At 41.5% G+C, this 72089-nt stretch overlaps 1 protein-coding gene, 2 long non-coding RNA genes and 1 pseudogene across 5 annotated transcripts; 3 read left to right on the forward strand and 1 right to left on the reverse strand.

Annotated features, from left to right (window-relative positions):
- Positions 1-12118: 12118 nt before the first annotated feature.
- On the reverse strand, positions 12119-21520 carry LOC138966343 (uncharacterized). 3 transcript variants are annotated; one of them, XM_070338537.1, is made up of 6 exons: positions 21323-21520; positions 18603-18922; positions 18173-18382; positions 17036-17136; positions 12652-12804; positions 12119-12230 (listed from the first exon to the last, which is right to left on the reverse strand). In XM_070338537.1, the coding sequence occupies exons 2-6, from the start codon at positions 18892-18894 to the stop codon at positions 12156-12158; spliced, it is 831 nt and encodes a 276-aa protein (XP_070194638.1). In that variant the 5' UTR covers positions 18895-18922; positions 21323-21520; the 3' UTR covers positions 12119-12155. The 3 variants fall into 3 exon arrangements, with proteins under 3 accessions (XP_070194638.1, XP_070194640.1, XP_070194639.1); XM_070338539.1 differs by lacking the exon at positions 21323-21520 and adding an exon at positions 20589-20688; XM_070338538.1 differs by lacking the exon at positions 21323-21520 and adding an exon at positions 19632-19903.
- A 3007-nt stretch (positions 21521-24527) lies between these two features.
- Positions 24528-25378, forward strand: LOC138965822 (uncharacterized). The gene is made up of 2 exons (XR_011455538.1): positions 24528-24736; positions 25004-25378. It is a non-coding gene; the product is annotated as an uncharacterized lncRNA (long non-coding RNA).
- An 11044-nt stretch (positions 25379-36422) lies between these two features.
- Positions 36423-37124, forward strand: LOC138966341 (uncharacterized). The gene is made up of 2 exons (XR_011455675.1): positions 36423-36487; positions 36716-37124. It is a non-coding gene; the product is annotated as an uncharacterized lncRNA (long non-coding RNA).
- Positions 37125-64854: 27730 nt separating this feature from the next.
- On the forward strand, positions 64855-67118 carry LOC138966047 (uncharacterized; annotated as a pseudogene).
- Positions 67119-72089: the final 4971 nt, after the last annotated feature.

Raw genomic sequence — 72089 nt, forward strand, 5'->3', positions numbered from 1 at the left:
GGTTTAGTCCTGTTTCATCGGGAAGTTAGCAGAAAAGGGTATGCTATCGACATTTGTAAAGCTGATAAACATTCCCGAGAAGAATTTCAAGTTGTCAGTGTATGCTGTTGTCGATTGAAACATCGTGTGGTACACAGATGGGTAAACCGGAACCATGCGTCTTTGTTATTGCCAATATGCTTTTGGATATTGGCAAAAATGGCCGACTTCCGTTGCATTATGCTTTGATGATCGGAAAAGGGATGTGTGAGACCATCCAATCACAGCCCCCGAATTCCCCCACGTTTCCATCAGAATAGCTACATATAAATATATTTATGTCACGATATAAAAATTGAATAAAGTTCTGTTTAAAGGTCCTTGTCTACATTTTTATACCAAAATCGCCATTTGACCATTAAAATGCAGAGTCTATTATCTACAAATATCAACAATACACCCCCTTTCGATCAGGAAAGACGAAGCCAGTGTAGCCGTTTGAAAATTCATTGTAGTATTCCAGCGAAGTACTCATAGTAGGATATCCTTATTTGGAAAATGCCAAGCGCAAAACTCCTCTCAAATCCCGTGCATTTCGTGCGTTTAAAAAAAAGCGTGGACAGCGCTCCAGTGTCAAACTGTTGCTGCACTTGTTTGGGCGTGGCTATAAGCATAGTGACATGAATTTGATTGGTCAGTATTTTTAGGCAAAGCACATGTTCTCAGGAAACAGAAAACAAAATATTGGAAGCGTGAGTCACGCTACCCCCCCAAAAAATCTTTTTTTACATATATTTTTTTTCTATAACTTTTTTCCCCATGGTTCATTCATCATCTGACATAACTTTATAGCGAAATCTAACCATAAGATTATTGAAAAAAAGCAAAAATGTAGACGACCACTTTTAAGCAAAAAAAACCACACAAAAACAAAACCTCTCAGTGTTTGTTTCAGCTCGGCACACAGCTTAAGATAACACTTTCCGACCGAAGTAACACTTTTTGTTTAAAAATTTAAACAGAGCCTCATTCGCGCATTTTATGACGTACTGTTAAATCTTCAAGTAACAGGAGTTTTACAGTTTTTCCACGAGGATGACAATTAACGACATTCATGCTCAACAAGAGAAGCAAAATGACATCTTTTGAATCAGAAAAGTGAAACTTTACCGACTCTACAGGCCAAGCTACAACTGGTAGCACAACATTTATATTTTCATACAAAAGTATTATTCCTCTTGTTATTAACTTGTCCGCTTAAAGTACTTACGGAATATTAGTAGTCAAAATAGAAAACAGATCAACTGTTGAGCTTCGTAGTTAGTAGTCTAATCACATTACTTTTTGCCAGAAAAGTATTATTCTGGGGCACTACGGCGAACAAAATAATTGGACAATTTTTGAAGATGCACATAGCATAGTTTTGTATGTCTGATGTTATTTGATGTTGCTGTCTGATGTTGTTGTCGTGTACCAAACAAAATTAAAAACGTGTTAAAAAAAATAAAAAAATAAAAATAATTGGACAGAAATTTACTATCCCTGTTCCCCATCAACTTGTCCTTTTACAGTAAGTGCAGGAAGTCAGTGGTCCGATGACAAATCTAGAATTTCAGTGTCCAGAACTTGGGAAACACTCTATACCTAGCCATCGGGGGAGAGGTGCATCGTTGCCCCTAGAGCTGCCCATTAGTTCGTCATCTTGATACCACGTCACCCGAACTGACGGCGCACTGGTGTAATACATTAAAAGGGTATTTTCTTCTCCACTTTTCCAGCGGTGCATGAATACTTAAAGTTATATATATACCAAAAGAGGTGTTTCCATTTGTCAAAATTCTCCCCGTATTATCTCGCTGAATAGTTTAAATTATTGAAGTGTCGTGTTGGAAAACTAACAGTTTTTAGGTTGTGTTTTAACCTGACTACAAACAAGTGCTGCACGATTAGAAATAACCGTCTTAGACAAGGGTCGATTTTGAACCGCTGCACCAGTTTGAATCGTTGCAACAAGGTGTGTAAATAACAAAGCAAGACATATACACACCGGGCACTCGCACACACGCGTGCGCACACACATACACAAACACATACACGCATGCACGAACGCATAAACACACTACATACACACACACAACCGAACACACACACGCACACACACACAACGACAAACACACACGTACATGCGCGCGCTGCGCACACACACACACACACACACACACACACACACACACACACACACACACACACACACACACACACACACACACACACACACACACACACATAGGCACTCACACACACATATATGCACGCATAAATACTCACACATACAATCAATCAATCAATCAATATGAGGCTTATATCGCGCGTATTTCGTGGGTACAGTTCTAAGCGCAGGGATTTATTTTTTTAATTTTTTTAAATGGTTTTTTTATGCAATTTATATCGCGCACAAATTCAAGGCGCAGGGATTTATTTATGCCGTGTGAGATGGAATTGTTTTTACACAATACATCACGCATTCACGTCGGCCAGCAGATCGCAGCCATTTCGGCGCATATCCTACTTTTCACGGCCTACTATTCCAAGTCACACGGGTATTTTGGTGGACATTTTTATCTATGCCTATACAATTTTGCCATGAAAGACCCTTTTGTCAATCGTGGGATCTTTAACGTGCACACCCCAATGTAGTGTACACGAAGGGACCTCGGTTTTTCGTCTCATCCGAAAGACTAGCACTTGAACCCACCACCTAGGTTAGGAAAGGGGGGAGAAATTGCTAACGCCCTGACCCAGGGTCGAACTCGCAACCTCTCGCTTCCGAGCGCAAGTGCGTTACCACTCGGCCACCCATACACACACATACGCACGCATAAATACACACCCATACATACACACACACACATACAGAAACGCACACACACTTCCTTCCCACTATGAGACCTACTGGGGTCAAGCACTCGCCAAAGAACCAAAACACGCGTAAAGGAAGTTGCAGCAATGCTGACCCTAGCTTTTGTAGACTCTTTTATCCCCGAGTACGCAGTAGGAGGGTCCAGCAGACTTTAATTGTGTGTGTGTGTGTGTGTGTGTGTGTGTGTGTGTGTGTGTGTGTGTGTCTGTCTGTCTGTCTCGACTTAACAGCTTATTGCTGGGAAACTACTGGGCGCAGTTCGTTCAAAAGTTGATACACTAACTTGATAATAGGTCCGATTGATCGTATTAAAACTTCATAATGTTACCTGGGACCTAAATGCCCCAAAAAACACAAAAGTTCTTGACGGTTGGACGAATTCAATCGGAGCGACAGCCAGCCATTGAGCTGATATAACAGCCAAACGCGTGCGTCATGAAAAGCATGCGTATCGCATGCGAGCAAGCCAGCCAGCGGGTGGGGATTAATTTGGTCTCGGCAAAGAAACTACAGTGCAGGTTTGGTCTCGGTGAGACTGAAAGAGAGACAGAGAGCACGAGAGAGAGCGACAGGGACACTGTGTCAGTGATTCAAGGTGGTGGCTTGGTGGCCAAAGGGATCCGGGTTCGATTCCCGGCATGGGCGGTCTATTTTTTTAATTTTTTTTTAATTCTTGTTTACTATTGTTTATTATGAACGTTTTAATGTTTTATTTTACTCAAATAATTTTTTTAATTGTGTAAAATAATTTTTTTTTTTTAAATCCACGTGCACAAGACAAAAACTTTCATACTGGGGGAGCGAGCCAGTCTGAAGAGTACTCGGGTCCAGCGCCAGCGTTTTTTTTATTTAAATGTATGTCGAATGCGTGACATTTTGATCTACACATTTGGTAAAAGGTGTTGAACAAACACAAACACACACATGAACACACACACACACACACACACACACACACACACACACACACACACACACACACACAAAAACACACACGCAGTAAAACTGCTATTCACTTTCTTCCCACAATGTAGACCTCCTGAGTCAAATGGTCAAATGCGTGACATTTTGGTCTACACATTTGGTAAAAGGTGTTGAACAAACACAAACACACACACGAACACACACACACACACACACACACACACACACACACACACACACACACACACACACACACACACACAAACACCAAAAAAACGTTTGTCGGTGAATGGTCATTTTTAATTGGGATATGTACGTATCCGACTTTAGAAATTCACTTGTCATTTCATGTTAGTTTACCCTAAAAAATGACACTGGAGAAAATAATCTGGAGTGACTGTCGGTAACTTTGACACAGCCATGACTGGCCAAGAATGAAATGCATTGTTATAGAATTAGAAGACAAGGATAGAAAATAATGCTGTACTTGACAGGGGTCGAACAAGGATCAGAAAATACAGCATCAGGCTTGAGGATGATTAAACTGAAATCGAAAACATGTGTTATCGTATTATTTTTTGCAACAACAATAAACCAATTCGTGTTCGTGTTTTCACAGCCCTGAGCTTTTCGCTGTGAATTTTGGATCGTTATCGTGCGCATGCATGCACACGGGAGTGTTCGGACGTGTACAAAGAGAGACTGAACTCCGTTGGCAGGTATAGGAAATAAATCATTCGTCGAACCTTGGATCGAACCCGTACCAACTTCGAATAACTGGTTAACATTGGTTTCACTTAGAAAAAGAATTCCGCAGTCTGACTGCTGAATTTTAGTATGTGTCCAGGTGGAAGAATGCTCTTGTCACATGCAATAGTCTAGCTTAAAGATCCGTAATGATGTGTACATGAGCTCTTTTGCGACAAGGCTTGTCTCTGTTATTGTTGGGCTTACATAGCCATTAGAAGGAGAAGCTTTAAAGTGTTCGACTTCGACTCTCTCTCTCTCTCTCTCTCTCTCTCTCTCACTCTCTGCCTTTGCGTCCGTTTGTCTTTCCTTCCGTCCGTCTCTCTCTCTCTCTCTGGTTTTGTCTCTGTCTGTCTTTGTCTGTCTATCTATCTATCTGTCTGTCTGTCTGTCTCTCTCTCTGTCTATCTGTCTCTTTCTCTCTCTCTCTCTCTCGAGGTTTTTTGTGGTCCTTTTTACATTTAGTCAAGTTTTGACTAAATGTTTTAACGTAGAGGGGGGAATCGAGACGAGGGTGTGGTGTATGTATGTGTGTGTGTGTGTGTGTGTGTGTGTGTGTGTGTGTGTGTGTGTGTGTGTGTGTGTGTGTGTAGAGCGATTTAGAGAAAACTACTAGACCGATCTTCATGAAATTTTACATGGGAGTTCCTGGGTATGATATCCCCAGATGTTTTTTCATTTTTTGGATAAATGTCTTTGATGACGTCATATCCGGCTTTTCGTGAAAGTTGAGGCGGCACTGCCACGCTCTCATTTTTCAACCAAATTGGTTGACATTTTGGTCAAGTAGTCTTCGACGACGCCCGGACTTTGGTATTGCATTTCAGCTTGGAGGCTTACAAATTAATTAATGAGTTTGCTCATTAAAGTTGTCATTAAAATCAATTTTTCGCAAACAGATTTAAAATTGATTGCATCGTATTCTTCATGACATTCTGAATCTAAAAATATATACATATGTCATGTTTACTCTTAAAATGTGATCACAATTAACGAAAATAGATTAATTAGTCTTACGATTAAGATTTAAGAAATCGATCCAAAATGATTTCATCTTATTCTTTATCGTTTCCTGATTCCAAAAACATATAGATATGATAGGTTGTATTCAAAACAAGCTCAGAAAGTTAACACGAATACAGAAAAGCGCGCTTTCCTGCTTAGCACAATACGCTACCGCGCTATTCTGGCGTGTGCATATCACTGCGTTTTGCACGTGGGAGGTGAGCGATTTCCTTCTCGCGGGGATTGACGAAGCTGTACTGTCTTGGTGAAAAAAATACAGTGCGTTCAGTTTCATTCCGTGAGTTCGACAGCTTGACTAAATGTAGTAATTTTGCCTTACGCGACTTTAAAAAAAAATTGTTTTAGCCGTTGTGAAAAGTTTTATAACGAAGAGTTACCAATCTTGCAGGAGTTTTCAAGGGCAAAACGGCAAACCTGATCCTAGGACGAAGGCCGGCCAATATAATTGAGAATATTGTTTACCTTCCGAGTTTTCCCTCATGGATGAAAGCTGGTTGTAAAACAACAGCAACTCTCACATCATTACCCTCGTTATATAAGACAAATCTCTCTGCAACCAGGTTGCTAATTCTACCTTTCGGTTTTTGCCTCTCTCCCTCTATGTCTGTCTGTCTGTTTTTCTCGCTCAGCTGTCTCTCTCTGTGTCTGTCTCAGTGTCTCTGTGTCTGTCTGTCTCTCTCTGTGTCTGTCTGTCTGTCTGTCTGTCTGTCTGTCTGTCTGTCTGTCTCTCTCTCTCTCTCTCTCTCTCTTTCTCTCTCTCTCTCAGATCACGTTACAGGCTAGGAGTATGTAAAGTAATTTCCAAGAGGCTTTACTTGTTGTCCAGAATATAACACTTCTTGAACGGGCATGGCAGGCAACTTTTCTTTAACGCTCACATTCAATCAATCATTGATTATGCGTCAACATTATGGGATTGTGCGAGTGCAAAAACTCCTAAACCTTTATTTAGTTTACATAAAAGAGCAATCAAGGTTATTTTATTATCGGTTAACTGCCTTCTATCAGATATAAAGGGATGCAATTTATCACGCCATACCACAGACTAAAACATCGTCGATTTGAACCAAGATTCAGCACACACGCCATGTTATTGTTTCTTCTTCGGGTGGAAACACAGTTATAGCTGGCGTAAAGCCGAGGTTTGTGAAACTGAAAACAATGGGTATGTTCTTCTCTCATCTCAACTCGTTCATCTTGTTGCTTTCAACATGGAGTTCTCGGCGAGATTGACCAAAATGGCGTGAATTCTCACCAAAATTCACTGTTTTAAATGTAGTGTGCGACTGTCTTTACTTTACACACAACAAACGAACTCGCATATTTCCCTTGTCCGATGCATTTTATTTTACATTTATGATATATTTATCTTAAAATACTTTTTTTCTTTCTGTGTCTGTTTATTATTTAGCCATTAGCCTTTAGGGCGAGGGTTAGATGTAAAAAAGCAAATCCCTGCTTATTCCATTACCCTAGTTAAATAAAGAATTGTCATTGTCATGGTCTCTCTCTTTCTCTCTCTCTCTCTCTCTCTCTCTGTCTCTCTCTGTCTCTCTCTGTCTCTCTCTCTCTCTCTCTCCACAGCAAGTCTGACAAGTTGTATGAAGTTTGACAAATCTGACTGGAGTGCGTTCAGGTGCAAGAAGGCCAACTAGATGCTTGGACGACTGACAGTATACACCCCAGTGACCCAGGTGTTCTCAAGGTCTGACAGAGCGGCGAGGGAGCCTCATTATATTGTTAGCACGAATACGGCTTCTCAGGTAGTACAGGTGAGACGTTCTTATGTTTAAAGGTACATTCTGTCGTGTCTCTCGTCGTGTGGGACGGTAACGATTACAAACATACGGGTAGAAATAAAGAAGACACAGGCAGTATGGAGGGATGGCGTGGTTTATTCTACCATGATTCTTACCTAGAATCCCCAGCAACGTAATACGTCAGGGCTCTTGCACATTGACAAACACACATTTTAAAAACGTCATAACATTACACATTCTTTCTTGCGTAATCCATGGTGTTGATCATGTTTAAAAACGCCTCTCGCGCTATTTTATTTTTACTGCTGCTGTTAATGACGTTGTTGCAGTCAGCGATCGCGGTTTTAGGTAACAGTTATTTTTTGGATGTCGTCAATGCGTTGTTGTCGTTGCTGTGTTTGCAACACGGGAGGAAAGCAAACGACGGCAAAAGCAAGCAGTAGACCTGAGATGTAAAGATGCAGAACGCCTCAGAGCACCGTTGAAGCAACGATTTGTCTTTTCCAGCAGAAAAGGACATACACAGTCAAAACATTCACACAATTATCCCACAGATGACTACACCATACCTTTAGTGTTGCCAGCCAAACGAAACTTTCTGCAGTTTGTTAGATCGCATCTCCTGCCAAAATGCGATCAACATTTCCCGTGATCACATTCTGGGGCTAAAGGCTATGTGCGGTATAACGGTATGCCAAAATGGAACCAAATACCATGGTTTACAATTTTCTCACGAAATCAAACACAATGTCTTGATGTAAACTTCCCCAGATAGAAATAATGTTGAGACTTTTAGACTTCCATGTAGGCTTTTGACGTAATTAGTTCACGTGCGGGGCTTACGCTGTCCTGCCCGTACAATGATGAACATTAAAAACGTAAGTAATCACTGTGTGCACTCATTGGTCAATAAAGCTTTCTTCTTTTTACATTTAGTCAAGTTTTGACTAAATGTTTTAACATAGAGGGGGAATCGAGACGAGGGTCGTGGTGTATGTGTTTGTGTGTGTGTGTGTGTGTGTGTGTGTGTGTGTGTCTGTCTGTCTGTGCGTGTGTGTGTGTAGAGCAATTCAGACCAAACTACTGGACCGATCTTTATGAAATTTGACATGAGAGTTCCTGGGAATGATATCCCCGGATGTTTTTTCTTTTTTTCGATAAATACTTTTGATGACGTCATATCCGGCTTTTTGTAAAAGTTGAGGCGGCACTGTCACACCCTCATTTTTCAATCAAATTGATTTAAAGTTTTGTAAAGCAATTTTCGACGAAGGCCGGACTTTGGTATTGCATTTCAGCTTGGTGGCTTAAACATTAATTGATGACTTTGGTCATTAAAAATCTGAAAATTGTAATAATATTTTTTTATATAAAACGATCCAATTTTACGTTCATCTTATTCTACATCATTTCCTGATTCCAAAAACATATAAATATGTTATATTTGGATTGAAAACAAGCTCCAAAAATTAAAAATATAAAAATTATGATCAAAATTAAATTTCCGAAATCGATTTAAAAACAATTTCATCTTATTCCTTGTCGGTTCCTGATTCCAAAAACATATAGATATGATATGTTTGGATTAAAAACACGCTCAGAAAGTTAAAACGAAGAGAGGTACATAAAAGCGTGCTATGCAGCACAGCGAAACCACTACCGCGCTGAACAGGCTCGTCAGTCTCACTCCGTTATGCACAAGCGGCGGACTACGGTCATTGTGAAAAAATGCAGTGCGTTCACTGAGTTTCATTCTGTGAGTTCCACAGCTTGACTAAATGTAGTAATTTCGCCTTACGCGACTTGTTTTCTTTTTGAGAATGATTGGCCACAAAAAATGTATTTACGCAGAATCCGTGCACAAGCCTCATCCCTGAAAATGGCACAGTGATGGCGCTATGAGGACGACTCCGATAACTGCCTTGTATTAGATATAAAGGGATGCAATTTATCACGCCATACCACAGACCAAAACATCGTCGATTTGAACCTAGATTCAGCACACACGCCATGTTATTGTTTCTTCTTCGGGTGGAAACGAAGTTAAAGCTGGCATAAAGCCGATGTTTGTAAAATTGAAAACAATGGGTATGTTCTTCTCTTATCTCGTTTATCTTGTTGCTTTCACCGGCTGACTCGACGAGGAGTTCACAGCGAGATTGACCAAAATGGCGTGAATTCTCACCAAAAAAACAAGCCCACTGTGTTTTCTTTATTCCGGGGCGTCACGGTTTATCGTCATCATAAGCCAATGCAGTTTCGGTCTTCAAACGGCAGCTTCGGTCTTGCGATCAGGGAGCGAAACCCGTGTTAACGGGAGATAACTGCATGCAGCGGGACGATAACGCAGGGTGGCTTTCACGCGAAGTTGTCGCGCACAGAAGAACCAGTCAAGGATCGTTTTGCAACTCGCCGTCCATCTTGTGGCGAAGATCAACGGCTGCAGCCATAATAAAGACTATCAGCGAGAGATCGTGGAGACGGGATGTGGGAATGACAGCGATTCGGCAGGGAAGAAAACAAGAGAGATATTCTTGCCGGGGAGATTTAGTGTCGAAGGTGAAAGGGAGGTATCGGTGTACAGTACACGCCATGTAGCCTACAGACACCGAGAGAGAGAGAGTGAAACTGAGTCAGGGGAACACCCACACGCCCACACAAAACCCATTGCGCAGTATAATTCCAAGGTGACTATTCTCATCCACTTAGGCCTACAATAATCAACGCCTGCCTTTAAGATGGAGAGTGTGCCAACATGGAACCAATACCATGTTTTACAATGTTCTCAAGTTACGTAATCTAACACAATGTTTTGACTGAATAAAAAAACAAGAAAGGTAGGTTGTTGGAACGTTTGTTATTGACAAAACAATACAATGTTTTGACGTTATAACTACCCAAGATAGAACGAAAAAAATACCTTTGATGACGTCATATCCGGCTTTTTGTAAAAGTTGAGGCGGCACTGTCACACCCTCATTTTTCAATCAAAATTGATTGAAATTTTTGTAAAGCAATCTTCGACGAAGGCCGGACTTTGGTATTGCATTTCAGCTTGGTGGCTTAAAAACTAATGAATGAGTTTGGTCATTAAAAATCGGAAACTTGTAATTAAAATTAATTTTTTATTAAACGATCCAAACATAATTTCATCTTATTCGTCGTCATTTTCTGATTCCAAAAACATATACATATGTTATATTTGGATTACAAACAAGCTCTGAAAATTAAAAATATGAAAATTATGATTAAAATTAATTTTCCGTAATCGATTTAAAAACAATTTCATCTTATTCCTTGTCGGTCCCTGATTCCAAAAACATATAGATATGATATGTTTGGATTAAAAACAAACTCAGTAAGCTAAAAAGAATAGACATACAGAAAAGCGTGTTATCCTGCTCAGCGCGACCACTACCGCACTATTCTGCATGGCTTGTCGATTTCACTGCCTTTGCCACGAGCGGTGGACTGACGAAACTACGAGTATGTGGTCTTGGTGAAAAAAAGCAGTGCGTTTAGTTTCATTCTGTGAGTTGGACAGCTTGACTACATGTTGTTATTTCGCCTTACGCGACTTGTTCTTTTCTACACCGGAGCGAAGCAGCGCGCTGAGATGCATTTACTCACTCATGAATTACAAACGTGTAAAGCTTCTTCCAGCAAATCGAGCTGTGTACGTCGAGATTCATGTAGAGTAGATTCCCCAGATTCGTAAAATTTGTCATGCCAGCAACTCCCCGAAAACGGTCCGATTAATAGTATCCCTTTAAAGTTACTGTGCTTGACACTTCCAGGTGCACGGAGTCCCAAGGGCTTTCAGTCCTGCCTCAGCCATTTGAAATTGTAACAAGTTGCTTTGCCCTTCATGCAAGGAGTCAAAAACTGCAAATTCTTTGTTTACGCATTAAGACACACGGAATTGCCTATTGTTTTACGTCCAAAGCACAGAAATGTTTCAGATTCACAAACTCCCGGACAACCAACCCCCCCCCCCTCCCCTCCCCCGGAGTAAGCCATTTCTTTTCTATCCATTCCCATTCCCACAGTTTTGAATACCATTCCCAGTTCCATCTCAACTTCAGACGGCTGATCTGAGAACTGTTTATATTATGTTGCAGTTTGAAGGTCTTTTGTTTCAATTTTTAGTGACCGAGACATGTGATTTGCCTTGTTTCTCCATTTGTGCGTGTGTGTGTGTAGTGGGAGCGTTTGCGCCAGAGTTAAATGTATACATATTTTGTTGGTGAAACTGCTGTAATCGGAAGGTCGCAGGTTCGAATTAGGGCCGGGACGGACACGGGTCACCACAATGGCACGTACAAGACCTCGGTCATTCTGGCATAGGTGCAGATGGCTGATACAACCTAAACACGCATACACTTTAATGTGTATCTCGTCAAACGCAGTGAGGTCGTAAAACTCAAATCATATAACCCATATCTTGTCCTTAAGAGGCGAAATAATTAGCCTGTAGGACATAAAGCATTCTCTTTCCTTTCCTGCTGTAAACCCATTCTTAAATAGATATTTCACCATCCTACTGTGCTCATATTTTATACTTACCAAATTTATATGGCACAAAAAAGAGTGATTTTTAATGGTATATGGCTCCAACAGGCACGTACGTACACACACGCACGCAGACAGACAGACAGACGCACGCACGCACACCACTTTCCCATCAACTCAGACAGTGAACATACATTCTTTCATCCACCCGCAGTGGCGATCGAGCGCGAGCAAAATGTACTCAAGACCATGTCTTTGCGAGACTTTATCAGAAACAATTACAGTAACTATCGGGAGAGGTCACGGTCGACTTCACACAATCTCCTGATGAGCATGACGCCGTCTCTGATTGGTACCAGCACCTGCAGCAGTCAAACATTTCACATTTAGCTCCGCCCATTTCTTGACCAGTCCTTCCCAAAGCCCCGCCCCCTCCCCCCACGACGACCAAAACGAGGAGAGGCAAGAAAAATAACAAACTTTTCGAAATTAAAGAAGCTATTAACAAACAAACACAATACATTGGAAATTAATATACATACAAAAAAGATAAATGGTTTCTTAAGGGAACTGACATTCACTTAAATTATTCGTTTGACATTACTTAAACATGTGTCACAGAAACCTTTTCGAAAAAACCCCACAACAATACACTACAATACAATACATTTTTTGTGTATTATCTCAAAATGATTAATTGAAAACAAGAAATCTAATTGATTTGACGTGGATCCGCTTTAGCAAGAAACCGTAGGAAAAGTAAACCTTGTTATATAAACACACCTTGTGCAGTCGTTTATCCTGTGTGACGTATTCTCCAAAGAGCCGAGAGACATCTGGCAGACCATCGGAAGGGAGGTAATTCGTACCGTCTCTGAAAGCATTGTCCACAGCGATTGTCCCGTTCTCTGCCAGTAGACCTTCGTCAAAACCCAGCTGCACACACAGACAGACACACACGCACACACGTATACGCACAAACACACACACGCACGCATATACAAAACACACACACACACACACACACACACACATAGGCACGCTAGAGATTTTACTCAAGTTATATACTTTAAAACAAACGGAGCTACAAATAGATGAACGGACAGACAGGCAACCCACATGACGTACTGACTATCTGGCTGTTCTGATTAGCTGACCTGTATCAATTATAAAACCATTCGTATTCGTATCTAACTGTTCATAATAAAATACCATTAAAACGCGCACTTGTTTCATATTGTTTTTAATTTCATCACAATTTCTGGCGCATCACGTCACAGAATGGCTGAACCAGAGACTGGCTGAACTATCTTAAAATGTTAGAAATAGAAATGACTTCCGGGGGTCTAGACTGTTGTGTTGTGTGACGAAAATGCCTGTTTTTGACACGTTTTGGTGTTTTTGTCGTAAAGCAAGTTGTGAAGACCACAGAGATTGTAATGTGGCGAAAGACCAATGCAAGCAAGCTTGTTGACAGTCTAGAGAAATGTTATAGAAATGATGTCCGGGGGTCTAGACTGTTGTGTTGTGTGACGAAAATGCCTGTTTTTGACACGTTTTGGTGTTTTTGTCGTAAAGCAAGTTGTGAAGACCACAGAGATTGTAATGTGGCGAAAGACCAATGCAAGCAAGCTTGTTGACAGTCTAGAGAAATGTTATAGAAATGACTTCCGGGGGTCTAGACTGTTGTGTTGTGTGACGAAAATGCCTGTTTTTGACACGTTTTGGTGTTTTTGTCGTAAAGCAAGTTGTGAAGACCACAGAGATTGTAATGTGGCGAAAGACCAATGCAAGCAAGCTTGTTGACAGTCTAGACCCCCGGACATCATTTCTATAACATTTCAAGATAGTCCAGCCATTCTGTGATGTGATGGGCCAGAGATTGGGAGAAGGGTCTGACTGACCGACCTAACTTCGCTCGCAATCAAGAGCAAGTGAAAAATAGCGACTATCCACAACCGGAACACGTCGCTCCCAACGGATATGGTGCGGAACAGTTCCCCACCTGTGATAGTGTGGTTGGAGACTTTTTCTGTAATTGTTGTGTTCTGAGTGTTTTCTTTCGTTTGCTTTTCCTTGAAATTTAACTGTTGAATGACTCCGCTTTCCCGTAACCTTTTCTGGGCCATGTTCGGCGACCTCATGAAATGAAAAACAATATGAAACAACTGCGCGCTTTAATGGTATTTCAGTATGAAGAGTTAGATACGAATACGAATGGTTTCATTGATACAGGTCTATGGAACAATCTTCGCTCTGCAACAGATACCAATGTACTTAGTAAACCAAAAAGAAACAGAAAATCAACTAACTATGGATTTGAGAGATCCTTCAAGTACCAGGGACCTCTTGTCTGGGAGAAAATCCCCCGGAGCATTAGGGATTCCCAGTCACCATCTGCCTTTAGAACAGCCCTCAAAACACACATGTTTAAGTTAGACCTCTGAAGGAGATCCCATGATCGGTGAGTCATCGGCGCTGCCACGTGTATTATATACTAAAGTGTGGCGTTCATGAGGATGTGTATGTGCCTGTGTGTGTTGTACTAGAATAACGTATGCGTACATGGAATGACATTGCGGGTTACCTGAACATTGACAATGACGAAAGAAAGATTGTGTGTGAGTGTGTGCGCGCGCGTGTGTGTGTGTGTGTGTGTGTGTGCGTGTGTGTGTGCGTGCGTGTGTGGGTGTGTGTGACCATGTTTGAATTTATTCGGATTTAGTTCTCTTTCCTTGTTTGTATTATGATTGTGTAAGTGTAAAGTGCTCTGGGCTCGTCACCACGAGGTTTACGCGCTATATAAGTAATCGTTATTATTATTATTATTAATTATAAGTCAATTGACGCTGTGGTCGTGAGCGTTTCTTGTTGCCTTGATAACAGCTTTTAACACTGTGAAAGGTCATCATGTTTATGGCCAAAGAACGGTCACTGATCATCATGTCTATGTCCAGAGAACGGTCTATCATCATCATGTCTATGTCCAAAGAACGGTCAATGATCATCATGTCTATGTCCAAAGAACGGTCAATGATCATCATGTCTATGTCCAGAGAACGGTCAATGATCATCATGTCTATGTCCAGAGAACGGTCAATGATCATCATGTCTATGTCCAAAGAACGGTCAATGATCATCATGTCTATGTCCAAAGAACGGTCAATGATCATACATGTCTATGTCCAGAGAACGGTCAATGATCACCATGTCTACGGCTAAAGAACGGTCAATGATCATCATGTCTATGTCCAAAGAACGGTCAATGATCACCATGTCTACGGCTAAAGAACGGTCAATGATCATCATGTCTATGTCCAAAGAACGGTCAATGATCATACATGTCTATGTCCAAAGAACGGTCAATGATCATCATGTCTATGTCCAAAGAACGGTCAATGATCATACATGTCTATGTCCAAAGAACGATCAATGATCATCATGTCTATGTCCAAAGAACGGTCAATGATCATCATGTCTATGTCCAGAGAACGGTCAATGATCATCATGTCTATGTCCAGAGAATGGTCAATGATCATCATGTCTATGTCCAGAGAACGGTCAATGATCATCATGTCTATGTCCAAAGAACGGTCAATGATGACCATGTCTAGGGCTAAAGAACGGTCAATGATCATCATGTCTATGTCCAAAGAACAGTCAATGATCATCATGTCTGTCCAAAGAACGATCAATGATCATCATGTCTATGTCCAAAGAACGGTCAATGATCATCATGTCTATGTCCAAAGAACGGTCAATGATCATCATGTCTATGTCCAAAGAACGGTCAATGATCATCATGTCTATGTCCAGAGAACGGTCAATGATCACCATGTCTACGGCTAAAGAACGATCAATGATCATCATGTCTATGTCCAAAGAACGGTCAATGATCATCATGTCTATGTCCAAAGAACGATCAATGATCATAATGTCTATCCCCAAAGAACGGTCAATGATCATCATGTCTATGTCCAAAGAACGGTCAATGATCATCATGTCTATATCCAAAGAACGGTCAATGATCATAAATGTCTATGTCCAAAGAACGATCAAAGATCATCATGTCTATGTCCAAAGAACGGTCAATGATCATCATGTCTATGTCCAGAGAACGGTCAATGATCATCATGTCTATGTCCAAAGAACGGTCAATGATCATCATGTCTATGTCCAGAGAACGGTCAATGATCATCATGTCTATCCCCAAAGAACGGTCAATGATGACCATGTCTAGGGCTAAAGAACGGTCAATGATCATCATGTCTATGTCCAAAGAACGGTCAATGATCATACATGTCTATGTCCAAAGAACGGTCAATGATCATCATGTCTATGTCCAAAGAACGGTCAATGATCATCATGTCTATGTCCAAAGAACGGTCAATGATCATCATGTCTATGTCCAGAGAACGGTCAATGATCATCATGTCTATGTCCAAAGAACGGTCAATGATCATACATGTCTATGTCCAAAGAACGGTCAATGATCATCATGTCTATGTCCAGAGAACGGTCAATGATCATCATGTCTATGTCCAAAGAACGGTCAATGATCATAAATGTCTATGTCCAAAGAACGGTCAATGATCATCATGTCTATGTCCAAAGAACGGTCAATGATCATCATGTCTATGTCCAGAGAACGGTCAATGATCATGTCTATGTCCAGAGAACGGTCAATGATCATCATGTCTATGTCCAGAGAACGGTCAATGATCATCATGTCTATGTCCAAAGAACGGTCAATGATCATCATGTCTATGTCCAAAGAACGATCAATGATCATCATGTCTATGTCCAAAGAACGGTCAATGATCATCATGTCTATGTCCAAAGAACGATCAATGATCATCATGTCTATGTCCAAAGAACGGTCAATGATCATCATGTCTATGTCCAAAGAACGGTCAATGATCATCATGTCTATGTCCAAAGAACGGTCAATGATGACCATGTCTAGGGCTAAAGAACGGTCAATGATCATCATGTCTATGTCCAAAGAACGGTCAATGATCATCATGTCTATGTCCAAAGAACGGTCAATGATCATCATGTCTATGTCCAAAGAACGGTCAATGATGACCATGTCTAGGGCTAAAGAACGGTCAATGATGACCATGTCTAGGGCTAAAGAACAGTCACTAAGTGCCTTCTGACTCACCTTGAGGTAGTCGATATATTCCGACTTGTCTGCGTCGAGAAAAATAAAGTCAAACTTCTGCCCCTCCTTGGCCATCTCTTTCATCATGTCCATGGCGCGACCTGTAGCACACAAGGAAGCTCACAATTGTCAGTGGATCTGAAGAAAACAAACGAACAAACAAACAAACAAACACCACAATGAATGAACCTTCTTCTGCTATTTGAAAGTCAGCTAAGTCAATTTGTGAACTCTCAAACAACCATACAACTCATTTCAACCAAAAACCTCATAACAACCATACAGCTCTCGAACATCCATGCAACTCCTTAAGCCTGTCCTTAAATGGTCCAAGTCTACTACGCGAAGTATACTTCGCGAAGCTGCCCGCACGGAACTTTCACACTGAGTTTTCGTTAAAAAGACTTCGCGAAGTCTTCGCGTAGTCGACTTCGAGCTTAATTAAGCACATTCTTCACGAACAACTCCCAGGCAGCTACCATACAACCCTCCGCATTCAACCAAACAACTATCACACAACCAAACATCTCCTTACAATCAAGCCTCTCTCACAGAAACATACAACTCTTGTTCAACAACACCACCCCTTGTAAACAAACGAGCTCCCGTACAACCACACATCTGGTGATGTGTTTCACACGAGCTTCGTTGGGTATCTCTTTGAGCCCGAAGTGGACTTAGCGAAGACTTTGCATAGTCTCTTTTTACACCCCCGGTATAGGGGTGTGTATAGGTTTCGCTCGATGTGTTTGTTTGTTTGTTTGTTTGTGTTCGCATATAGATCTCAAGAATGAACGGACCGATCGTCACCAAACTTGGTGAACAGGTTCTATACATTCCTGAGACGGTCCTTACAAAAATTGGGACCAGTCAAACACACGGTTAGGGAGTTATTGGTGGATTAAGATTCTACAAGGACTTATAGAGGCACATATTAATGGTCAAAGGGAAATAACCACACTTGTTAGCAGTGCCTGCTCAGTTGGTGGCAGTGAGAATGCTAAGGACGGGGGTGTTTTTCCTACCTCGGAGGAATTTCTTGTTTTTACCGAAAACTCAGTGCTAAAGCTTTGTACGGCCAGCTTCGCGAAGTATACTTTGCGTAGTCGACTTCGTCCAGTTAAGGACAGGTTTTACCGATCTTTATGGTGATCTTGGAGCCATGGGGCGAGGCGTCGAAGAAGGGCTGGTTGTACTTCAGGAGGTAAGGGTCCATGTCTAGAGTGACCACCTGGCCACCTGCAGGCAAGGCCTCGGCCATGGACAGCGCGCTGTAGCCAGTGTACATCCCCACGTCCAGCACTCGACGAGCACGCTGACCGCTGACCAGTGACTTGAGAAACTGACCTGTAGAGAGTGTGGAAGAAAGACAGTGTAGCCCGGCTGCTTTTGAACGGATAGTTACATTTTTATATCTAGATGTTATGCTTTTTGCGTCAACAATTAACATAGTCTAGTATTACAAATGCAGTTGAAAATGCCCAGCATGCAAAATCAAAACCAGAGAAATCTTTTCCAGACAATTTTATTTTTTAAAACGTCGCAGTAACGCGAGGAGCAAGCTTACCTTCTAACGAACCGCTCAACATTCGGGGAGTGAGGTCCCAAATAGTCTTCCCTTGCTTCTTCAAGTCCGACCATGGGTGTGACAGCGTAGCTTCCGCGATCTTCCGACAGGCGTCGCTCTCTCTTGACGTGCACTGTACAGAGTAGTCTTCGCGCATGTCAGTGTAGCGCAGCGCCGTCTTCAGGCCTTCAATCACTTCCGGGTCAGCGTTGGTGGCAATGGCGCGCTCAAGAACACGGCGGACCTGGTTGACCGTAGGGTCGTAGTGTTTGTGGGTCGAGTCGCCGGACATTGTGACGTCTCTTTACTTCGTGAATAGTCTGCAAAGAGAACCAGAGACTCGAAAGATCAGAAAGATTTCATTTGAGGGTTTTGGACTCGGACCCAGAGGGCTTGGAAATCTTGTTTTGAAAAACAAACACACAGAGCAAGCGATGAGTCTCCGGACATTTTAAAGTTACCGCATACCAGTATCTAAGTCTGGACACCTAACATTGAATCTTGTATGCATGCCTCACCCATCATGAACCTGTTACTGTCAAATTCCAAGCATGGGGACAAAGAGACATATTCGCCGTACCGTAATTTAGAATCCCATGCAATCATAAAACTTAAAAAACCACTTAAGACGATCACTGAGTATGCACCTTTCAAATTTACGAGACTTCTTTTCTTTACTTCTTCTAGTGTTTTTCTGTATAGTTCTTCGCCTATTTTCTTTATTTTTGGTATTGATGCTATCTGAAAGGTCTAACCTTTCTCTTGGTATCATGCACATTGAATGTAAAGCGAAATACATACTTGATAATAGAATGGAAGTCATAGCTAAATACCTCTTTAAAGGAAAGAACAACAACAACAACAGAATGTATTTGTAGAGACAGTTATACATAAAATACATATACACAAATACATTTTGAAAAGTCAAACCTTTTTTTTTTTTACACCACCACTTAACTGTCATGCAGGCTTTTACCTGAGATAAGAGTAACCGTACATTTAGACACATACACAAAACCAAAAGCGTACCTGCTTCCTGTGCATTGTGGTATCTTTCTGTTTGTTTGCAGATTGGTACTGGTGTCTTTTACTACATTAATTCAACCAGTACTCTTCATTCTGCACAGACAGCCATCACGGTTGGCCTAGTGGTAAGGCGTCCGCCCCGTGATCGGGAGGTCGTGGGTTCGAACCCCGGCCGGGTCATACCTAAGACTTTAAAATTGGCAACTAGTGGCTGCTCCGCCTGGCGTCTGGCATTATGGGGTTAGTGCTAGGACGGGTTGGTCCGGTGTCAGAATAATGTGACTGGGTGAGACATGAAGCCTGTGCTGCGACTTCTGTCTTGTGTGTGGCGCACGTTTATAATAATGTCAAAGCAGCACCGCCCTGATATGGCCCTTCGTGGTCGGCTGGGCGTTAAGCAAACAAACAAACAAACAAACAAACAGACAGCCATCAATTTGTAGATGTTTGGTATGTGTCAAAGTGGCAGAATGCTCATACCCCATTCAAAAGCGTCCACAGATCTGTGTTGTCTTATTTATTTAATAATGTTTTTATCGATTTACATTTTTAATTTCATTTATTTGTTCGTTTATTTATTCAAGAGTCTATTCAATTATCTACTGATTGATTCAATTGTTTAGTTTAATTATTTCTTTATTCAAGCAAACATTGATTATTTATTCATTGTTACTTTTTAATTTATTCATTTCTTGATGTATCTATTAATTTATTCGTTTTTAAATGCAATCGTTATTTTGGCTTAGCTCATGCCTAGAGCCACGTTGAGAAACAGGCAGCCCAGATTGCATAGGATCTGAATTTTTACCACACATAAAACATCAGACAGGTCTCTTGCATGGACGCGACATTGAGGGGCGATATCATGAATAGAAGCAGGGGAAACAACTATGTCATTTACTCGTCAAAGCGATCAAATGCACGCTCCTATGGTTTTCGTGGCTGACAGGATCAACTTACCACCTTCGTTGTTGTACACTGAATTTTGCTCTGAGCAGTGACACAGATACACAGCTTTATCACTGACTTCACGGACCGAAAGCGCTGTGTTGAATGCGCTCAATGTGAGAAAGAGCACATAAATATAAAGCGTGTCACTGTCTACATTGACGCGTTACGCTTGTTTTGCTAACCACCTTCTTGTCACGTTGTATTTAATAATCCCTTTCCAATACCTGGTACGACTCAAACTTGACAGGGCGACATTGATCGCCGTGCGCAGAAGCACAAATCTGGCACTATACATCTATTGACATTTGTTTGTTTGTTTGTTTGTTTGTTTGCTTAACGCCCAGCCGACCACGAAGGGCCATATCAGGGCGGTATACATGTTACATCTGTTTTTGTAACCATGTTACCCAGCATTGTATATTCAGCTTCTGCTACCAAACCGTGACGAACTGAGAGAACGAAAGCAGTCGGCGTACGCAGAAGCACAGGACATATCTGGGACTACAAGTGTCGACGTAAACGTTACGCCCATTTTAACTAAATACTCAGCTCCTTGTTACACCGCAGGTCAGTGTTTAAAACTCGCTTGTACCATTGCACTTTGTCAAGTTACGCCGTATCATGTTACGCACTCAGCTTGGGCATATACAACACAACAAGAACATGCAACGGAATCTGGTGTAACACGTCAACTTCTCTGAAACTGATTGCTGCCGGATCGACCCCATCACAAGTAAACCTACCTCAGCGAGACTGCAGATAACACTGAAATGTCACCAGGCCGAAACTGTGAGAAACGTGACATGCACTGAAACACCCCGTGCCAAGTCCCACTGACACAGAACAAGACGTAGACTTTGGCACTACACACAGGGACGCCTTCACCAGAGTTCGTTTACACAAGGACTGGTTTCTTTCATGCAGTGAAGCGAGTCGTGTCAAGGCAGGAACTTGACGAAGTTGTCGAGAGTAGGAGTAAGGGAGGTAATCGGTGAAACGTGGAGAAAGTATACTAGTGTAACAGGTTGTTCCCCTTAGCAAAGGATACCCCGCAAAACAGCTGCACACCAAGCTTATCAGTTAACAAGGAACTTAGTCGATAAATATCGACAGGGGGCCGACTAATGGTTTAAATGTGAAATGTGTGTATAATAATGGGTGTGGGTCTGAAATGAAGTTAGGTAGTAGTTAACATTTGTTTTGAATAATTATTGGTATTTTGACAATGTGGGTAGCATGGAAATGTAAGCATTTGAATGTAAGTCTTAGGTACCATTGTACCCAGGAAGAGAGACCAGAGATAGGAGTAGGTTGCAATAGCTTGTGTGGTCTTTCAGTTTTGTTTTTGGAAAGATATTGTTAAAGAAAAAGAAGACAATTACAGTAATGCAATATTTATTGTGAAAACCAACGATTGTACAAAGAACATGTGAAGCAACATTATGTCTAGGATGATGTGAAGAAAATTAGTTATAATTTATACTATTATTATTTAGACTTGAGACTGACAGTGTTGTGACGAGCGTTGGCTAATGGTAACGAGTACATGTGTGTGTATTTGTGGTGTGTGTGTGTGTGTGTTTGCGCGTTGGTTTGGATTATGGGTGTAATTTGTAAAACAGATGTGACAGTAATAATGGAGTTCACATCAGTGAGGTTAGTTTGAAATGGAACACACGCACGTTTTTGAAAAAAACAATATGAAATTTTGAACCATGAGATCTGTATTAAATAATAAACTGAACATCAGCAAAACATCAAAGCAATTATTAATAAGGTTTGAAAAGCTTGACTTACTATGTTAAATAGTGGATTGAAGGCTGAAAACGTCATTTACAAATTACATCTGAGATAGGGAGGGCGGGTGGGGGAAGTGCTGAAAATGTGGATGAGAATAAAAAAAATAAAGATGCTGAGTGACAACCGGGAGGTTAAAGGCTGCCCTTTTCGTAGCGTTCATTAATTAATTCCTGGTGTTTACATGTGCCAATAATGTTATAAAACTGTACCTAAGGGGACATAATAACGATTGGCTGTATCTTTCGAACACAGAAAAAAATATTTCAGTATTGCAAAGTGGTTTTAATAGTGTCGAATGTAAACAGAACAATCTCAAAGTGAAAGTGGATGTTTTCCGGAAATTGCGAAGTTAACAAGAATACCGGCAGAAAAGCGCGCTTTCCTGCTTAGCACAATACGCTACCGCACTAATCTGGCGTGTCAATATCACTACGTTTTGGACGTGGAAGGTGAGCGATTTCCTTCCGCCCTCAGCTAATTCAAGAAATCACCCCCCTCCTAGGTACACGTGCACTCAAGTTAACCTCTGCTTTGACCTGTGTGCCAAGAGTCAGATGAGAGAGAGAGAAAGCGAGAGCGAGAGAGAGAGAGAGAGAGAGAGAGAGAGAGAGAGAGAGAGAGACACACACACACAGAGACAGACATAGAAAGACAGAAGCGGAGAGACTCAGAGGGAGACACAGACAAAGACATACAGAGAGAGAGAGAGAGAGAGAGAGAGAGAGAGAGAGAGAGAGAGAGAGAGAGAGAGAGAGAGAGAGAGAGAGAGAGAGAGAGAGAGAGAGAGAGAGAAAATGTAACTGATCTCGTGAGAACGGTTGAGGCCTTGCAAGGTTTTGACGGCAACAATAATTATTGTAGTTCTCTAAGACTTTATTTCTGTTTGATTTGTAATATGTTGGGAAGACATATTTATCAATTGATCAACAAAATACAACATAATACAAAACGACACAACATTGTTAAAATCATTATTGGCCAACGTTGAACGTTTACGAAGGCCTCAATCTTCCCGCGCCGTAGACCAGATTAATAGGTGCTTGATTTTGGTATTTTGATTTACATAACATTAAACCTTTCTTGGGGTTCATGGTCATGGCAACAGCCATATTAATATTATATGATGTATGATTTTATATTTCAGCATATGTGAATTACATGTCATCATACCAAACTGTCATACATTTTTATTCCTACATTATTCTGATTGATCACAACCAAACTTACTATCATTGGACACATCCAAATGCAAGCGTCTGTTTTTGACAATATTTTTAGATCAGTGCAACTTGCTTGGATCTCTTGTTTGGCCTGTAGGTAAAATGTACAATGTATTTTCTGATTTGTGCACAAAAGCTTTTCTTTTTCTTCTTCTTTTTTTTTAACATAACAATGTTTAATGTCACTGTATGTTTGAAAGACCATGGTAAAATTTGTAAAACAAATGTTAAATTAGAAAATAATTAACATTTTGGTTCATGATTTTTCCTACACCTGTGCTGAAAATAAGACATAAAAATGTTGGTATATAAGTCACTCAAATGCAAAGTAGTATGAATGGTTTGAGTTTGTTGCGGTTAACCCTGCACAGTTCGGCCCATGATGTTTTTGTTGAACAATTTTACCGTCATCCCTCCCATAGAGTGACGTATTTCACAACTTCCTGTGTTACACCAACTCAGTGATGACCAATTTTGCCTTCACCCCTCCCATAGGGTGACGGATTTCACAACTTTGTATTGATGACAATGTTGCCTTCACCCCTCCCATAGGGTGACGGATGTCACAACTTCCTGTGTACACAAACTGATGACGTATTTCACAACAAAATGGCGCTGCCCATGGTCAGCCTCGAAACTATCCGTATAGAATGGGGGCCTCCTGGCCCCCATAACAAACCGGCAATACCAAAACAAAACAAAAAAACGGTCAAACAAGCAATAAACAACAAGATCATCCCCCGAAAAAGAAAAACACCCACACACATACGAACACCACTTCTACAGCAAAAAGAGCTCCCACCTTATATTTTTGTCAAACCAATAAATTATAAGAATAACCCTTCAAATCCAAATACGTTTTATGACAACTTTTAATTAGATGTGCGAGGGAGAGGGAGTGTAACAAAAATTAATAGGACTTTACTAGTCTTGGTCATGTTCCGGAAGGTTTGAGTGAACCGAGATGCCGAGAGGATCGACGTCATTTGATGACGTAACTCGTTGCGCTGTGACGTATTTATTGACTACCACGACTTGATGCGCGGTTGGATCAACATGGAGTTGATGACATGAGTTGTTGTGCGTGCTTTGGAAAGCGTGGAAACGTAAACAATTATTGTTGCAACATCGGTCCAGGTAAGCCAATCGATGATTCATTTTCCCGTCCACCCGTTTGACAAGAGAAGGCATTGTGTAGGTTGTTTTTGGGTAAATGAATGGTGAAGAGCAGTATTGTGATAACCGTCTAACCGATAACAGTATATGGAATAGTCAAGTGCAATGTTAGGTGTTCGTTTGTTTGTCCTGTTACGTGTGATTTCACAGTAGATTAGGAAAATGTTTTGCAAATGATGTTTAGTGAGATGCGCTGTGTACGAGCATATGTTACCGTTGATGTTACAGCGGCATGCTGATCCAATCCAAGGTGGAAGAAGGATGAAGTTCTTATTCCTACTTATGACGTTCCTGAGAACTGCGGTCCCGATTGCCGGTATTACCAGCCCCACGTCGTAACCTGTTGATGGATGTACGACGTCCCGCACGGTTCTCAGTCAATGCAAACAAGCTCGAGTTGCGACAGCGTATTCACGCATTCGAGAGATTGTTCAACTCTAATGGCTTCGCATGAACGAGGACAGAACGATAAGTGATACATGTGATCTGATAATGAAACGGAGATAAAAGGAAAACAAGTAGTCGATGAATTGACTATGAACGAACATACGTAAAAAGAACGAGCCAATATTTGTAATCATCAATAAAAGATCTTAAAATAATCGAGAAGCGATTCGTGAAGTGGGTAGGGTGAGAATGTTTTAGACAGGTTTGTTTAATATCACACCCTACGCTACCGGGAGGTTGATGACTTACTAAACATAGAGGGTTTTAATGTAGGCAGAAGTTCATTAAATAAGATCATTTACTTGTGATGTAAGACAAACTTCGCCAATGTCTTTACAGAGTGACGTTAGAAAGACGATGTTATCATCACCCTTATCCACAATAGAAACACAAAACCAAAACCACACACACACACACACACACACTCTCTCTCTCTCTCGCTCACACACACACACTTCGCCAAAGTGTTTACAGAGTGTCGATTGAGAAACGATGTCATCATTGTCATCAACAACTGAAATACACACATACACACACACACACACACGCACGCACACCGACACACACAAAACAACATCACCAACCAGAACAACACACATGCAGTTTTCATCTGTTGTTTTACCACCACAGACTTGTTCTTTATTTTCGATTTGTATCTTACGTGGTATAAAAGCATACTTCTACTTTGAACACATGCCAACACATCCTGAACTCAGGTCAAAAATGAGTTACTTCCCTTCGGGTCTCATTCTAGCGATAGCCGTGGACCGATGATAATCAGAATGATGCCAACAGTGCTAAGTCTTACTGCTTTCTCTGCTCAGTTGTAACGTTTTGTTTTGATTTACTGAATAACTCCGTAACTGATATATATATGTGTGTCAATTAAACACATTGATACGTACAGCAACCTTTCCCACTCTTCACACATAACACTGAATTGTGGTATGTGTCCAAGTGGACGGATGGTGTTATTCCGTGTATGGGGCTGGTCAGATGGTCTACATGATCGCACGGGAAAGACGATACAGGCGAACCTGTCCATAACGACAACCCGCCATAGGCACCGGGCAACAGTGGTTGTTATAGACAGGTGGTAGCTATGGAGAGTGGAATTTTGTGGAAGATAAACTCGCCTGGGTGTCTGTCCCAGGTGATCGTTACTTATTATCAAGACGTGGTCGTAAGGGCTGTTTCGGCCTATCTTTAACGATGGTGTATATCAAACCTATATCTGATCAGTAACGACGCATACACTTTGATCCGGCCTTAGAAAATGCCACTTGACTTGACCTAGTTTGATATCAGAGTCAGTGTGACCCGAAAGTGTTGAACTGACTTTGCTCGGTAACAAAGTACATTCTAACTCCGGAGCAGCAGAAATGTTGTCATTTTTTATCCCCTACGTTGTGTTTTCCCTGCAGTCTCAGCAAAAAGTAAACAGGCCATAGCAGTCACAATGGAAACGGTCGAACCACGTGACGACGATAGAATCTTTGCTCTCGATTCACTTTCGACATTCTGACGTGGATACACTAAGGTTATGAAAATACGCTGCTCACACACTTAAAATGTCACCTTAAACTAGCAAAGATAACACTGGTGTCAAATTGATTTTTTTAATTTTTTTTTTTAGCTTTTTGTGCTTTTGTTTTGTTTTTGGAATGGGCTTTTTTCTGAGAAATTAGGGCTTACAAACGGAGATGTCTTATTTTACAATCTAAAAATGACAACAACAACTTATTCATGATATATTCATATCGTGTAAAATAAATAAAATAATCAAACAATCAATCGATAAATCAATCAATCAATACTTAAACAAATAAAAAGGTAATGTTAATTCATAAAATTATTTTTTTTATATATTAAAACATCTTGAACTTTTATGAGTTTGCGCCGACTCTGCCTCGAAGAGATGTCGGTTTGGAGTCAGGTGGCTGTTTATTCACCTGAACGTTTTCACTTTTGTTTTGGGTGAGTTATGAGTTCATGAAATTGTAGCCTTTGATATTAAACATACGAGAATCTAAGAGGGCACGTGGAATTTAGTATACAGACGTAGCTAACACACGCAACCACAACACACGCACGCACGCACACACCGCCCAACCTCACGCCTGGTGGAGACTGTGGTTAGGTGAGGTGAGTGTTGGCTGACGAGGGGGGAAAAAAAAAAAAGAAAAATAAAAAGCTGGAAAAGAGGATGAGTGAGCTCACTTCATTTATTTTCACACAGAATTCTCACTCCTCAAGGTCCCTGTATTCTGGTCTTATGGATGTTTCGTAAAAAGTATATGAGAACGCGTGCTATCAAGAGATGGCGTAAGATTATGAAAGCACGGCTCTATTATTATCAAACTCGCATGCAATTTTTATCAATTCATCATTATTCTTTTCAGAGGAAAACGTGACTGTTCACTGTGTTATCATAACCGAAATCAAAGCCCGAAGAGGCACTCCTTTGGAAGGAAGGAAGGAAGGATTCCAAAAATCCAAGGGAAACAACGTCCGCCTAATGCTTCGAGAGTGAGAAAAACAATCGTCTCCCTTGAATAATCTGTTCAAAGAGTGTGCGCGTTGTTCACAGACGAAAGACAATATGAACTGTTGAAAATGGCATTGTCCTATAGGACACCGGAATCGTCATACCCTTCTTCTTTACTAACGTATATGAACAGGTTTTTTAAATCGAAAAATTAAGCACGGTTTTTATCTAACGAGTTTCTTCCTTTTCAATCAAACACAACAAAACTATATCTTTTCGGACACATGAGACCTGAAGGAATACAATGAAATCACTTGTGTGATTCAAGTTCCCATTCAAAACAAAAAAGTGAACTTTGAAATACAATTTAGTAAACATTTTTTAAGTTACCAAGCTGAAATGCCCTGTAGTGTAATATCCCGGATGCTCATATTTCAATTCATACCCCATTCCTAAAAGTTCACACTTGTAACTTGGGCATGGGCTTGTTTCCACGTTTATTTCGCGATTCAAAATGTTGGGCTTCAAACTCAAAACTATCTGTGGATAAGCTTGACCAACTAGATATGACCATCACTATCAAGCTGTCAAGCATCACCAGGGATTGCTGGTGATAGAATGGTCAAGATGCATTCGGACATGGTCAGGCTGCCTCATCAGAGGCCTCTTCCTTATGGCAATCCGAATGGTGCAAATGTCCCTTCTAGCTCTTGATGTCTAAATAACGCATTATTTAGCTAAATAACGCGTTATTTAGCTAAACAATGCTTTATTTAACTATATCATGCATTATTTAGCTAAATAATGCATTGTTTAACTTAAACAATGCATTATTTACAGATACAGAAAAAAGAGAGCACAAAGCACTAAACAATGCATTGTTTAGCATAAATAATAGATTGTGTCTGTAAATAACTCATTATTTATAAATAATTACGCGTTTTTTCTAAACAATATATTATATGTAAATAAAGTGTTATTTAGATAAATAAAATATTATTTAAATAAATAAAATATTATTTAGATAAATAAAATATTATTTGGATAAATAAAATATTGTATGTAAATAAAATATTATTTAGATAAATAAAATATTATTTAGATAAATAAAATATTATTTAGATAAATAATTTATTATTTACTGTTTTTGCCTTGAAATAGTATTATTACGCTAAATAATGCTTTATATAGCTATATAATAGGTTTCCGCTATATAATTCATGATTTGGTAAATAATACATTATATACCGTAAATAAAATATTATTTACCGTAAACAATATTCATTGTTTAGCGCAGTGCATCGAAGCCGATATTTCTCTTGTTGTTTTTTACCACGTGTTTCCGTGGATCCACGAGAGCTCTGTTGATTCTCAAACTGACCAATCAGACAACTAGCATCTGTCTCGGCGTACTAAAGCTACATCCGCTTCGCTTCCGACCATCTTCTTGTCAGGTGGCTAACTTCAACTGATGGTACAACAGCAGCAATTTAGTTCGCAGTCGTTCATTCTCCATGTCCAAATGTAAAAGATGTTCCCCCATACAACTTTAAAATACGAACCCTTTGCAGTGCCAGTTCCTGGACAACCGCTGTAGTTAGAGTTCTGATCAATTCAGCGGGAACGTTCCCTTGTGCTTGTGTAGCCATCTTGATTACATTTGGATTGGATTGGATTGGATTGGATTGGATTGGATAAGATTTACAGTCCAGTGAGGTTACCCTCATGGAAATTCGGGCTGCTTTCTCCCCGGGGAAAGCGAGCTGCCATACACACGGCGCTACCCATATTTTTTTTTTTCCTGCATGCGTGTATTCATGTTTCCTGAGACTTAATGCCGTGTGAGATGGAATTTTTTTTAAACTTTATTCCAAGTCCCAGGGGTATTTGATGGACATTTTTATCTATGCCTATACAATTTTGCCAGGAAAGACCCTTTTGTCAATCGTGGGATCTTTAACGTGCACACCCCAATGTAGTGTACACGAAGGGACCTCTATGCTTGGCGCTGGTGGACAATATTCACTTTTTTGGCCCAAAACACACTTTATTGGCCAAAAATGTACGTTTTTGACCAAGAAAGTGTGTTTTTGGCCAAAAACATGTTTTGGCCAAAACTTTTGAGTGCAAAGTTTTGGCCAAAAAATATTTGGCCAAATCTAAAACATTTGGCCAAATCTTCAATTTTTGGGGCAAATGTTTTAGATTTGGCCAAATATTTTTTTGGCCAAAACTTTTGCATTGAAAGTTTTGGCCAAAATTTTTTTTTTGGCCAAAACTTCATTTTTTGGCCAAATCTTTGAGTACCCCTTGGCGCTGATGGACAATATTCATTTTTTGGGCCAAAAACGCCAGTTTTGGCCAAAAAAGCAAAGTTTTGGCCCAAAAAGTATAGTTTTTGCCAAAAACGCCAGTTTTGGCCAAAAAAGCAAAGTTTTGACCAAAAAAGCAAAGTTTTGGCCAGAAAAGCAAAGTTTTGGCCAAAAAAGTATAGTTTTGGCCAAAAACACAAGTTTTGGCCAAAAACGCCAGTTTTGGCCACAAACGCCAGTTTTGGCCCAAAAAGTGCGTTTTTGGCCAAAAAAGTTAATATTGTCCACCAGCGCCAAGCTGCTAGGCGCTGGTGGACAATATTCACTTTTTTTGCCAAAAGCACACTTTTTTGGCCAAAAACGTACATTTTTGGCCAAAAAAGCAAAGTTTTGGCCAAAAAAGTATAGTTTTGGCCAAAAACGCAAGTTTTGGCCAAAAACGCCAGTTTTGGCCAAAAACGCCAGTTTTGGCCAAAAAAGTGCGTTTTTGGCCAAAAAAGTGAATATTGTCCACCAGCGCCAAGCTGCTAGGCGCTGGTGGACAATATTCACTTTTTTTGCCAAAAGCACACTTTTTTGGCCAAAAACGTACATTTTTGGCCAAAAAAGCAAAGTTTTGGCCAAAAAAGCAAAGTTTTGGCCAAAAAAAGATTTGGCCAAAAAAGTGAATATTGTCCACCAGCGCCAGCAAATACAAAAGATTTGGCCAAAAAAAGATTTGGCCAAACAAAAAAATATTTGGCCAAAAAAGTGAAGATTTGGCCAAATCTTTTTTGTTTGGCCAAATCTTTTTTGGGCCAAATCTTTTTATGGCAGAAGTTTGGCCAAATCTCCCGTTTTAGCTAACAAAAACAGTTTTGGCCAAAACTTTTACATAGAAAGTTTTGGCCAAAAAAAGTTATAGCCAAATCTATTTTATTTGGCCAAATGTATGGGTTTTTTGGCCAAATCTTTGTCTTTTTGGGCCAAAACTGGCGTTTTTGGACAAAAAAGTGAATATTGTCCACCAGCGCCAAGCATAGACCTCGGTTTTTCGTCTCATCCGAAAGACTAGCACTTGAACCCACCATCTAGGTTAGGAAAGGGGGGAGAAAATTGCGGCCTGACCCAGGCCTGAACACGCAACCTCTCGCTTCCGAGCGCAAGTGCGTTACCACTCGGCCACCCAGTCCCTTGGCGGAACCGGATGTGGAGTACCGGATACTGGGTTTGCCAAGACAGTGGAGAATCAACAGCGCTCTCTCGGATCCACGGAAACACGTGGAAAAAAACAACAAGAGAAAAAACGGCTTCGCGATGCGCTAAACAATGAATTGTTTACGGTATATAATATTTTATTTACGGTATATAATGTATTATTTACCAAATCATGAATTATATAGCGGAAACCTATTATATAGCTATATAAAGCATTATTTAGCGTAATAATACTATTTCAAGGCAAAAACAGTAAATAATAAATTATTTAGATAAATAATAAATTATTTATCTAAATAATAAATTATTTATCTAAATAATATTTTATTTATCTAAATAATATTTTATTTAGATAAATAATATTTTATTTACATATAATATTTTATTTATCTAAATAATATTTTATTTATCTAAATAATATTTTATTTATCTAAATAACACTTTATTTACATATAATATATTGTTTAGAGAAAACGCGTAATTATTTATAAATAATGAGTTATTTACAAACACAATCTCTTATTTATGCTAAACAATGCATTATTTAGTGCTTTGGGCTCTCTTTTTTCTGTATCTGTAAATAATGCATTGTTTAATTTAAACAATGCATTATTTAGCTAAATAATGCATGATATAGCTAAATAAAGCATTGTTTAGCTAAATAATGTGTTATTTAGACATCAAGAGCTAAAAGGGACATTTGCACCATTCGGATTGCCATATTCCTTGTCACAGCCTTGAATGAAAATCTGCATCAGTCTCAAAACATATATTGCACAATGACTTTTTTAATTAACAAGTGCAAGAAAGCATTACCTCATTAAACCATTTTAGTAGCAGTAGCCATGCTTAAGACAAGTTTCGTTTAGATCTATGACAGTAAAAGTGTAGAAGGTTCCAAAGAGCGCATGTCTTTTCACGTTTGTTTCTTTAAATCTTGTTACAAATCTTGATCTACTATAAAATGAAATAAATATATCTAAAACAAGAAATTCCTTTGAGGTAGGAAAAACACCCCCGTTGGTCAAAGGGAAATAACCATTCTCACTGCCACCAACTGAGAAGGTTATTTCCCTTTGACCATTAATATGTCACTCTATAAGTCCTTGTAGAATCTTAATCCACCAATAACTCCCTAACCGTGTGTTTGACTGGTCCCAATTTTTGTAAGGACCGTCTCAGGAATGTATAGAACCTGTTCACCAAGTTTGGTGACGATCGGTCCGTTCATTCTTGAGATCTATATGCGAACACAAACACACAAACACATCGACCGAAACCTATACACACCCCTATACCGGGGGTGTAAAAATCTTCCGGGGTTGGGGGGGGGGGGGCAATGTTTGCACTGTAGTGTTTGTCTCGAATTTCTTGAACGTCCACACACTTGGCAAGGACATGTTCAATGGTCCACGATTTATCGCATCCCAAAACAAAGTATGGCGGGTCTCTGCCCTTCAACAGATATGAGTGTATAAGGCACACCAAAAAAAAAAGTCTGTTTACGGTATCCCGACCGACCCTATATTTTCGCGCGACCCTAGACTTTTTTTTGGCATTTGGGAAAGAAAACAAAAGTAATAAAAAATTAAAAATTAAAAAAAAAAGTCTTTGAAATGTTTTTTTTGGGGGGGGAAAAAAAATCCCGACCTACCGACCCTATTTTTTGGGCCTATGTTACCGTAAACAGACTATTTTTTTAAACTTTTTTTTGCCTAATGTTGATGAATTGCAAATCCGGCAATGTTTAAAGGAAAAGTCCAAGGTTTTCAAGTATCTCCAAAAACTTGAAAATCGAATGCCAAATGTCACAAACATCTCTGGAAAAATATTGTAAAAATTGAAAAAAAATTGTTGTTGTTGTAGTTGAAGATTTAGTGTTGCGGGGCTAACCAAGACAAGTCGCCTGGGGTCAAGTAGTGGTCACGTGGGTTTCGGTGCACTGTGACGTCGGTGCACTGTGACGTCACAAGTTTTTGTGTTGATTCTAGCACTAGTACCAGCTTGATTTCCACACAGAAAAGTCACCACTGTATGCCCGAAAAGAATGCCTCGGTGGAGAGCAGCTGCAAACTGCAACAACTCGTCAATGTCCCCAGGCATTTCATAGCACACTTTCCCTCATAAAACTCTGAGTCTCTTGTGGAAATGGAAGAGGTGTGTGCAGCACAAGCGTGCAGATTTCAAAGTGTCGGGCACTTTCTGGACACAAATTTCGCCATTTTTCTGCAGCACTAAAGTTGGCGTTTCATCCCTGAAACAAATGTTTTGACCACTGGCAGTGTCTTCCCTTAATAAAAGTCCGGAGAGGGCAGTATTACGCGAGGCTGGTACAGTCGACGAGCCATCGAAACTCCGAGGCGACATACGAACAGCGGATTATCTCACAAGAAGGAATGCGTTGAAGGTCAGATGCAGAGTACATGCTTTTATTTTCATGCATACACGTAAACATTGTTTTGCTGCACAGCGAATACGAATTGGTGCAGAACAGTGTGTCTGGGTACGGCTGATATTTGCTGGAGTACAGATGCGCCACAGGCTAGATCTACAGAGTTACAGAACGGTCTGAGCTGAGCTAAGAGTAAGAGTAAGGCGAAATTACTATATTTAGTCAAGCTGTGGAACTCACAGAATGAAACTGAACGTAGTCCGCCGCTAGTGCAAAAGGCAGTGAAAGTGACGAGCCTGTTTGGCGCGGTAGCGGTTGCGCTGTGCTTCATAGCACGCTTTAATTACTGTACCTCTCTTCGTTTTAAGTTTCTGGGCGTGTTTTTAATCCAAACATATCATATCTATATGTTTTTGGAATCAGGAACCGACAAGAAATAAGATTAAATTGTTTTTAAATCGATTTCGGAAATTTAATTTTGATCATAATTTTTATATTTTTAATTTTGAGAGCTTGTTTTTAATCCAAATATAACATATTTATATGTTTTTGGAATCAGAAAATGATGGAGAATAAGATGAACGTAAATTTGGATCGTTTTATAAATTTTTATTTTTTTTTACAATTTTAAGATTTTTAATGACCAAAGTCATTAATTAATTTTTAAGCCACCAAGCTGAAATGCAATACCGAAGTCCGGGCTTTGTCGAAGATTACTTGACCAAAATTTCAACCAATTTGGTTGAAAAAATGAGGGCGTGACAGTGCCGCCTCAACTTTCACGAAAAGCCGGATATGACGTCATAAAAGACATTTATAAAAAAAATGAAAAAAACGTTCGGGGATTTCATACCCAGGAACTCTCATGTCAAATTTCATAAAGATCGGTCCAGTAGTTTAGTCTGAATCGCTCTACACACACACACACAGACACACACACACGCACATACACCACGACCCTCGTCTCGATTCCCCCCTCTACGTTAAATCATTTAGTCAAAACTTGACTAAATGTAAAACAACTGTCCGGGGATATCATTCCCAGGAACTCTCATGTCAAATTTCATAAAGATCGGTCCAGTAGTTTAGTCTGAATCGCTCTACACACAGACACATACACACACACATACACCGCGACCCTCGTCTCGATTCCCCCTCTATGTTAAAACATTTAGTCAAAACTTGACTAAATGTAAAAAAGTAACCAATGAGAAAAACCCACAAAAAACAGACCGTGATTAAAATCGCATTCCACGTTTTTACATTTAGTCAAGTTTTTTTCATTTTTTCGATAAATGTCTTTGATGACGTCACATCCGGCTTTTTGTCAAAGTTGAGGCGGCACTGTCACACCCTCATTTTGATTGAAATTTTTGTAAAGCAATCTTTGACGAAGGCCGGACTTCGGTATTGCATTTCAGCTTGGTGGCTTAAAATCTAATTAATGACTTTGCTCATTAAAAAATCTGAAAATTGTAATAAACATTTTTTTTAAATAAAACGATCCAAATTTACGTTCATCTTATTCTACATCATTTACTGATTCCAAAAACATATACATATGTTTTATTTGGATTAAAAACAAGCTCTCAAAATTAAAAATATAAATATTATGATCAAAATTAAATTTCCGAAATCGATTTAAAAACAATTTCATCTTATTCCGTGTCGGTTCCTGATTCCAAAAACATATAGATATGATATGTTTGGATTAGAAACACGCTCAGAAAGTTAAAACGAAGAGAGGTACAGAAATGCGTGTTATGCAGCACAGCGAAAGCACTACCGCGCTAAACAGGCTCGTCAGTTTCACTCCGTTTTGCACAAGCGGCGGACTACGGTCATTGTGAAAAAATGCAGTGCGTTCAGTTTCATTTTGTGAGTTCCACAGCTTGACTTAATGTAGTAATTTCGCCTTACGCGACTTGTTTTTGTTTGGTGGAGGGGACAGTGTCAGCTGATAAGCAAGTATTGAGCGACAGTGCCAACGCGGGGCTGAAACGAAGGGTAGTGATGCGAAAAGTGCATGACTTGACGCGGACTATAAAAGGGATAAGCCCCATCACATAGGGCTGTCGCCACTCCAGTGTTAATGGCAACAAGAAAAGCAAGTCTCCATATCCCTCTTTTCCACAGGTGTATTGTGTGCCCAGTGCACATCCGTTTCATCCCTGTGCACGGATGTTGACGGATTAGCTCGTACACGCCGCCTGAATGTTGCCAATTAGGCCAGGTAATGCTTGAACTGCGGTTCACCTTGACTACTTTTAGGCTTCTTTTTACATTTAGTCAAGTTTTGACTAAATGTTTTAACATAGAGGGGGGAATCGAGACGAGGGTCGTGGTGTATGTGCGTGTGTGTGTGTGTGTGTGTGTGTGTGTGTGTGTGTGTGTGTGTGTGTGTAGAGCGATTCAGACTAAACTACTGTGTTACGCATTATAGTAACATTGGATTTTATTTCCATGGGTGACACCCTTAAGTCATTTCCTTGCGAGACGGAACGCCGTAAAGAGAGATGACGTCAAAAGCGTGACGTCAAAAAGGAAGAATGACACAGAGGAAAACACGAGGTTGGAAATGGTTATGATAGATCTCTACGCCTACACCGTATGAAAGATTATTAGATTTGCAAATTCATACGATGATTTCTATCAATAAAGACTTGAGATATTTGTCTTTTGTACTTCGCGTTAAAAGATGTATGGAAGAGTTGTTTTATTGAATTGTTTTGAGACACGTGCGAAGGCCTATATTCGTAGCGTAGAGTTTACTTTGAGTCCATTCACCAAGATCAGTTGATTTCTCGTTCCATTTTGGAGAACAATCAAGTTTTTTTTTCGGGAGTTATATTTCATCACAAACCTGAATTATGCAGGTAAGAAACTGCTAAAGTAGGAAAAAGGGAAGTAATAATATCGTTCTTCATTTCAGAAGTAGAGCGGCACATTTTCATCCCTACGTTCATCTGTTTTGTGTGTTTCAAAGGCGAAGCAGTTGGACGAAATCCAAAATTCCATTGGTTGTAAGTAACGGTCAGAATGATTAGATAGATGTTAGGCTCATAAAGCTGATGATAACATGTTGTTTTCACTTTGATCGACAGGTTTAGATGCTGGTTAGACGCTCGTGTAGATGCAAGCTGGAGATGAATCGGACGCCAACTGAGAGAGAGATGGAACCGTGATAAAGAGCTGATATCACCGTTCACCCCATCGCCGAGATATCCAGGGCATCATCATCGTCATTCACCTCATCGTCGAAGACATCAAGGGCATCCTCAACATCGTTCGTCACATCATCAAGGACATCATCATCACCGTTGAACTCATCGTCAAGACATTAAACTTTAAAGACATCATCTTCATCACCGACGCCGTGTATAAACACTCCGAGAACTTACAGTCGCTCATTTCGGCAAGATCAAACCTCTCACACCTGATCCTTGACCTGTAGTGCCGAGTACGTCGATGCATGAAGATGAGTAACCAAAATTAAAGCCGTTTTTCACTCATTGTAGTTGTGTTCGTCCAGTTGCTTCCAGTGTTTATTCTTTCTGTCGATACCTTTGAGTCTGTCTATCGTTCAATTAAGTTAAAAGGAACCACGCATATCACTAACTATAAAAGCGAACAGCCGCCAAATAATCATACCCTAGACAACATTAACAAAATTCGAGATTCAATCTTGAAAGAGCCGGACACGTGAAAATCCTCCCATCGGATTGTGACATATTGGTTGCCTCGTCCGGGATAGGCTATTTCGTTTAGATACATGTGAAGAAATTGTCTTGTGTGGTTTGTGTGTATTCATTGATCATTCATTAGTTAAGTAATTAGTATATGTTTATTTGTGTATTTATTTAAAGGAAAACTATAGTGTAGTATGGGTAAAAACTCACTGTAGATCACATCCTTAATGAAGGTAAACTAAATAACACAACCTTACTGAAGGTAAAAACAAAATGTAACTCTCGAAGAAAAACAAAACAAAACTGGAAAGTGAAAGTTAGATCACTTTCATCTACCTGTAGATCTAGTTCTAGCAGGTAGGATTAGTTGGCAACATTCTGTTGGGGAACGGCTCAAATTCCTTTCTAAGTAGAACCAACGAAACAAAAAGGAAGTCGAAATGGAGATATTTCGCAAAAACATTTTGAACTAGTTTATTTACGTTCACGCACATGGGAAAAGTCATTTGACTATTTGTGGTGACAGATTCAATGGACAGAGTCTGAGTATCTAGCTAATAAACTATTCATAATATTGAAGATCACGGATACTTTCTTAGTGTTGAAATTAGCTACTTCAATTAGTTCTAAGAAATTTTCTAGATAGAAACCGTGGGATCTTTATATACGTTGGATTACGTATGGTGATAGACTAGAGTGATAATACTGGGAGTCGAGCCGCAGTTGTATTGACCACTCTAGGTCACAGAACGAATGTTTACGAGTTGACAGTAACATTGTTCAGTTACAGTTTGTAATAACTGATTTTTTCCATAAATGCGAAGTAGGTTCGAGATAGTCTGTGATGAGATAAATTCCATGCACAGTACCCGATATAGAAACTTCGCACGTCCTCAAATTTGGAGTGAAGGCGTGTGGTGAGACTGACGTAGAAAGCCAGACAGGTAAGATGGCTACTTCAGTGGATGCAGCCCTGGAAGCGACGAGGATTTTGATGGATAAAGGGAAGTTACTTGGTTTGGAGGGATCTGAGTTGCGTGATTTTGTTCTGGAATGTGAGCGTGAGAATGGTGAGCGTGCGGAGCGTGCACGTGAACGTGCTGAACGTGCGGAAATTGCCGATGCTGAACGTAAACGCGCCGACGCTGAACGTGAACGTGAACGCGCAGACGCTGAACGTGAACGTGCCGACCGTGTTGAACGTGAAAGAGAAGAACGCGAGCAACAAACTCGACTCGAGGAGTTGAGGATTCAGGTCGAATTAGCTCGCGCAACAAACTCACGCGATCGCGGAGGCGATGAAGAAGAAGGAAATCAGAACAATAACAATCACAGAAATCATAGACCTCGCGATACCGATAACTACCAACCGAAGTTACCATTCCTCGAAGACAAAGACGATGTAGAAGCGTTCCTTCTGCAATTTGAACGTCATGCTGAAGCATCACACTGGGACCCTAACACTTGGTCTGTACGTTTGTCCGCACTGCTAAAAGGTAAAGCACGCACTGCTTACACCAAGATGAAAGTCGCTGATGCACGCGACTACGCATTGCTCAGAAAGACTTTGCTGGAAAGATTTCAGATTACCGCGGAAACATACAGACAAAGATTCAGAAACACACGGAAAGAAAACGCTGACTCGTACAAAGAGTTCATTACTCAGATTTCCTTGTTCCTCGATCGCTGGGTTGAAATGTCCAATATCGGAGAAAGTTTCGATGATTTCAAAGACCTCATACTGACGGAACAAGTGTATGAAAGCATGCCTACTGAACTCGTCACGTACGTGAAGGATAGAAAACCAAACAACATTGATGACGTGATCGACACCGTAAATCTCTACGAAGAAAACCGACCCAAAGAAAGCCGTAGACATGGGAAGAAACCTGAAGAGAGAGGACACAAGGCAGCACACGGGACGAATTCCACAAACAAGGACAAGGACGAAGGAAATAAAAGCAGAACCAGCGTCAAATGTTTCAGATGTGGAAAATTGGGCCATTTCAAGAAGGATTGTCGCCAGCCTCCGAAAGATGAATCAGCCAGTGCCGCATTTCAAGACGAGAATGACGTCGAGGGGAATGCGACACATGATCAACTGTGCGACAAATGTGTTCACAAGAAATTCACCAAACTGTCCCAAATCGTAGTTGAAGGCCAGGTAGTCACTGCTTTCCGCGACACCGGAAGCACCTCTACGATTGTTGATTCCAAACTAGTACCAGCTAGCAAGATTACTACGCGCACAAAAGAAACGTCTTTGGCGAAGAAATCAGTGAAAGAGAAATTATCGGTCGCACACGTTTACATGGACACGCCGTACTTCGTGGGAGAAACCGAAGTTAGCGTCATGGAGAATCCTGTCCATCCTGTGTTGATTGGAAACTCGATGGGTGTAGGATCGGAGAAAATCGAGACACCTGTATATCCAGTCCGTGAGACCGTAATCCCTGAAACCACTGCAACAGCCGTTACCCGAGGACAAGAAAAACGTGAAGAGGAGGGGAATGCGTCAATTCCCAGTTTTCCTATGGAAGGAAAGATCTTCACCGTTGCTGATCTAAAGAGAGAACAGCAAGACGACAAAAGCCTTGAGAAATTACATGTGTTGGCACGAACGAATGTAACTCGAGGGCGAGTTCAGTTCATCTATGACAAGGACGTGTTATATCGCCAATACAGTGACAAGCAAGGAAAGGACCACCGACAAGTAGTAGTACCTCACAAGATGCGGGCAAAGGTATTGTCCACCGGACACGATACGGCGATGTCGGGCCATCTCGGACAGAAGAAATCAAGAGAACGGATTTGGCAAGATTTTTTTTGGCCGGGGATCGTGGGTGACATCAAACGCTACTGCAGTTCTTGTGACGTGTGCCAACGTACTATGCCAAAAGGACGGACGAGGAAGGTACCTCTGGGAAAGATGCCTCTGATTGAAACTCCGTTCAAGCGTGTAGCCGTTGACATAGTAGGACCAATCAAACCCATGTCTGAGACAAAGAAGCAGTATATCCTAGTGATGGTGGATTTCGCGACCAGATATCCTGAAGCTGTTGCTCTCAAAGACATAAAGGCAGAAACCGTGGCTGACGCGCTATGGACATTCTGGACAAGATTGGGACTTCCAGAAGAAGTATTGACCGACAACGGAGCGCAGTTCACCAGCGAGTTGATGACTCAAGTCAACCAACTGCTCGCAATCAAGGGATTGACAACTTCACCTTGGCATCCTCAATGCAATGGTGTTGTAGAACGTTTCAATGGAACTTTGAAAGCGATGCTCAAGAAGATGACTTTTGAACAACCGACCAAGTGGGACCAGTACTTGCCAGCACTACTGTTCGCATACCGAGAAGTTCCCCAAGATTCACTTGGATTTTCTCCTTTCGAACTTCTGTATGGGCGGACAGTGCGTGGACCAATGCAAGTATTGCGTCAACTGTGGACGGAAGAAGAAAGCAACGACGAGATACGCACGACGGCTGAACATGTTATTGATCTGCGAAATCGCATTGAAGAAACGTGCAAGATCGCCCGCGACCATCTCGCCAAGTCAGCAATACGACAAGCTCACTTCTACGACAAGAAGACGAAGAAGAGAGAACTCATTGTCGGCACCAGAGTTTTGCTTCTACTGCCAACGAAACACAACAAGCTAGAACTTGCATGGAAGGGACCATACGTGATCGAGGAGCAGATCAACTCATTTGATTACAAGATCAAAGTGGGTCGCCAAACTCGTGTCTATCACATCAACCTTTTGCGAGAGTACCATGAACGAGAAATGATCGCTGAACCAGAGAAACTTCCAGAAGAAGTGGTGGAACAGAGCGCGATAGTCGTCGAAGATCTGGAAGAACAAGATGACGAAATATTCGCCAACATGGGACCTGATCCCAGCATACTCATTCCGTCTACAAAACGTACCGAGAATGAGAAAGATGTACATGTAGCTGACACATTGACGGCAAGACAACAACGTGAAGTCAGAGACGCATGTACAGAATTCAGCGCATCGTTGACTGATGTACCAAAAGCTACGACTCTAGAAATCTGCAACATCAAGATGACTGATGATCGACCTGTGTACGTGAAACCACGACCCATACCTCATGCGTTAGTGGACGTGGTGGAACGTGAAGTGAAGGAGATGTTGGATTTGAAGGTTATCGAACCAGCCACTTCACCCTACAACGCTCCGATAGTGATCGTGAAGAAAGCACAGGGTAAAGCAGTGCGTTTCTGCAATGATTTCAGAGAAGCAAATAAAGTCATCGAGAACGACGCTGAACCAATCACAGATGTGGAACATCTATTCTCTGAACTCGCCGATGCACGATACTTCAGCAAGTTGGACTTGACCAAAGGATATTGGGCGATTCCCATCAAAGAGGAAGACCGAGACAAGACAGCGTTTACGACCTCATTAGGGCAAATGAGGTGGATCAACATGCCATTTGGATTGAAGACCGCGGGCAGCGTTTTCAACCGGATGATGCGGAAGCTCCTGGGTCCTCTCAATCGCAAAGACGTCTACCATTTCATGGATGACATCCTGATCGCGACTGCAACATGGGAACAACACATTGAAGCGATCAAGGCCGTCCTGAAAGCCCTGAAAGACGCAAACCTTGCAGCGAAACCCTCCAAGTGCTACTTCGGTTATGAACAACTGCAGTATCTGGGACATGAGATCGGAAGAGGGAAGAGATGGCCTGTCGACGACAAGGTCGACAAGATACAAAAGGCTCAACCTCCTACCACCAAGAAGGAACTGAGAGCTTTTTTAGGTCTGACCGGGTTTTATAGGATTTACGTCCCGGCGTATTCCTCGATCGCAGCACCACTGACAGACAAGACCAAAAAGCAAGAACCGGAAAAGGTCAAGTGGACTCCTGCCTGTCAGGTGGCGTTCGACACACTGAAAGCCAAGCTAGCTGAACAACCGATCATCCAGATGCCAGACCATACACTCCCATACATCCTCAGAACTGATGCTTCAGACAAAGGAATGGGAGCTGTTCTACTTCAAGACAAGGGAGAAGGTCTGCAGCCGATCGCGTATGCCAGCAAGAAGCTGTCAGAGACAGAACAGAAATATGCCACCGTAGAGAAAGAATGCTTAGCGACCGTCTGGGGAATCCAGAAATTTGAGCGTTATCTCTACGGAAGACATTTCATACTGGAGACGGACCATCAACCTCTTCAGTATCTACAGCGGATGAAACCAACCAATGCCAGACTGATGCGCTGGGCATTGCAACTTCAACCGTACGTCTTCACCGTGAAGATCATTCCCGGCAAAGACAACATTGGAGCAGACTACCTCAGCCGTGCTACCATGAACTGAGGGAGACCATGGCAATGGTCGTCACAACTCAGAGATACTACCTGATTGTGAAGGGAATTCTGATCATAGATCCACGGAAACAATTAGTAGAATGTTATACACATATAGTATTAATGTAACTATTATGCATGTTCATAGATTATATAAAATCTTCCTTTCCAAGGGCGTGTGTTACGCATTATAGTAACATTGGATTTTATTTCCATGGGTGACACCCTTAAGTCATTTCCTTGCGAGACGGAACGCCGTAAAGAGAGATGACGTCAAAAGCGTGACGTCAAAAAGGAAGAATGACACAGAGGAAAACACGAGGTTGGAAATGGTTATGATAGATCTCTACGCCTACACCGTATGAAAGATTATTAGATTTGCAAATTCATACGATGATTTCTATCAATAAAGACTTGAGATATTTGTCTTTTGTACTTCGCGTTAAAAGATGTATGGAAGAGTTGTTTTATTGAATTGTTTTGAGACACGTGCGAAGGCCTATATTCGTAGCGTAGAGTTTACTTTGAGTCCATTCACCAAGATCAGTTGATTCCTCGTTCCATTTTGGAGAACAATCAAGTGTTTTTTTCGGGAGTTATATTTCCTCACAAACCTGAATTATGCAGGTAAGAAACTGCTAAAGTAGGAAAAAGGGAAGTAATAATATCGTTCTTCATTTCAGAAGTAGAGCGGCACATTTTCATCCCTACGTTCATCTGTTTTGTGTGTTTCAAAGGCGAAGCAGTTGGACGAAATCCAAAATTCCATTGGTTGTAAGTAACGGTCAGAATGATTAGATAGATGTTAGGCTCATAAAGCTGATGATAACATGTTGTTTTCACTTTGATCGACAGGTTTAGATGCTGGTTAGACGCTCGTGTAGATGCAAGCTGGAGATGAATCGGACGCCAACTGAGAGAGAGATGGAACCGTGATAAAGAGCTGATATCACCGTTCACCCCATCGCCGAGATATCCAGGGCATCATCATCGTCATTCACCTCATCGTCGAAGACATCAAGGGCATCCTCAACATCGTTCGTCACATCATCAAGGACATCATCATCACCGTTGAACTCATCGTCAAGACATTAAACTTTAAAGACATCATCTTCATCACCGACGCCGTGTATAAACACTCCGAGAACTTACAGTCGCTCATTTCGGCAAGATCAAACCTCTCACACCTGATCCTTGACCTGTAGTGCCGAGTACGTCGATGCATGAAGATGAGTAACCAAAATTAAAGCCGTTTTTCACTCATTGTAGTTGTGTTCGTCCAGTTGCTTCCAGTGTTTATTCTTTCTGTCGATACCTTTGAGTCTGTCTATCGTTCAATTAAGTTAAAAGGAACCACGCATATCACTAACTATAAAAGCGAACAGCCGCCAAATAATCATACCCTAGACAACATTAACAAAATTCGAGATTCAATCTTGAAAGAGCCGGACACGTGAAAATCCTCCCATCGGATTGTGACATATTGGACCGATCTTTATGAAATTTTACATGAGAGTTCCTGGGTATGAAATCCCTAGACGTTTTTTTCATTTTTTCGATAAATGTCTTTTATGACGTCATATCCGGCTTTTTGTAAAAGTTGAGGCGGCACTGTCACACCTTCATTTTTCAATTAAATTGATTGAAATTTTGGCCAAGCAATCTTCAACGAAGGCCGGACTTCGGTATTGCATTTCAGCATGGAGGCTTAAAAATTAATTAATGACTTTGGTCATTAAAAATCTGAAAATTGTAATTGAAATTATTTTTTTATAAAACGATCCAAAATTACTTTTATTTTATTCTCTGAAGCTGAAGAATGTTAGCTATTTTATAAACAATTTGTGGCTTATCCTTGATTTTAAACAGGATCAACTGGTGTGAGCAGCCACTCATTATTTCTTTTCACATTAGTATTAAATAATGGCAATTTATCTTCACTGATATCTGCTCCCGACATCATATATAGTATGGTTAGAAGAAAGACATTTCGCATACTGTGACAATTAAAAAAACCAATTAACTTCCCCCGGCTTTACAGACAGAAAAAAGAAATATAATTCACGGCACAGAATTTCTTCTTTTTTTTTTAGGCTGGCTGAAAACCGGTCCGTATTCCACTTGTCTTCCTCACTGCTGGAGCCGGCCATATTTGTTGTTCAAGGCCCGTGACGTAGCACACGTAATGTGCACAAGGTCATGAGCCAAGACTGCGCGCGCGATGGAACGATTCAGAACAGCCAACAAACGAGTCAAAGTATACTTTTTGGACTTCTGTGTTCATTTTTACACACGCATTTGTGGTTGATGAATTAAGAGGGTCAACATATCAAAAGTGACCCTAAACCTTGGACTTTTCCTTTAAAAAGGACAGACTTTTTGCGTCTCCAGACTGCCTCCGGTAAAATATCATCCCTTCCATATTACTGTTTCGCAGTTTAAACTATTGGTAGATGAAGGAATCACAACTGAGACATGTTAAAGGGATACTATTAAACAGACCGTTTAAGGGGGAGGGGGGGGGGGGGGAGTTTCTGCGAATTTGACGAATGTGTTGAATCCACTGTACCTTAATCAAGACGAACACCGCACGATTTGCTCGAAAACGCACCTCAAGTAAGTGAATGTTCATTTTGCTGGTCCACGTTAAAGCCTTTTTCAACCGAACTACTGTATATGTGAATTCTGTCCTGCTTTCAATTCAAAGTAGCGAACATGTACAACTGTGAAATCTTAATCTGGGAACGTTGGCAAGCCTGACTGTATCGGGATTCTTTACGACGTGAAGAACTGATTTGCGCAACCCGAACCTCGCTTAAGAAAGTCGGTGGTCGACTTTCACCCATGGTAATTAGAGAGCTTTATGGGCGCTTCACTCACGCCGTGTGTCCGGAACTAACTCCAGGCCTGTGGCATAGAGATGGCGGTTAAGGTCGGTACGGCAACAGTTATTCCCCCTCATTAAGGGGCCGCAACTCCGCGCGTCCTGACTTGTCTCTCTTGATTGACTATGCACCCCGCGTGCCCACCGGGCTCTCATGAATGCTGATGTGCTTTTGGTCTATACACTTGCATTTTCAGCTCTTATTTTTTTCTGTATTTTTAGTGTGTGTGTGTGTGTGTGTGTGTGTGTGTGTGTGTGTGTGTGTGTGTGTGTGTGTGTGTGTGTGTGTGTGTGTGTGTGCTTGTGTATGTTATTTTTCTTCATCTTTTTTGTTTCCCCTAAAAGTCTGCTCTGAGTCATTCAGAGGGGACAGCTTTTTGTTGCTGACCGTACTTAGTCGGTCCTGATTCTTAACTTTCATAAGTTCGACACTTTGGTAGGACTAACGCATCATAGCGATGAGGAAGGCTTGTACACAAACAGACATGTTTTTAACACCCTCATGGTGAAAACATGACGGGCATAAGCTTGTACACAAGTGAAAGTTCCAATATGTAAGGTCAAGGTCACTGGAACGACTTGGCTGTCTTCTCTTCTTTTGCACTTTCATTAAATGTACCAATGCAACTTCGGCAGTCACACTTTCTCATTCCTTTCTTTAAATTTCTCTGTATTTTTCTTCCCCTGTTTGCTTCAGTGCACCCCATTATACCCACAGTCTGATTCATTAATGATTTTAGGGGTCACGTTTGCTTTGGTCAGCAACAAGACTCGACGGTTACAAATGAAGGCTATGGTTTCAGGCTGATATCTGTTTTGTATTTTGTCTAAATTTTTCCTGTACTTTTTCATAACTTTCGATCTATGTTTGTTTGTTGTGTTTTACTTTCCTCTCTTTTTGTTCAGTTTCCTCCCCTTTCATGACATTATTCTCCTGTACAAAACATTCTCTTTCGTTTTCCATTTCCGAGCTAACGTGACACCCAATACAATTCAGGAGAGTGTGAACCTCGTTCACGCCGTTTTTCTACTTTTTTCTTTTCTTTCCTTATTTCTCTTTCTCTTTGTAGGGTAAGGGGTAAATTGAACAAGGCGAATATCTGAATAGTTCGTGTAACAATTGTTTACGTCACTATGTTTTTACGTCACTTGTGGTGGGTAATAACGTTTGCACAAACAATCATGTCGGAAACAACAACCGACGCGTGACAGGTGAGCACTTTTTGAATATTTGAGCTGAATGTCTAACCTTTAATTTGATTTATACATGCACAACAAGACACATTAACTATGTGACAAATTTATATTCAGCTGTTTGGGTTCATAAACCATCTCCTTACTTTGTTTGTGACAAATTTGAAGATTCCACGTGCAGATTGTTGACTACGGATTAACGTTTACATCTGTATGAAGTCGGGTAATTTGAACTAACAACTGCGGGTAATTTGGACACCTTGTTCAATATAGCCGACACTGTTCAATTTATACTCCATTACATTTCAGGTATGGAAAATGGTCTGAACAAGACACGAAAAGAGCATTGGCAGGAGCGAAGGCTTGCGGTAAACACTTCCTCCAAGGAGTTCAGAGTACCACGTGCTACTCTTCGAAGACACCTACAAATTAAACATTTTGCGAAGGATCGGACCAAACAATTTGGAAGACCACCTACTCTTCCTACTTCTTCGACATCGACAAGATGCTCTTGGGTCTGTCTAGAAAAGACCTTATGAGCATGGCGTACCAGCTAGCTGAGAGACTGGTTCAAGGGGTTTATGGGACGACACCCTCCTATCACCCTTTGACAGGCAGAAGCAACGTCCCTGTCCAGAGCCACCGCTTTTGACAAGAAAGCCGTCGATGTGTTCTTTGGCTATCTTGAAAACATCATTGATAAGTACAAACTGACAGCAGGAAACATATACAAGGTGGACGAAACGGCCTTAAGGGGGCACTACCCAATAAACATGCCAGAACTGGGCCATTGCTGTTTTTTTGCTGGCAAGTTTGGTAAAGCTGGCCATAAAAAAAAACAATACTGGGCCAATTATGGTTTGCCAACAAAGGCCCAGTTATGGCTTGCCATTACTGGCCCATCTCTGGCATTCCAGTAATATTGTCGGCCAGTAAAATTCCTTAGTTGGCCCACTGTTGGCACGCCATTGATGGCCCAGTGCTGGTTTGCCAGCATTGGGCCATCGGTGGCGTTTTGCTGGCAATTATAGGTGTTTTTTTTTGCTGGCACACCAACACTGGGCCAATTCTGGATTATTGCCGGGTTAACCAAGCAAGAACATCTGCGAGAGCACAGCGGTATGACTTTCTCTAGTGGAGTGACGTAATCTACAAACAAATGACGTTGCATTTGGTCATAGCACACAACGTCATTATGGTCAAAGGCGTATTCTGTGATAGCTCAAATGGTGCAAATAACATATTTTCTCGTTTGTTAGGTATTCAGATGTTCTAAAAGGAAACCTGCGTTAACTTCGGACGAAGATTTAGTCAGGTCGTCATTTCCCGATTTTGACCTTAACCCCTCAAAAAATACCTCGGAGAATGTTTTGACTGTTTTGAACTCTGTGATGTCTGTAGATTACAGATCCGACGGATGACACTCTGTCATCCTTGGGCATTTTGATGTATTCAAGATGGCGGACAAGATGGATTCCAGACTGCAAAATAGTCGAAACTGCATGCTATAAACTAGCAGAACTGTATTTATTTATGTTTTCCGGGAGATAAAACGGGAGTTAATATGCATAACAACAGTTACATGATTAGCAGACACTATAACCCGAATGGCTGGTCTGTTGAGGGACCGTTAAAACTGGTTGACGGAGCAGGATGATATAGTTAGTTTTAGCAATATATTTTTTCAGTTACAGCTAATGGTTTAAGCTTATATGTGTTGTGGGCTTTGATTACTGTTGCACTTTGCTTGACCTTCATCGCATTGCAAGGTCATATGAATGTCAAATGTTCATTCAAATCATAAAGGATTATACTATTTTTGAAGATAAAATGACGAAATGTCTTCTTAAAACTTGCCATGAATAAAAACGTTCACCAACACTGAAGGTCACACGTTTTCAAGGTCAAACAATTTCAAGGTCATATATTTTAATGTCTGCAAAACCATCACTTAGCACGTGCATCACTACAAAGATCACTGTCAAGAAGACGAAGCTGAGATTGTATGGCAATGTAACAAGAACAGGCGGGCTCTCCAAGACCATCTTACAGGGTATGGTGCGCGGAAAGAGAAGATAGAGAAGACAAATGAACAGAGGGACAGATATCATTACAGGGTGGATTGGGAAATGTTTTGCAACTTCACAAAAATTGCTCACAGCCGCCAGAGGTGGAGACAGCTTATGAAGCGCTCGTCGTTGAAGTGACCCTACAATCCTGGTGGGTTCCAGAATCAATGAGTGACTTGGTCGGTGAGCAAGCAGATAACAACTTAATCCTGGAAAAGTGGCTGTAATACCCAGAATAACTTAAAGTTATCTTGTGCTCTTTTTAAAAAAAATCTAGTCAGGTGAGGAATGTATACATCAGACGAAAGTCCTTGTAAGGTGTCACAGCGCCAAGCGATTGACACCATATACACAGTGTTGTGTCAGTTAGTGACGCCCCGAGGAGGTGTATTAGGCGTCATGTCAAGAGGCTAAACCTGATGTACCATGTCTCATATACAAAAGACCTCTATCTCATAACGTAAAGGTCATGGCGACGAACCAGGGATACTGGTTAGTATGCACTTTACCTCGCCGATGACCACACAGGATGATGTGTAGTTTACCACTTCAGATGACCAGGCGGGATGACCACGCTGGTTTACCACACAAGATGACATGGTCATGCAGTGAGTTTCCAGTTTGAGGGCAGCCACCATCGATCTTTTTTACATTTAGTCAAGTTATGACTAAATGTTTTAACATCGAGGGGGGAATCGAGACGAGGGTCGTGGTGTATGTGTGTGTGTATGTGTGTGTGTGTGTGTGTGTGTGTGTGTGTGTGTGTGTGTGTGTGTGTGTGTGTGTGTGTGTGTGTGTAGAGCGATTCAGACTAAACTACAGGACCAATCTTTATGAAATTAGACATGAAAGTTTCTGGGTATGATATCCCCATACCTTTTTTTCATTTTTTTGATAAATGTCTTTGATGACGTCATATCCGGCTTTTCGTGAAAGTTGAGGCGGCACTGTCACGCCCTCATTTTTCAACCAAATTGGTTGAAATTTTGGTCAAGTATTGTTCGACGAAGCCCGGACTTCGGTATTGCATTTCAGCGTGGTGGCTTAAAAATTAATTAATGACTTTGGTCATTAAAAATCTGAAAATTGTAAAAAAAACAATTCTTTTATAAAACGATCCAAATTTACGTTCATCTTATTCTCCATCATTTTCTGATTCCAAAAACATATAAATATGTTATATTTGGATTAAAAACAAGCTCTGAAAATTAAATATATAAAAATTATTATCAAAATTAAATTGTCGAAATCAATTTAAAAACACTTTCATCTTATTCCTTGTCGGTTCCTGATTCCAAAAACATATAGATATGATATGTTTGGATTAAAAACACGCTCAGAAAGTTAAAACGAAGAGAGGTACAGAAAAGCGTGCTATCCTTCTCAGCGCAACTACTACCCCGCTCTTCTTGTCAATTTCACTGCCTTTGCCGTGAGCGGTGGACTGACGATGCTACGAGTATAATTATGGTCTTGCTGCGTTGCATTGCGTTTAGTTTCATTCTGTGAGTTCGACAGCTACTTGACTAAATGTTGTATTTTCGCCTTACGCGACTTGTTTCAATTGCCGAAATGGTAGCGGATGACTATGCCTGATGACCAATAAATGACCACGCCCGATGATTACGCAGGATGTCATGTAGATTACCAGTACGGGTGACCGGTGAGAATTGCCAGTGCGGATGACCAGTGTGGATGACCTGTGCAGATGACCATGAAGGATGACCAGTGCAGATGACCAGTGCGGATTACCGGTGCGGATGTCCAGTGCAGATGATCATGAAACATGACCAGTGCGGATGATTAGTGCGGATGATTAGTGCGGATGACCAGTGCAGATTATCATGGACGATGACTAGTGCAGATGACCAGTACAGATGATCATGAAGGATGACCTGTGCGGATGACCAGTGCAGATGATCATGAAGGATGAATACTGCGAATGACCGATGCGGATGATCACAAAAGGATGACCAGTGCGGATGACCGCAAATGATGACCAGTGTGGATGACCGATCCAGATGACCAGTGCTGGTGACCGGTGAAGGTGACTGTTGCACATACCCAGTGCGGATGACTACGATGGATGACCAGTGCGGATTTGTGCAATTTCCAAGGAGTAGACATCGACATAAGATGGCACACGCACATTGACCGACTGCACAACCACAGCATGCTGTTGCACATGGTAAATTTCTCCACAGCCACACTTCAAAATTAGCATGACTTCAGTTGGTGTAGGTTCTACTCCAGGCGGTTTTCTGCCCATCCTACAACCACCTAGAGTCAACCGAATCAAGATTTGGAAGATCCCCGTAGAATTGCAATACAGCCCTTTTTAGATGGACGTTCAGCAATGGGCTGATGTGGGCGGTAGTTTTTGATTTATGTGGACTGGTGCTTGGAGGTTCTAGCTAGCCAGGTTTCATATCTCTCACGTGATATGTTGTTTGAGATTTTGCACCTGTAGCACTCGCTTACAAACTGCGACATTTGCTGAAAGACTTCACCGATTTTCACGCATGGATCTTCTGCAGAAAAATTAAGCACTCCTACGAACACACTGGTTAATGAACAGCTGTCACCAGATGGCATACGCTTCCATCTAAAATAGCTCTATCGTCTGGTAAACAATCAAATCGGAGAAAACTAGTCTCTCACGATGTTCTTTGATCATCGCCCGCCATTTTGTAAGATCAATTTACAAGTTTTATCTTCGACAGTGAAACCTGTGCTTTGGAACACCATACGCACTAATCACAAGTCCACGAATAACACAGGTTTCACATCTTCTCAGCCTGGATGTAATTCCATACACACTCATGTGCAAATTGTTTCCATTTAGCAGAATGAAACACGTCAAATGCCTTTGTTTTTTGTCTTGGAAGAGGAGCTCAAGTACGGACACGGACAACACTACAGGCCATACTGTACGTGTCGTCATATTACTCATTACGTTTTCCCGACGTCATGAAGTTATGACGCCATTCTAGCCCTTTTTTCTATGGAATGCCTTTTGTGTCTAAACAAAAAAATCAACATTTGCTAATTTTCCTATAATTAATTTTGTCTCAATTTGCCCAAGGATTTAAAGATGTCATCCTGCGGATTTGTAAACTTCAGGAGTTAAACTACCCAAAACCATTAAAACATTTTCCGAGGTATTTTTCAAGGGGTTATTGCCCTGCCGTAAGGACTAATTTGATTTCATTTGAAAAGGCAGGTGTGCCATGCAAACCAGAAAACAAAACTTCTGACTTTACATTACGTGATAACGAGTGCGAGAAAGCGGTATCCTCCAGACGGTTGTCTTTTTCACGTGCCCTTGTTCTCAAGTGTTGCATCTGAAACTACCAGGTCAGTTTTAGCCACTTTACTGATTGCCTCCACTTTGTTAACCTCTAATTTGTAAGTTTTCACGTAAGTGTCGACATTTAACGATGTAATTCTATATTTTAACCCGAAAGTCCACTGTAAATTAGTATATTTGGATGCAGACTGTAGAACTGATGGTGAGGTGTGTTACGAGAGTATGTATTACTGTGCCTGCGAGCACATGGCCGAGACTATGTACACGCGCATGAATATGACGTCATGAATGTATGTCATGATCGCGCATGTGTATGGGCCCTCCCCCCCGATCTATGGCGGAATAAACTAACTGTCATTTGAACCTGCTGTGCCTTCTGTGTGCTTTACGCAAGGACTCACAAACATCAATGCCCACAACACACTGAACACTAAAGAAATTGTTACATGGTGTCAGAAGTGGGGTACCAACAGATTGGGTCAACAGTCTGCTTGTGACTATGAAGCCCAATGGCAAGCCAAGGTTATGCATTGACCCAAAACCGCTGAATAAAGCATTGAAGCGTTACCACTACCCGATGAAAACCATCGACGATGCGTTGGAAGACATGGTCAGAGCACGATACTTTACCCACATGGATGCTAAAAATGGGTTTTGGCATATGTCGTCACGGATGAAGAGAGCTCTATGCTGACCACATTTGAAACTCCATTTGGTAAGCTTCGCTGGAAACGTATGCCGTTTGGTGTCTCAGTAAGTCCAGAAGAATTCCAACGGAGGATCGACGATGCAGTCAAAGGCCTGCCGGGTGTCTTTGCAGTCCATGATGATTTCATCATTTGGGAGAAAGGTGAAACAGATGAAACTGCGTCAGCCAACCATGATGAAAACGTGAGAAGATTTCTTCTGCGATGCAGGGAGAAAGGGGTGAAACTCAACCGCGCGAAGGTCGAGTACAAGAAGAAGGAACTGACATATCTGGGACACATCATTTCAAGAGAAGGTCTCAAAGCGGACCCAAAGAAAATTGATGCAGTCAAACAGATTCAGCCTCCAGAAGACATCCTCAATTAAATGATTTAGAGAGAGATAGTTGTGAAGGGCTAATTACAGTAGAAGAAGCGGCTAGAGCCCTGATGACATTAAATAACGGCTCGGCACCAGGATTAGATGGATTAACGGTGGAATTTTATAAATGTTTTTGGGTGAAATTGAAATATGTTATTGTGAATTCGTATAATTATGCATTTCAGAAAGGGAACCTATCATATTCTCAATCTGCAGGAGTAATAACCTTAATACACAAAGGAAAAGAACTCCCAAGAGAAAATTTGAATAACTGGAGGTCAATCACGTTAGCAAATGCTGACTATAAAGTGTTGGCTAAATGTTTAGCGTTAAGAATGCAAAGTGTAGTTGACAGCGTCATACAGCCTGACCAGGTTGCTTTTTTAAAGGGGCGGGACATAGCGTCCCTACTGAGAATGGTTGACGACGTGGTACACAGTGCTCAACAAAATGATATACCTGGCGCCATGCTTGCTGTTGATTTTAAGAAAGCTTTTGATTCGATATCGCAAGAGTACATGACGTATGTGTTTTCCAAGTTTGGGTTTGGCAACGAATTTGTCAGATGGGTAGAGATATTAATGAAAGAAAGCTGGAGCTGCATTGGATACGGTGGGTGGCTTAGCGAAGAAATTAGGATAGAAGGCGGGATTAGACAGGGATGCTGTTTTTCTCCTTTGGCCTTCATACTCGGTATTGAATTATTAGCCATTAAAATGAGAGGGAAAAACGGAGTTCATGGTATACCAATTAATAAAAGTGAAGATATTTATGCATTGTTGAAAATAGCGCTATATGCGGATGACGTGACACTGTTTTTACGAGACAGAGACGATATTAAACTTGCTTTAGACATTTTAAAACAGTTTGCAAGTATCTCCGGTCTTGAGATAAATACAAGAAAGACAGAAGCAATGTGGTTGGGATCGAGCATAGCGAGGGGTGAGTTATGCTTTGACTTGAATTGGAAAAACAAAATAAAGCTATTGGGTATATTTTTCTGTAATAATGTACCCGCATCAAACCTCTCAGAAAATTGGGAAAGCCGTATTGAAAACATGAGCCGCGTCATAAGCACGTGGCATAGAAGGAATCTTGGATATTTAGGCAAAATTTGTATTATAAATAGTTTTCTCGTTCCACAATTAGTTTACGTAATGAGAGTAATTAATTTATCAGAGAAGGTGTTAAACAGAGTTACCACAATGTTGTACCACTTTTTGTGGAAAAGAAAAACTACCAACAAAAAAGCATTTGAAAAAGTTAAAAGGTGTGTGTTAAAATCTAATTTTGAAAAAGGAGGGTTGTGTATGCCCGACATTAAAATTATGCAGCAATCGTTTCTGCTGAAATGGATAAGAAAGCTGCATACGGCTACTGATACGGAAAAATGGTCATTCATTCCAATAGCGCAGTTTTCTCAACTGGGTAGAGACCTGACTTGTTTTCAAGCCAAAGTAAAATGGAAGCAATTTAAAAAAGAACATGTTAATTTAGCCCCTTTTTGGGAGGAGGCCCTAAAAGTCTGGACAGAGAATAACACCCACACAGAAATAGAGAACCCACTGTTGGTAACAGTCTGGAATAATAAAAACATTATGTATCGAAATAATGTGTTATTTTTTAAGAAATGGACTAAATGTGGGATCGCATTAGTTGGTGATATATGTGTTAATAACAGGCTGTTATCCCTAGAACAGATTAAAGTAAAAGTGGGTACTTATCCTTCACTGATGTTAGAGTATAACGTGGTAAAGACTGCTGTTACCTCGTTTATGAAAAGATATCCGGCGTATATGCTCATGCAATCCAATGAAAACAATGTTCTGCTTTTCGACCATAAAGAGTTATTTACAGCACGTTCTTATAGATTACATTTAATAAGTAAAACTGAACACAACCCTTGTTGTCTGAATTTCTGGATGCATAAGTTTAATATAGAAATAATTAAATGGCATTGGCTCATCGTAAGGAATGTATCTAAAGAATCAAGACTGAGAGAATTGCACTGGAAGATACTGCATAACATATATCCGACTAATATTTTGCTGTGTAAAATGGGAATTAGAATGAATAACAAATGCTCATTCTGTCCAGATAAGATTGATTTTGTGGAACATTTCTTTTATGAACGTTCTGCTATACATCCAATTTGGGAAAGAATTACCAATAAGTATTTCAGCAGTATAATGTTAATATAAAAATTGATGTTCAAACAGCACTGTTAGGATACATGAAAACACCTGGTATGTCAAACAATTTAGTAAATTATATCAATGTACTTATTATTGTGGCAAACATGTGTGTCGGAAAATTCAAATACGGGAAACCAATAGAAATTGTGTGCATGTTTAATTCAGAGTTAGATTTGCGACACATATAGACTGAGAATAATGGTAATTGTAAAATATTTTAATACAATTGTCCATTATTGGTATTTGTCCATGATAGAGGTGAAAAGATGAGGGCAAAAGAAGTAAATTTAAGTGGGTTTTTTTTTCTTTTTTTTTTCAACCAGCTATTTAGGCTGTTGATTTAAAAATGTAAAGAAAAAAAAGAAAAAAAAAAGCCTCCAGAAGACAGAGCAGCAGTCCAGCGCCTACTAGGAATGATGGGTTACCTGCAGAAGTTCTGCCCCCACCTGTCAGAAATCGCTACATCATTGAGAGAACTGGTGAAAAAGAAGAACAACTTCAGATGGGACAACGACGTCCATGGAAGAGCACTCAAAGAGATCAAGAAAGTAATGTCAGAACCACTAGTGCTACGATTCTTCGATCAGAATGCAGAAATCACACTCCAGTGTGACGCATCTGAGTTTGGACTAGGAGTTTGTCTCCTTGCAGATGGACAACCAATCCAATACGCCTCAATAGCATTGACAGAAACTGAGCGCAACTGCGCTCAAATTGAGAAAGAAATGCTAGCGATTGTCTTCGGACTGGAACGCTTCGAGAGATACGTATATGGACGACAAATTGAGGTCGAGACAGACCAAAAACCGCTCATTCCAATACACAAGAAGAGCCTTCTATCAGCACCAAAGAGATTGCAGAGAACACAGCAGTATCAGTACAGTCCAGTGTACAAGAAGGGTACAGAGATGTATCTTGCAGATACACTTAGCAGAGCCGTGAAAGCAGGGTCACAAGGAAGAGGAAGCACAAACAGAGAAGAAATCTTTCAGACGGAGTTTGAAAGAGAGGTCAAAAGCATCGACATGGCAGTTCACATTGCAGAGTCAGAAAGCCGGATGATAGAACTGCAATCAGCGACAAAGAAGACCCAGATATGCCAACGTTGATGAACCTGATACAGTCGGGATGGCCAGAAGAACGCCGAAAAGTACCTCTCAACCTTCAGGCATATTTTCCATTCAGAGAAGAGCTGTCCGCACAGAATGGACTCATCTTCAAGGGAGAGAGGATAGTGGTGCCAGAGAAGAAGCGGGTGAAGATCCTCCAGCTACTCCATAAAGCACATACAGGAATCCAAGGCTGTATGAGAAGAGCCAGGGAAGTGGTATACTGGCCAGGACTCAACACCGACATGGAGAACCTGGTGCGTCAGTGTGCAACGTGTCAAACGTTCCAACGAAACCAGATAAAAGAGCCAATGATCACAAACCCGATTCCAGAACGACCTTGGGAATCAGTAGGATGAGACCTGATGGACTTTAACGGCAAGCCGTATGTGGTCCTGGTTGACTACTATTCAGACTTCTTTGAGATAGACAGGCTAGAAAACAAAACAGCGGAAGAAGTCATCTACAAACTCAAGTCGCATTTGGCAAGACATGGCATTCCGGAGCGCATGATCACAGACAACGGGCCACCGTTCTTTCTTTATTTGGTGTTTAACGTCGTTTTCAACCACGAAGGTTATATCGCGACGGGGAAAGGGGGGGAGAACGGGCCACCGTTCAGTTCACAAAAGTTTCATGACTTCGCAGAAGCATGGGAATTGGAACACATTACAAGCTCACCATACTACCCACAATCAAATGGGAAAGCCGAGAACGCAGTCAAGCAAGCAAAAACACTGATGAAGAAAACACTAGAGAGCAAGTCAGACCCATATTTAGCTTTACTAGAGCTCAGGAACACTCCATCAGAAACCATGGAAACGTCTCCTAAACAAAGATTGTTCAGTCGCAGCACTAGAACGAGAGTTCCAACAGCAAGAACATTGCTTAAACCACAAACATGTCGTGAGGTTCAGCAAAAACTTATCAACCGCAAAGAAAAATAAGCAAAGTACTACAACAGAGGTACAGCTGAATTAGAAACAATCAAGCCTGGACAAACAGTCAGAGTCAAACTAGGCCAAAAGTGGGTGAAAGCAAAGGTCGAACATCAAGTTGATGTTAGGTCATATAAACTTCGCACAGACGGTCGTGAATACAGGCGCAACAGAAGGCAACTCCGACCCACATGCGAATCAGTGAACACACCTGCTGATAAAACAAACGCAAAACTCCAGGAAAATGAAAGATTGAGACGCATGAATGACATGTCACCAGAGAGTCACAAAAACTCAGAAGTCAAAAGCAATGTTTCGCAGAACAAAACAACAGAACCACAGGAAGAAATTCAAAAAGAAACAAAAGAAAAAACGGGTCAGAAAGAAACAAATAAGAAAGAACAGGCCAAAGAAAAAATCACAGAAGAGAAACAAATAAAAGGGAACACAGCACAGTCACACAAGCAACAAACACAACCTACCTGTTCATCGAGAGGCAGAACCCTCAAAACTCCAGCATACCTGAAAGACTACTGCAATTAGCTGAGACTCAGCGACAGAAGACATGTCCAACTGTGTTATGTTGACTGTTTTATTTTGTATTAGGTTTATGTTGTTTTCTGGACATAATAATTATGGACTAAGAAGAGGCCACAAGGACAAATACAAGTGACCGGTTGTGTTTGGTTGTATTTGACTGTTTAAGAAAAAAAATAAAACAAAATGTGTGACAAGTTAGAAAATGACATTGTATTAATGATGACAAGTTTAGAAACAAGTGCTAAAGTGAAACAGTAATGCATTTGTACTAACTCGACGGATAACGGTGTTCAGGCAAAGTAGTCTTAATTGAAAGGTTGAATTTGCTGAGTTATCTTCTTTTAATTTTCTTTAGAGAAAAGGGGATGTAATGAGAGTATGTATTAATGTGCCTGCGAGCACATGGCCGAGACTATGTACACGCGCATGAATATGACGTCATGAATGTACGTCATGATCGGGCATGGTATGGGCCCTCTCCCCCCTCCCCCGATCTATGGCGGAATAAACTGTCATTTGAACCTGCTGTGCCTTCTGTGTGCTTTACGCAAGGACTCACGAACATCAATGCCCACAACACACAGAACACGAAAGAAATCGTTACAAGGTGAACGCTAGTGTGCAAACAGACAATAAGATCAGATGAACAGGTAGCATTTGTTCCGTAATTGCGTACAATTGTGACCGTTTCAAGTGAACGAATAGCTTGTTCTGCAGCTGATGAGAACACAGGTAAACCGAAGATAGATAGAGGGAGAGAGCAAACTTAAAAGAGAGAGGGGGAGACAGGGGGAAATATAGAAAGAGAGAGAGAATTGAATTTATTGAGAGAGAGAGAGAGAGAGAGAGAGAGAGAGAGAGAGAGAGAGAGAGAGAGAGAGAGATAAAGAAAGAGAGAGAGCGAGCGAGAGAGAAAGTGAGAGAGTGAGTGTTCGGACACCTGAAGAGAGTCTGCACAAAGTTGACTCGTAGAAATAAATCTCTCGCCGAATGTGGGGTTCGAACTCACGCTGATAGCGACCAACTTGTTACAAAGCCAGCGCGCTACCAACTCAGCTACTTCCCCGACCCAGAGAAAGAGAGAGAGAGAGAGAGAGAGAGAGAGAGAGAGAGAGAGAGAGAGAGAGAGAGAGAGGCAGGAGAACAAGCAGACACAAAGAGAAAGCCAGGTTGTGCAGTCTATACCATTTTTAAGATACGTGAACGAAAACATGTTCCGTGTGAAAGGCACTTCGTACTGGTCTAAAAGACGTCGAGTTATAGCTGAAGTTGACAAATGAATGGAGCAGTTACCCGTAGACACTCCGAACAAAAAGCAACGCCCAAACGCGAGCTATGGCGGTACGGATATAGGATCTCAAGTACCCATTGTAAATATGTGGAACTAGATGATTACCCGCTTCGCCGGGTACCGGCTTCGCCGGAAAGAAGTAGAGCCGAATACCAGGCTGCGCCTGGGACCCGGCTTTGCCGGGTGTACGCCGGCTTCGCCGGCGCACGAAGGAAAAGAGATAAACGCGCAAAACACTGGAGACCTTCTAAAAATAGTAACGTGCAGTGACCTTCTAAAAATAGTAACGTAGTAACGGGAATATGGATTGACGCCACACGGAGGAAGGGAGATAATCGCGGCTGAAAACACTGGAGAAGATAAGGAAGAGTTACTGGTAGTGGATCCCGACAACAACAAACAACAAGTCGCGTAAGGCGAAAATACAACATTTAGTCAAGAAGCTGTCGAACTCACAGAATGAAACTGAACGCAATGCAACGCAGCAAGACCGTATACTCGTAGCATCGTCAGTCCACCGCTCACGGCAAAGGCAGTGAAATTGACAAGAAGAGCGGGGGAGTAGTTGCGCTGAGAAGGATAGCACGCTTTTCTGTACCTCTCTTCGTTTTAACTTTCTTAGCGTGTTTTTAATCCAAACATATTATATCTATATGTTTTTGGAATCAGGAGCCGACAAGGAATAAGATGAAAGTGTTTTTAAATTGATTTGGACAATTTAATTTTGATAATAATTTTTATATATTTAATTTTCAGAGCTTGTTTTTAATCCAAATATAACATATTTATATGTTTTTGGAATCAGCAAATGATGGAGAATAAGATGAACGTAAATTTGGATCGTTTTATAAAAAAAATATTTTTTTTACAATTTTCAGATTTTTAATGACCAAAGTCATTAATTAATTTTTAAGCCACCAAGCTGAAATGCAATACCGAAGTCCGGGCTTTGTCGAACATTACTTGACCAAAATTTCAACCAATTTGGTTGAAAAATGAGGGCGTGACAGTGCCGCCTCAACTTTCACGAAAAGCCGGATATGACGTCATCAAAGACAATGGAAAAAACGTATGGGGATTTCATACCCAGGAACTCTCATGTCAAATTTCATAAAGATCGGTCCAGTAGTTTAGTCTGAATCGCTCTACACACACACACAGACAGACACACACACACGCACGCACATACACCACGACCCTCGTCTCGATTCCCCCCTCTACGTTAAAACATTTAGTCAAAACTTGACTAAATGTAAAAAACAAAAAAAATCGGTTCAGCGCGCACAGCGCTGCGCGCTGAGAGCACGTGTTGAAATATCTCATCGATGAGGTTGTGTCTGGGGTGTAGCTGTATACGGTGTCCAAATTTGAAAAAGATCCGCCGAGAACTTTGGCCGTGCATCGCGAACAGACAGACAGACAGACAGACAGACAGACAGACATACACTAGTCGTATATATATATATATAAATAGAAGATGGGGAAACTGGGAACGTAGAAGAAGAAGAAGAAGAAGAGGCGAAAGAAACACTTCAAATACTGACAGTAATTTTGATCGTGAATCACAGCAAAGCGACAGTGACAATGAGACGGACACTAGCATGCGTGAAAACATTCGGAAATGGGCACTGGACAATAATATCACACATTCTGCCCTGAAAGAGCTGTTAAGTCTTCTTGATAAGTTTTTTCCCAATCTGCCGTAAGATCCAAGAACATTACTTCTGACCAAAAGAGTCAGAGGCATTAAATCTGTTGTGGGAGGGTCTTACTACCATTTGTGACCCTCCACCACGAAATGAGTCGCATGTCACCTTTGCATAATTATCATATTTTTACATTTTCCTAAAGAGTTTTTTATGCTCTATCTAGTGGTAAAAACCGTTTTAGAAAAGAGCGAAAACGGTTAGAGTTATAAGCCTGTGACTAAGTTGACCCTCACGCTGTTACCAGACACTCCCTGGACTTATATTGAGCCTAGCGCAGAACCGCGCGAGGTGACATGCGACTCATTTCGTGGTGGAGGGTCACATTTGGGCCTGACACATTGTCTCATCCAGTTGCTTGAGCATAATCCCCTCTTGCAGGAACACGAAACACTGTACGTTCAACTGAATGTTGATGGTGTATCGCTGAGCAAAGCTTCTACCACTCAATTTTGGCCCATTACAGGATTGGTCTTAGTCGACGGAAAACATTCCACATCCCCATTTCTAGGTCGGCATTTATTGCGGTGGAAGTAAACCCAAAGATGTGACTGCGTTTTTGCAAGATTTTGTCGCAGAAATGCAAACAGTGAACGACGATGGGCTGATTCACGGTGGTATACAACATCCTATCCAAATCACAAATGTTGTCTGTGATACCCTTGCGCGTGCGTTTTTCAAACGTACAAAGTCGCAATCAGGCTACTCTGGATGCGACAGATATACAACACAAGGGGTGTATATGGAAAATAGGATGACCTTCCCCGAAACAGGAGCAAACACTCGCACATATATATCGTTCAACGAAATGTCTGACCATGATCATCATCATGGTCGGTCGCCTATGGCAGACATTGGATTAGGAATGGTCACACGATTCCCTCTAGACTCTATGCACCTGGTCTGTCTTGGTGTCAAAAGTTTTTTTTTAGTGTAAACTCTCTCTATTTATATATTACTACATCGTCATCGTTAAACAAAGTGTGGCGTTTCTTTCTTTATTTGGTGTTTAACGTCGTTTTCAACCACGAAGGTTATATCGCGACGAAGTGTGGCGTTAAATAAAAACAAGTCGCGTAAGGCGAAAATACAACATTTAGTCAAGCTCAGTCGAACTCACAGAATGAAACTGAATGGCCTTGAGGACATTTCTCTTTGCAGAACCATAAACAATACAACCGTAGTCCAGCTGTGGACTGACAAGAGACCGATACAGACGTAACAATGTTGCTCTGTCAGCCCCCCAATCCGTGTGACTTATAACTTTGAGAACGTTGAGACCCTTTTGACATTTGGTTCTTAAATATTTGATGTGGGGTAAAAAAGAAAGGTTGCTGTCAAAAATCAGGCCAAGAAATTTGACTTGTTTAGAAACTTTAATCTTATGGTCGTTTATAAAAAGAGAAGGCTGAAGAACTTGATGTTTTTTCCTGTGGAAATGAATACATTCTGTTTTAGCCAGGGAAAATTTGAACCCGTTCTCTTGAACCCATTTTTGAATTTTGGAAATACACAGCTGAAGCTGCCGTTCTAGTGTTCTAACCCCAGCTAGTGTTTTTCCCTTGGCGGAAATCTGAAAGTCATCAACAAAAAGAGATTTGTCGATGCCAGACTGGACGTGTTTAACGATGTTATTGATTTTAATGTTAAAAAGTAATGGTGATAAAATACTCTCTTGAGGAACTCCCATCTCCTGTTCAAAAGAATCGGAGAAAGTAGAACCTACTCGGACCTTAAACTCCCTTTCGGTAAGAAAATTTGAAATAAAAATGGAAAGATTCCTATCAAACCCTAAGGTTTTAAGATCTGATAAAATACCATGCTTCCATGTTGTGTCATACGCATTTTCCAAATCGAACAAGACGGACACAACGTGCTCTCCGCTTACCAGAGCGTTACGAACAAATGATTCAAAACGAATCAAAAGATCAGTTGTACTTTTATGTTTTCGGAAACCGGCACGGTTGGCCTAGTGGGAAGGCGTCCGCCCCGTGATCGGGAGGTCGTGGGTTCGAACCCCGGCCGGGTCATACCTAAGACTTTAAAATTGGCAATCTAGTGGCTGCTCCGCCTGGCGTCTGGCATTATGGGGTTAGTGCTAGGACTGGTTGGTCCGGTGTCAGAATAATGTGACTGGGTGAGACATGAAGCCTGTGCTGCGACTTCTGTCTTGTGTGTGGCGCACGTTATATGTCAAAGCAGCACCGCCCTGATATGGCCCTTCGTGGTCGGCTGGGCGTTAAGCAAACAAACAAACAAATGTTTTCGGAAACCGCACTGAACTATGTCTAAAGCGTTGATCCTTTCCAAGTGCCACAGCAACCTCTCATGCACCAGTCTCTCCATCGTCTTACAAAGACAGCTGGTTAAGGCTATCGGCCGATAATTATTTGGATCCGAATCATCCTTTCCAGGCTTCGGAATGGGAATAATTATGGCCTTTTGCCAGTCAGGAGGAAAAGTTCCAGTAGACCAGATATGATTAAAAATAGTTAAAAGAACTGTCAGGACGTTTTCAGAGAGATGACCCAAAAGTTGATAATGGATATCATCCGGCCCTGTGGCGGAGTCATTTGATTTTAAAATGGCATCCTTTAACTCGTACATCGAGAAAGGGGAATTGTAATCTTCCAAATTGGCAGAATCAAAGGAAACGGGTGTAGCTTCAGATTTATCTTTAACTTTTTGAAACTCTTTAGAATAATGTTTCGAAGAAGAGTTATGATTTATTGTTGAAGCTAAGATATTCGCCACGTTTTTCTTGTCGGTTATTACTCGACCATGTTGTTTGAGGCATTGGACAACCTCTTTACGATTGTTACCTTTAATCTTACGGATAATCTGCCATACCTTCTTGCTTAAAGTTTTGAAATTAAGTTTAGAACAAAAAATGCGCCAAGAGGCTTTTTTTTACTCTTTTTGTAAATGAAACGGCTTTGAGCTCGAAGTTTTTGGTGAGCGATCTTATTGGCTGATGTAGGATATTGACACATATGCCGTTGAGCTCGTTTACGCTCCAGATTGACAGCTTGGCACTCTTCGTTAAACCAAAGTGTTTTTGGACCTTTGGGTTTAGAGGAAGATTTGGGTATGCTGTCTTTTGCACATTGCACCAACAGGGTGGAAAAGGTTAAAGCCGGGTCTTCAGAATTTAGAACTTCTGGGGTTATTTGTCCTGAAGTGGAAAGACGAAATAAATCCCAGTTAGCTTTGGAAAATGTCCAGTGTGGAAGGGCTTCCTCGCCCTGATCCTCTTCAAAACTGACAAAACAGGGAAAATGGTCACTTCCACACAGATCCGAATGGACAGACCATTTCAAATCAAGAAACAAAGATGGATGGCAGATAGCCAAGTCCAAATGAGATTCTTCTCCAGATTGCGTTAAAAAAGTACCCTCTCCGAAATTTAAAAGACACAAATCCAAGTTATCGATGACATCTTCGATAATCTTTCCTTGAATGTTGGAAGATTCGCTCCCCCAACGTCGGGAATGGCCGTTAAAATCACCTACCAAAAGGAACGGGGTTGGTAATTGATGTATTAAGTATTCTAGGTAATTTTTGGTGACCGTAGTAGATGGCGACCGATACAAGGAACAAACAGTTATAGTTCTATTACAAGAAATGCGAGCCGCTATTGCCTCAAGGTTAGTGTCCAATTGTACCCGATTATAAAGAAAATCAGAACGGATACAAAGTGCATTGTAAATCCTTCTTTGTTAATTCGACATTTTGATTGGTCAATGCAATCACTCAGCGGTCAGGCAATCAGCGTGTCTCACCTCCAAATGGATCTGCCTCAATGTACACTTCCTGGCAAGCGTATCAATACAAGTCATGTGTTTCACGTGTCGCCATGGTCACGGTGTATGAATCTGTCAAAGCAAATCAAACTGAATCTAACATGGAGGAAGAAGCATATTTTGATATTTACTTGTCGTCTCTTGACGATTCTGGAGGTGAATTGGGTGATGATGAAAGCATTAAACAATGGATAGAAGAAGAGGAACAGCAAGTCCAAGGATCATGTGCAACAGTCCCGGCAACTGCCAGAAACGACCCATTGATCCCAAAAGATGCATCAGCAACGGCGGACATCCTACCCAACGACAACAGCCCAGCGCCAAGACAGCCACAACAAGCAGCCCACGTCCAGGCAACTGGAAGAAAGGATGCGCCAGCGACCGACCGCCCGCGGCATGAGCCCAACAACGACATCCAGGAGTCCGAGTCGTCAACTGCAAAGAAGCGAAGATTCCGGTTGTCTCTGGACGAGCAACACCGTGCAGAACTTTTGGACAACGTGGATTAAAAAAACACGAAGAAGAACACAAAGTTTGCAGTGGAAATGTTCAAAGGTAAAGTACTATTTCCTTTTCTTCTTTTACCAAAGTTTGGATTTACAGTCCACCACAAAATGAAATTGAAAGAGGTAAACGTTTTAATTCTAGATGCACATGGTATTGTTTTGAGTTGTTATTTGCGTCATCAAAGATGCCCAAACACTTCATGGTTTGTTCCTTATGATTACGTCAAAATCTTGATATGACGTCATCTCTCTCTCTCTCTCTCTCTCTCTCTCTCAGCAACATACACATACACACATTTACTTCCATATTTTAGCTTCAATTCCTAGTTGATAGATTAGAAAATAAGCAAGATATCTTTGTTTTTCTGTTTTTCGTAGAATGGCTACGAGAACGGAGAGAAGGGGACGACGCTTTCGAGGAGCTTCCGTCCAAGGAGCTGGACAGCCTTCTCCGGGAGTTCTATCCCGAAATGAGGAACAAAGCCGAAGGACGCTACTCAAAGAGTACGATGATTAATTGGCGTGAGAGCGGGTATTAACCGCCATCTCCGCAATCCGCCGCACGCTCAAAACATTTGTTTAATGTCCGATTCTTCTTTTGCTAATAGCAATCGTATGTTCGCTGCTGTTATGAAGAAGGCGAAGGAAGAGGGCTGTGACAAAAGTAAGCACACTCCGAACATCCGCGATTTGGATTTAGAAAAGATCAGAGCGATGGATGCGTTTGATTTGGACCATCAAAAGCAATTGCAGGAAAAAGTCTGGTTTGATATGCAACTGCATTTCGCTCGGCGGGGGAGGGAGAATAGCCGCACTTTGAAAGCCTCTAGCTCTTCCTTCGCCTTCAAACACGATGACACGGGTCTGGAGTTTGTCGAAATGGAGGATTCTGAATGCACCAAGAATCACCCCGGAAAAACAACAGACACAAACCAACACACAAAAGCACGGATGTATGCGAATGGATTACCAAACTGCCCTCTGATGTCGTTGCGTCTCTATCTAGAGAGACGCAACAAGACCAACGATGTCTTCTTTCAAAAGGCGAGATCTGGGAACAGATTCAAACCTTGCAATGAAACCGTTTGGTACACAACTGTACCACTCGGACACAACACAATCGGGAAGCTCATGCCAAACATCAGTGAGCGACTCCAACTGAGCATGCGGTACACAAACCATTGTGTGCGTGCCACTACTGTCACAGTCCTGTCAAACAATGGTGTAGAAGCACGAGAAATCATGCGCATCACAGGCCACAAGGCTGAATCGTCGTTGCGATCTTACCACACAGACAGCACGGACAAGCAAAAACGAACATACTCAGCATTGCTCCAAAACACCACAGTTACAAAGGACAGTGACAGTCGTGGCACGACCACCCAAGCAACACACGAATCACAATATCCTACCTTGCCTTTGTCCTCTCCCGAAGCATCTGCAGTCGCACACAGTCACTCCTTGTCATTCACAAACACCGATGTCCCAACGTTTAACATCACCAAGAGCGTGGTCAACATCCACTACCACTGCACACTGTTTTCGATTCACTTGTTCCATAGTTGATTTGTAAATCTCCAAGTTGTGTTTCAAATTATAAGAAACCTGTCATATTCAATCTGTACTTCTGTTCAATGTCTCCTTGTAAAGAATGGGCTGGCTGGTTTGTGTGAAAGATTTATTTTATCAAATTAGCAGACGACTGCAATAGTTTCTGCCAGCCGGTTGGTCATGCGCACGAACGATAGACAAATCAAGGGAAATGGAAGACAGCCAGTACGCCATTTGGTGACCGAGACATGAAAAGGATGTGACGTCATGTTATAATGAATGACGAATTGTTCTATCGAGAACGTCACTTTGTGATTCGGCCTTTGCAGACTTCTCAAAAGGAACAAGCCATGGAAAAGTCAGTCTGTAAAATATAGAAAAGCACATAATAACCTTAAAGCCATATGTACTCGATGACTATACACGCTAATTGCTTTACCAACAGCTGGAGACAGACTAAATTAAGTTCCCTGCAAAATATTGTGGTCTAGGACCCCTTAAATGTTGAGATATTTGAATTTTCATTTTGATCTGGATCGTCCTATTTATAGATTTGGCAACACATGTAACGTTGATGCAAGGGAGAGAACACCGCGGCTTTGTTGACATCCTCACTTTTTCAGAGGCTAGAACAAGCTGTAATGCATGTATTATGGTCCGCGCATGGTGACGTATCGTCATTATATGGTCTTATGGTGCGTTTGACATCGATTGTGGGCAAACTACACTTTGTAAACACGGGAGTGCGTTAGTATGCCTTTAAGCGAATTATAATGTGCTAAGCACATCGTAATTCCATGGGACTATACTTGCACCGAAGGCGATGGTAAGTACGTGACAAGTCATGAATAAAATTGATGAATTGAGGTGCCACTTCACATCCAAAAAGAAAGATCCTTTGAAGGGATAGATTTACAATTACAATATCGACCTGCTGCTTTCAACATGTCGGGGTGTGCCTAAATTGTCTCACCTGTGATTTGTAAATGGAATCCCTCATTCCTACGGGATTCCATTTACAAATCACAGGTGAGACAATTTAGGCACACACCTCCATGTTGAAAGCAATCGGTGAATATTGTATCATTACCTCGGCCCGAGGACCGTAATAAGCAAATATACCCAGGTAAGGACATAGTTTTGTTTGGGCCAATAAGTGTTTCCTGTAAACAGACTGCAATGGGGTTATGCTTCAAGAGGAGATGGAGTTCCTCTTGATTGGCATTAAAACCTCTGATGTTCCACTGTAATATGGAAGCCATATTCAAAGAGAATCAATTCTATTCCATTTCTAACCCTCCGCTCTCGACAGGCGGGGGGGCAGACTGGAAAAATGTCTTCCATATCCGATTCCTCCCTCTCGTCTGACAAGGTAGAGTGGCGGTTGGTCAATGGAAAGATGGAATATTCTCCCTTTTTCCCTCGGGAATTTGGGATGTTCCTGCCCTTGGAAGAGGACCTAGATTTTTCCTCCACAGATATCGACCGAACAGGCCGGAGTTGAGATGCCGGTTTGGTGTCCAAACGACCATTGGAGTTTGTCGCATTCTTCCACTTGTCCAGTTTGGATGAGGCAATGGTGGCACTTTTCACAGCCACCTGTGTGCTTGTAGTGGCTGTGTTCTCCACAGCCGCCCGTTTGTTTGAAACGTCGGACGAAGCCGCCTTCTCACTCATAATATTTACAGTGATCTGCTCTCGACAGACCCCAGTCGGAACTGTCGTCTGGGATCCAGCAATCTCAGCAGCCGCAGCCGCCCTCTCAACATCATCGACATCAACTGTTGCACCCACTCCAGACTGACTCAGCTTTTCGACAACAGCTTCTAGTCGATCAATCTTTTTGATCAGACGATCCAGTACTGAAGTGAACTTGTTTAGAAAGCCGTCAATGGACGGAGGGACAGTCTGTGCCACAGAAGGAGTACCAGCAACCCTGGAATATGATGATTCCGAGGGCTGCGCCATCTGTGACATGACTTTCTGTTTTGTTTCTCCAAAAGAGCACCTCTCTGTTGTGCGAACTTTTTGGATCGATTCCTCCAGCTTGAAACGAGGACAGTCTTTTGACGATGAGGAGTGGTCTCCCTTGCAGTTGTGACACTGTTTAGGACCTCTACACTCACCGTCATGCTTTTCTGCAGTACAATCTCTGCACATTTCCCTGCCCTTACAGTGTTTGCTACCGTGCCCAAAACGTTGGCATCGGAAGCATCTCAGGGGCGAGGGAACAAACATTGATACTGGAACAATTTCAAACAAAACAATGATCCTCTTTAATTGGTGGAATTGCCGTGCAAAAGGTGAGGAACAATGTGTTTGTCTCCACCTTCCTTCCCTCTCTGTCCGTTCTCGTAACACGGTGAACGTCGATGACGCCCTGCGACGCCAAGCCTTCTTTCAGCTCCGCACAACTCATTCCTTGGAAATGGTACGAACGTACCACACCCCGAGAGGTGTTCAAGGATGAGTGGCGGGTTACTGAGATTCTGAAACACATCGACCCAACATCCAGGTTAGAATCGTGTCTTGCCAAAAGCAAATCGGACACCTTCTTGGTGGGACAGTCCACCAAGAAGCTACCGTCTCTTTGTCTTTTCACTGTCTGAATATTAAACTGTGATATTCCCCGAAACAACTTCTCCAGTATAGTAAGTACCGTCTACCGTTTTACAAAGTTAATTTTGTTCTTTACTGTCATGATTTCGTTTCTACTGTACACGTCCACCGTGTGCCATTCCTTAATTCCTTAAAATCCCCCCCCCCCCCCCCGCACACGCACACAACACAAGAGGGTTTGAATTTTCTGTTATGTATTTTTTCTGGTAACTTTGTTTCCTTATCTCACTTTTGTCTTCACTGCAGTTATTTCAAGAATAATCAACTGTTGCTTGTCTGTAATAAAACCGTGTGTGGTCAGTCGGTTGAGGTTGAGCCCCTGAAAACTTGAGAGCATAGAGGTTAAGCGCGTTTATTTTCATATTCATTTTCCTTACGACGATAGTAGTTTGCTCAGTTTTCTTTCTTCTTCTTCATTTCTTGCCCTAAACCATTCTTTCTTGTGTTCTCCTCCCGCAGAGTTATGATGATGTCCGTTTTCGCTGTTAAGGAATTTGATCGTCATTCACTTTTTTCTGCGTTCTTTTCCTTTCCCTGCTCTCCAATCTTCTTTGTCTTTGTTGTGAAGTTATCACCTCTTAGCCTTTTTGCACTGGCGATATCTGAACAATGTTCTGGACGTCAATTATTAGGTCTTTTATTACCTTTCTTGTCTAAACAGCCAACAACCCCCCCCCCTCCATCACACACACACACTTTCTATGTTCTGCTCTGCACACTGTCAGGAACAAGATCTTTTTATATTCATCGCCTTTAGTGACCCATTACCACCAAGTGACCAGTTCTGGACAGATCAATTCTCCTCCAATCTGTGTGCACAAGTCATTTAGCGATCGATGGCGGAAGACTACAATATTTACCTCGCTCTCGTCCCTCATTTGCATAGGAACTGACGGTGGTAAACAGGCTAGCGGGGATAGTGGGTAAGGGGAGGCTTTTGTCTGGGGTTTGAGGTGGTAATGTGGATGACTTGACCTGACTTGGTGGGCGAGTAGAAAGCAAGATGGTGTTGGACCTGTCGGGGCCTGAGGTGATGGTGGATTGAGGGGTGTGGTGTCGGGATATAATCGACACTCCGCCGGAAGAGTCTTGTGTGAGGGTTTAAATTACTATGCCTAGAAAAAGAGTTAACCCTGGCAAGTACATTGAGGAACAGATTCAAGTTGTAGAATTCCGTAGAAAAAAACCCACTTAGAAAGTAGATTCAGCTATTCTTTAAAACAAAACTTATTATTAAAAAAAAGGGGGGGGGGGCACAGTTGCCCGCGGCTGCATAATCGTCATTGCTTTTTAAGCTTCTAGTGAAGAAAGAACTTATTGGCAACTACACGTATGTATAATATACGCAATAAGCCGGGTAGCTCAATTGGTAGAGAACTGGACTTGTGATCCTAGGGTCACGGGTTCGAATCCAGGCCGGGACGGACACGAAACAACTTTATGGGCAAACTCAGAGACGGTATTTATGTCCCACCCCCGTGACACCACAGTGGCACGTGAAAGACCCCAGTCATTCTGTCATAAGTGCAGGTGGCTGCATGATTACACCTAAACACGCACACACCTGATAGCGCAACTCTTGTTGCTGCTAGCATTCTACTGGGAGGAAGCGACCCGAATTTCCCAGCATTTGGATAATACGAAAAATGAAATTAAATATGAATAAGTGCAAAGTCCTGTTCGCTGTCAAAATGTGGGCAGATGCATTAAAGACTGTTCTACAGTCGAATATTAGATGTAGGTTCTGCGGTAGCGTTCTTGAAGTCGTAGGGGTTTGCGCATGTGTTTGTGCTATTGTGTGTCTTCCTGGGCTCTGCCAATGTGTGTGTGTTTCTTGAACATTTTCTCTGCGTCTTCTTTTTCACTTGCTATGTCTTTCCCTCTCTTGTCAGGTGCGACACTTGTGGGCGATTTTTTGTGTGCGGATTAGGAGGTGCGGATGGAGTGTGGTAGTAGTTTTCTGCTTTTCTGTGTGGCGTTGGGAACGATACCAGCGGACATAATTAGGCAGAACTTAATTATAACAAGAGGCGAAGCGTTCAAGGCTCCCGTAAGAAATCGACAAACAGTAACACAAACTCATTCACTCCGTCACACATACACACACACACAGTAAGCATAGGGGACACGGTGCAAGAGTGGGAAACACTAGATCTAGATCTGTCTCTGTAGCATACTTACGGGGACACGCCTGCCGAGATCGACACTGCGCTAGCGGCTTTCAACAGCGCTTCCTCACGCACACACTGGAAACACGCTGTGCAGATCAACCTGTAGGAAATCTCCTTTGATATCTTCTTCATTTATTTTTCTGGAGCTACGAAACCGAACAATGAGAAATCGTCTTCCCCGAATCGGCGAACAGCAGCTCGGTGAGTTTAACTGTATCGATACCACAATCCTTCACGCGATCTGACCTAACCTTGACCCCTGACCTGGTCTACATACCACACACGACACAAACCAGTCACCTGTTTTTACCCCCCCCCCCAAAAAAAAACCAAAAAAAACCCACCCATTTTCTTTGGATACACACTTTAACTGCATACGTGCCGACGAAATGTTGATCATTGCTTCAATACTTTGAAGCTGTTGCTTCGATAATTTTCGGTGTTTAGTCCAATGTTAAAGTTTCTACCACAGACATACACACGCACGCA

This window comes from Littorina saxatilis, linkage group LG5, assembly GCF_037325665.1.
Source record: "Littorina saxatilis isolate snail1 linkage group LG5, US_GU_Lsax_2.0, whole genome shotgun sequence".
Classification (NCBI taxonomy): Eukaryota; Metazoa; Mollusca; class Gastropoda; order Littorinimorpha; family Littorinidae; genus Littorina; species Littorina saxatilis.

Bases quoted from the DNA above. Each gene is read 5' to 3' on its own strand.
- LOC138966343 (XM_070338537.1), bottom strand. From the start codon at position 18,894: ATGTCCGGCGACTCGACCCACAAACACTACGACCCTACGGTCAACCAG. The intron at 18,383-18,602 runs GTAAGCTTGCTC...CACTCTCTACAG, and splicing joins GTTGAGCGGTTCGTTAGAAG to GTCAGTTTCTCAAGTCACTG. The intron at 12,805-17,035 runs GTGAGTCAGAAG...CTGTGTGTGCAG, and splicing joins AATATATCGACTACCTCAAG to CTGGGTTTTGACGAAGGTCT.